The sequence below is a fragment of the Emydura macquarii genome, unplaced genomic scaffold (genome assembly GCF_026122565.2).
Source record: "Emydura macquarii macquarii isolate MOO-44397 ecotype Brisbane River unplaced genomic scaffold, CSIRO-AGI_Emac_v2 contig_2676, whole genome shotgun sequence".
Taxonomy (NCBI): domain Eukaryota; kingdom Metazoa; phylum Chordata; order Testudines; family Chelidae; genus Emydura; species Emydura macquarii.
Window position 1 is genome coordinate 49,264,335 of NW_027132813.1, and position 51,733 is coordinate 49,316,067.

Here is a 51,733-nt window from a genome sequence, read left to right on the forward strand (position 1 = left end):
TCTCCTGTGTGAACATGCCAGACCAGGAAAAATCTCCCTGCTTTTGGGAAAGTCGTTTCCTAAAGAGGTGAGCGTCGTGCGCCTTCCCTGCCCAGCCAACGGTAACGTCAGTGAAACACACCGGGTGATCCACCAGCACTTGCATCACCACGGAGAAGTCCCCCTTTCTGTTTATGTACTCAGAGGCAAGGTGGGAGATAGGAGCCCGATCAGGATATGCTTGCCATCTGTCGCCCCACCACGGTGAGGGAAACCCACTGCATCAAATCCATCAATTATTTCCTGCTTATCCCAGTCCTGGGCGACAGGATATGCTGAACGGCCCTTGCATACCTGGAAGATGATCACCCCACCTCACCCTCCTAGAGATTTTCCAACTCCAGACTGGCTGCCCACAGTCCAATAGAAATTCAGGCTTGCAAGCTTCCACAGCACGACAGCCACCCATGTCTTCACTGTCCGAGCAGCTCTCATTCTAGTGTCTCTGCACCGGGAGACTGGCGTGAACTTGGCCCACGGATCCAGGAACGTGGCCTTCCACCTCCAAACGTTCTGCAGCTGATTGTCCTATGCGGGAGCCCCCCCTCCATGTGACGCTCATTTCACAGGCCCAGAACTATCAAGTTATGGCGTTCAGCTGGTCAGCGAATGCCTATGGCATTCTCCACTCCTTAGCCGTCTCATTTTCACTGCTGCACATGCGGCCGCTGGGGCGCTAGTTGTAGTTCCCCTGAACACAAAAGGATCCTCCACCTTGGCTCAAAACCAGACGAGAGCGCTCCGCTGATCTGTTCAGCATCCCTGCCAGCAAGATAGTGATATTGAAAACCAGCACAGGACAGAGCAGGTTTATCGGACATAAAACTCTTAGAATTTTATAAAAAGGTCCAAAAAAAAAAAAAAAAAAAAAAGACAATTGGGTGCTGGAAGAGAGCGAATTATGGGAACTTGACCCCAAACGTCCATAATTTCCTGAAAGGGGAACTGATGCCCTACAATGCCCCACAAAAAAAATTCCCCAGGAGGCAGCGCATTGGACAGTGACAAAGAAACTGGGATGCTTACCCACAGTGCCCTACACTGGAAGGACGTGCAGCACCAGCAAATGACGTGCTCTAGTGACACAGCAACGCCAGCGGCTGTTGGCCGGCAGAAATACCAACTTTCTAGCATGGATGTGGCCTCAGTTTGTGCCGACGTGGACAAGCACTGCTGAATGGCACAGAACTGGCAGAGTCACGTTAGCAAATGCACCGCAAGTTAATTTTCCTCATCCATGACGATGACCCCGTCTTCCTGCACAGAGTTCCAGGAAGGCGAGAGAGCGACAGTTGAGTCACAAGCCGAAGTCTCACTATACTGCATGTGATCGAAGGCTCTGATCTGCCAGCATCAGTGCAAAGGCTTAGCTCTGTGCACACGTGCAAAGGCAAGCTGCTGAATAATCACAGCTCGGGTCGTATGCCCCAGAACAGACGTACCCCTGAGCAGGGTCATAAGCTCTTGCTCCTCTGTGAGACTCCATGAATCAGCGTTTTTAAAACCTCTATTTTAACATGGATCATCTCCTCCTCTTCTACCTTATCGCCTCCATTTTGACCTGTTTGGTCTGCCACAGGTTTATGCAAGGCCCAGCTCCAAGGAAAATTAAATCAAAATTAGCATTAGCCACTTAAAAAAGAAAGTCTGAGGCGACGTCTTACGTCATCTTCTCCCAACCCTCCTCCCCCTCAACATTTACAGATGGATTGATTGTGTGGGCAGCAGCCACTATCCGCAGTTGTGTGGTGCCATCACATTTCTGTAATCTACTGTATGAACGCAGAACTGGCAACCAAACAGATGTGCGATTTCAACAGCTGGATCGTCCAACAACTTGCTGCTACTTTTTTTTATAGTCATGCTGTGCCAGATAGGGTTAGTTACCAGGTGTCGAGGGCTGTCTAAGCCTGCCATCTACAGGATTGGAAGGGAAGAATACCACAACCACTTGTATTCCCACAGCCCGACAGGAAACTCAGTAGGGGTAGGGTACTTCAGATGCTAAGACCTTATTGTGATAAAGGTAAAGCACCTCTCTAGTGAGGTCAGGTATACTGACATAAATGTGTTTTACACTGAGAGCTTTTTCCTGTGCAGGCAGGGGAGTAACAATCATAGCACATGGACTTTTTATATTGAGAGAACTGCATCCACAATAGGGATTTTAACCAGTATAATTATTTCCATTAAACACACACCCACTTAAGTGAAACAGCTACATCAGTACAACCGAAGTGCAGATCAGCCATTTAAATTACAGCATTACGACTGATTGACAGAATCCCACTTAAAATGTCACTGAAGTTTAGAGTAGGTGTAACCTTTCCAAGGCTAACTTTAAAAAAAAATTCAAAGCCCAGGAAATGCAGCATGGCGGTCACATTTCTCAGGCTAGGCACTTACGCTCCAATGACAACCACTTTAACTCTGCCCCACTATGGCAAAGACAATACAGCAGTCCCTGATAAAAGATCAAGCAAGTACACAAGAGAGATGGCCCCTGGGGTACTTGTTATGCCATATTGCCAGCTGCCTCCATTAAAAAATTGAGACTGGCTTTTTTTCCTTTTTTTAAAAAGCTTTCTAACAAATTTTATGTTCTGTGTTTTTTAGCCTTTATAGTGCACTTGGGTCACATCCTCAAACTTTCCTCCGCAACCAGGAGGGCTAGAAACTTTCATTTAATGAAAGGTAAGACAAGATTTTCTCCCCCCACTCACCCAATTCCAGAAGCAGGGGCTTTAAGAAACACCCCAAATATTACAAGAGCTGGCAACGCTACTTACGCAAGGTCCATACCCAAAATGTTAAAAGCCACTAGCTCTGCACTTGGGGAGTCAATTGTATGTTGGAAAGTGACAAAGAAAAGAGAATTAAGGAACTGCATTCACCCACCCTGTATTTCAGGTGTCTCACCTACTAAACCCCTCATGTGAATCATGGCAATTGTCAGGTTGACCATCTCCCCGGGTCTGAACTAACCTACTGAGATTCAGGGAAACATAATGGTTTTTTTTTTTAATTTTAGGAGATAGAAGTCAGGTTCATAGTGGACACAGTAACACCCTTAACTATGGTGTGGCCACCACAACACTGTAGTGTCATTACTGCCCTCAGGTCAGTAGCCACCAGGCTTAACAAGTGAGTGGGTATCTGCTAGAGAGCTAGTACCTTTCACTGGCTTGAAAGCTGGTCAGCTCCCTCCTAGAGGTACATACACTATGTGAAGCGAGGTGCTGGGAGCACAGAGCACTTGTCTAGTGATTGTCACACACACCCCTCAGAATACAATAGCACCCCCTGCTGGCTGCTATTGCTTTGCACACTCACCCCATAGACTTCCAGCCTCAGACTACTGAGCACCAAGCACAAAGACCTGTGGAGGTGGACAGAGGCAGCACAGGCTAGGCCTACAGCCTGATCTGCAACTGACACTCCCCTTGAGGAGGGTGGGGCAGTCTTCTGTCCAGCCAGCACCCTTTCACGCCAGTGTGAGGGCCCCACTCCTTCAGTCGTCCCCCTCCCCCATCTCCCAAGCCTGCTTGAGTCAATAAACATCGCTTGCAGACAGGTTAATATTTTGGGGAGGAAGGGGTACTATTTCAGAGAAGAGGGTGGTTACAGAAAAATTAAAAAAAAAAAAAAAAAAAAGACGAGGCCAGCAGGTAGCTAATGGCTATTTTTCCTGGTAATTCAGGTTTTTCTCCAGCCCCACACTTCAGATGGTGACAGACTAAATGTTTCAAGGCACCTTTTGTCAGGCTACTATTGGAGCAGCTCTTAAGCTTGTGGGACACATGAGTTTTCAAGCATGTGGCTGCTAGCCCCTGCCGCCCACCAGCACACCTGATGGAGAAAGCAGTACAGATTGCTATGAATTCTGCAACACAGAGCCCCAACATCAACTCTGGGCTGCAGGGTCACTTCCCCTTTTATAAGACTGGGCCCAGCTCAGCTACTTGGGGGCTGGCAACTTGGAAAGATGTTGCCCTTGCTTTAGAGGATGGGAGGCTCAAACAGCACATGACCAATTCAAGCTTTAAGAGTCACAATGGACCATCAACCTGAGGCTTGTTTTTGCCTAATTACAACAGTCTTTCAGATTAGATAGATGTGTAACTGTTTTCAGATCATGAAAGGCTTTCTTCCCCTCAACTAGCTGGGTGTTTAAATCCCATCTCTACAGAAGGTTTATTATACAATATCATTTAGTTTATAGAAAACACACTTAATAGTATTAGACATCTTTATTTTTGCTGTATTGCTTGTGTACAAATACTGCACGTAGTTATAGAAATCCAAAATATACTGTAGTAGAAATTGGTCTATGAAGTGGAATGTTAAGATATTTTACCTTATAAAATTGCTTAAGAATGTCGTACATAAGTTCCTCCCAAATATGAGCTTATTTAACATACTGTGGGCTATATAGATCGAGATTGCAGTGCCACCTTCATTTCATTAAACTCTACCCTTTGAAAGAATTGCCCCTTTTTATTGTTAGAAAACTGGTCAACATTCTGGAATCTAGTACTTGTACTTTTTGCCTACCTTGAGATATTAACTCAACAGGAAATTAGCTACATCCAAGTAATTAACATACAATTCAGCTTTCATTTATACCATGGAAGACAATATTGATGTCCACATGGTTACATATTAGTCAAACAAAATGTTTGAGAAAGTGTCTTTATTTATATACTTTAACCTAATGAAGTCAAGCTAAATATAAAATTTTCCCATGGCTGTTGAGTGCAACTGATGCTGTTTTTTCCACATTGTTTCAGAGTAAGGCGCCTTAGTTGTTCTTGAACAAGTCAATGCAGCTTTGCAGGAGAGAGACACTGTTCTGGAAGTGAAGACAATTAATTCTGATGAATGAGAAGCAGGGATCAAAAACAGGCAACAAATCAATTCTCACACAATGGAAACAAGTGAGCTTAGCAATTTTTGTATTTTGAGGTTCTCAAGAATGGGCAGGCTTAATTTTCTGCTCTCTTGAGGTATGAAAACTGCATTAGTATAGTCACTACAACGACCATTAGAGAAGGATGCTAAGGTTGCACAGACAAGCATTCAAGTTAGGAAGTGCCAAAATTAAGGTTACTTGTGCAACCTTAATTCTGCCCCTTGTAAGTGTGCACATACAGTCAATTAAGAGATCACAGACTATCCTCCTCCACCCATAGGAGGCATCTCATTCAGTGCTCAAGATGACTGGTACTCAGGTAAGAAGGGAGCTGGTTGCTCATGTTTTCTTACCTTCATCTGATGGGTGGCCCCATGCCTTATTTACTGCACCCCATCCCTACCCTGCAATGACTGCAGAATTATCAGTTTCTTCATGGGCTTTTCTATGGTGCTCAATATAAACAAACAGTGTTTGCAAGATCTTCTGTGCAACTCATGAGACGGGAAGTACTATCCCCATTTTACAGCTGGAGAACTGAGGCACAGGGAGATTCAAGGCCAAGATTTGCAAGTGGTCACTACCAGTGGATGCCTGAATGATTAATGACCGACAGATGCCTGCAGTCTGATCAATCAGGGGTGCTGAGCACGTGCATTTGGGGGTATGAATGCTCAGCACTCTTGAGAATGAGGCCTGAGGAGTCTCAAGTTTGCTCCCAGAAGATGAGGAACACAGTGGCCCCCTGTGAATTTAAGTAGCTTGCCCAACACCACAGAGTCTGTGGAAAAGACTCGGGAGAAGTGGGTCCTATCTTCTTCCTGCAGCATTCTCTACACCACCTTTCAACTACTGCAGTGAATAAGTAGGGGTCCTACAAGCAGCTTCGTTATCTGCACTGGTTACTCAATCCCTGAGCACCCTCCAGCCTGCATACAGAATAAGGCACAGGCCTGTAGAGAAAGTTAGTATGTGACATTAAAGACCATCATAACATGCACACACAGGAGGAGCCAAACCAATCAGGCTTTTCCTAGTTTCAGGAAAGTTGGCTTTGCAAACGTCACCTTTTTTAAAAGGTAATTGTAGTTGCCTGGCTTTACGAGAGGAGAGAACAATCCTCTAACGTGCAACCAGAGTACAATGCCATTTAACCAGGAACAAGGTTTGTTTTAGGTTTATGCGGTCCCCGAAGTTGTGCAACCGCTGTACATTTCTTACCTGAGGGAGCGACAGCTTACCTTCGCATGCTTGATTTCCAGCTCAGCCATTTCAATTAGATTTTTACGAAAGGCTGCTATTCTCTTCCGTTTAAAGCTGATCAGCTCTTCAACACAAGAGGGAGGGAATATATGTATATACAATTTGAGGAGGTGCCCTTTACTCCCCCCATACACACTATATCACATTGCCAAATTAAAACATTAAGTGTGGCAACATTTGTACTCATGCAGTTGGCAAGTCAGGCCACCCTAATGTGACTGACAGATGGCAAGTGGCATTCAGCACTCAGAACAAGTTTGACACCTCTGCCTAGCGCCTCCTCTGCGGGATAGCATCCCCAAGGAGTTAAAGTTCTCAAGAGAATAGAGCCAAGAACGTCAAGGAATAGCCCTTAAGGCCTCCGGTTTCCCTCTAGAAGGAAGAGTCTCAATAGCAATAGGGTGACTCCTGTACAACAGCCAAGGAATCTGACTCCTTTGCAGCATAGGGAGACTGACTAGAGGGAGCTAGTACAGAAGAAAGGGAGCTAAGTCCATTTAAACCCTGCATAACGTGGCTAGACTCCATGTGTAAGGAATCTGCAGAGAAAGGAAGTGTGGCTTACCTGATCTATGATGGTGTTTTAAGTGGCTGGCAGCCAGCCAATGCATTGCTCCTCCTCTCTGCATGCAGGCAGGTCAGACAAGAGGGATACCCATTGCTGGGCTGCCAGACAGACGTTCTAGAAGCGTAAGAGAACCACCACAAAGCATGGGGTTGCTCACCTCATCTGCTTATGTATTTGCATTCCTTCCTTCATCCCTTGCCTGCTTTGTCCTAGATTAAGCTGTTTGTAGTAGGAACCTGTCTAACATCCTTGCAGAATCCCTAGCATACACCAAAGATGGCTATATAAACGAAAGAGGACTACGTTAGAAAGATGGACAGTGACTCGATACTCTAGATAGTCCAGCAGAAATGGGAATCAACCACTTTTTGCTTTAAAAAAAAAAAAAAAAAAGCTAGTCTAGACTTATGTACATACTCCTAGGTAGCAGTGGTAGAATGTAATGTGCAGTAGACTATTAGAGTAATCAGCGCTTAAGAACGGCCATATTGGGTCAGGTCAATGGTCCATCTAGCTCAGTGTCCTGTCTCCCGACAGTGGCCAATGCCAAGTGCTTCAGAGGGAATGAAGAGACTGGCAATCAAGCTTGTCATTCATGCTGCAGTACTACATGGACTTTTATGCAAAATATGTACTTTGTAGAATGTTTTGAGATCCTTAAATCAAACATTAAGCCTCCCACAAAGTAAAGTAATGATTTTATATGAAAAAACTGCAGCACCAAGAAGTTAAGTCACCTACCTGAAGTCAGAGCAAGTCAGAAGCAGATCTCCAGCTAGAACCAAATTCTTAGTTCTCTGCTCTAGCTGCTAGATCATGTCAGTGCTATGGAGTGGCACAGTTATGCATCTTAAAGTGTGCTGTTTGTAATGCATGTACTGAAACCAACCATTAAGTCAGTTTCATAAATAAAGTTTTCCTTCAGACTAGTCAGAAGAGTCATTCCACATGTGACCTTCTGATGTTTCAGTCCTGTATGTATTGCTGCGGAGGTGTGCGCATAGTTCTCAAATTGTATTTGGCCACAAGAGAATCTGCCAACAGACATGTACATGCATGTTCTGGACAGCCGTGTGAGCACTTACAGATCACTTTCACCCTTGTGCAAAAGGTGCAGAGATGATCGGGGGAAGTGTGGTGGTGGTGGTGGTGGTAATAGCTGACCTGCAAGTTCTGCCTTGGAATGCCCCTCCTAGCCTGTAGAGCAGCCTTGTGAGTGGGGATTAGTTGGAAAGCAGCAAGAATTAGGGGATGACTCTTTTCTCTTGCATGCGTTACCACTATGCTTGTGCTCTGGTCATAGACTCACTCTAAAGTCAGACGGGACCAATATGATCATCTAATCTGACCTCCTGCACAATGCAGGCCACAGAACCTCACCCACCCTCTCCTGTAATAGATCCCTGACCCATGACTGAGTTACCAGAGTTCTCAAATCATGGTTTAAAGACTTTAAGGTACAGAGAATCCACCAGCAAGTGAGCCATGCCCCATGCTACAGAGGAAGGGTTTAGTCTTTTTTCCCCATTAGATCTCTCACTAGACCTGCAAATCCTGGACCACAGATCTCTACCCAATTTGGCCCTCGATGTCACGTCGGTGAAGGGATTTAGTTCCAAAGTTACCTTTGGTTGGAGGCCAAGGAAAATGCAGGACAATTAAAGCAGCATAAGGAATAGGTCCCTGTTCTTACTTCAGTGTTACAATTCTCTGCTTAGTTTGAACACCAGATGACCAACCGTTTAATTGAGGTCACTGTTTACTAGAAAGGGATATTTAGGGATGGTGAGACTTGTCCACATGATGTAAAACTGTTGTTCACTTGGCTCTACCTTACCCAGAGAACCTGCTAACCTAGAGAGAAGAGTTAGGAGAAATGGGACTTTTGGGTGAGTTGTAGAGCACAGGGCTTCATGAAGTTACTATGGAGAAATTGCAAGGATGCAGAGGATTCATGGCATTTAGTGCAGGGTGATGTCGTTTTACCTTCTTTTGCAGATTCGGAAAGCTTTTCAAACTTTTGACAGCAGTCTTGCTGATGTATTTCTGCCAGTCTGACATCTTTGCTTTTCAATCTAGCTTTGTCCAGCGCTTTGTTTGAATTTTCATAGTCTGCAAGAGCCCGGGTACGTCTGTACAGGAGATCCTTGAGGAGGAGGGGGGTGGGGGGAAGAAGATAGGATGTTATTCTTGTGTATTAAGAGAATCCAGAACCAATGTCTTTAGATGCTGCACTTTGGTTCAGGGTGAATTGAGTTAAATCAAGGCGATTTAAAATCACTGATTTAAATCAAGAGAAAATCATTGATTTAAAATTAAGTTTCCCATGGATACTTCACATATTTCTTAAACAAGGGTGCAAATCTGATCACTAAAACGTTAATTTACAACTCAATGCAGCATTTTACAACAACATCTAGGAAGGTATACTTCGTGTAATTTTTTAGATAAATTAATAAAAATCAAGTTAGGAAATAGCACATAATACTCATTACCTTTGTCAAGTTGTGGATGCAGCAGAACATTAGGAATGGTAAGAACTAAATCTCACACACACACTAGCACTTTTATTTTATTAAAGTGAATCTTAAATGTTACATAAATGTTTCACATTTGCAATTGCAGCAGTCTGAGTTGCCAGCTGTCCTTAAACTCTTTAAATTTTATTACTCTGACAAGTCATCAACACTAAACATACGCGATCCTTAAATCTTCCCCACTCCCACTGTCATTTTTATTCATAGACAAATAGAAATACGAGTTTTCCTGCTTTTTCAACTCCGTCGATTTCTCAACTTTGAATGATTAATACCAAATGATGAAAATATTCTTTGTGCCTGCAGAGGAAGCTACCGCTGTGAAAAGTTAGCTTAGCAACTGAAAGAACTCTGTTTCAAGGTGTCTGGCTAATGATTTCCACCAATTCAGGGGAGTGACTGTTCAAAACATCAGTAAACATGTACTGTTTAAATGGTTCCACTCCAGTCCTGAAATTTATTATGACTGGCCTAACTGAGGAGTGATTTTGAGATGATGCTGCCATCTTCAGAAGTTAGGCATCTACTTTATATCTGAGGTGGAGAATGTTCGCAAGAAAATGAGGTGGAGTTAAGTGCTTTATCCATTCACTTCTTTATTGCCTGCAGTTTAACTTTCTGGTAAGGTATTTTCTTCAGTGTCTTTTGAAGTGCACTCCAAATTTCAACAGAATCTTATTAGGCTTGTGTTGCTTTCCTTCATCCAAGATAATTTTATCCACATCTTCAGAGCCCTGGAGTTGCTCTTCCTTCCCTACAAGCCCTCATATTATGGATAGAATACATCTGCTCAAGGAAGGCTAGGCAGGACTTTCTGAAGCCCATTAATGTCAGTCACTCCCTATGCACTAACACTGCATCTATACTAATCTAGAAATACTTCAGACTAGGACACTGTTTTGGATAAAAGAATGGCTGTAAGGCATCAATGCACTGTAGAACTATTTAGGCTATTGAGACCTTACTGTTTGAGTGGAAGTGTACACTATAGAGTGTGTATTGCTCATGAGCCACAGTTTGGCCACCCTGATCAATGTGATCGGCATGGAACACTGACCAGCAATAAAGTTTGCTCTATTGCATACAGAAGGTCCCACCATAAACTTGATCTAATGATGGAATATGAAGTCTGTCATGGATTTGATATGAACTTCAAAGCAATGAAAAGTGGTAGGAGGCACGTGCATTTTGAATCTTAAACATTAAGGGTGCAGTTATCATAGACGAGGATTGGAAGGGACCTCAGGAGGTCATCTAGTCCAACCCCCTGCTCAAAGTAGGCCCAGGCCCAACTAAATCATGAAAATAAATCATGAAAAATGAACGAGAGTTCTGTAGCACTTTAAAGACTAACAAAATTATCATGAAAGCACTCAGTGTGGAGTTAAGTCTGTCCCCATTGAAGTCATGTGTTCTATTACTTGAATGGGAGCAACATTAGGACTACGTTAAGCACTTTGGAAAGTCATATCCTAGAGCTTTAAGAGAATGGTGACAGCTCAGGGTGTGTCTGCACAGCAAAGAAAAACCCATGGCTGGCCCATGCCAGCCAACCCAGGCTCACGGGGCTCTTTCATTGCGGTGTAGACTTCCAGGCTCAGGCTAGAACCAGCGCTCTGGGACTTCCATCCTGCAGGAAAGAGCAGCAGCAGTGAAAGAGCCCTGCAGTCTGAGTCGACTGGCACTGGCCAGCTGCAGGTTCTCCTTTGCTGTGCAGACATACCCTCATGGGACTTGGAACATAACATTGGGCCTACTGAGTCAGGCCAATGGTCCTTCCAGCCCAGTATCCTGCCTTCTGACAGTGGCTAATGCCAGATGCTTCCTAGGGAATGAAGGGCAATCCTCAAGTGAGCCATCCCATCTTCCAGTCCCAGCATCAGGCAGTCAGAGGCTTAGGGACACCTAAAGCATGGGGTTGCAACCCTGCCATCTTAGCTAACAACCACTGGTGGGCTCATCCTCCTGGAACTTAATTCTTTTTTGAGCCCAGTTATACTTTTGGCCTTCACAAGCTCCCCTGCCAAGGAGTTCCATAAGCTGATGGACATTCTTTAGACAATGTACATTTTGTTTGTTTTAAACCTGCTGTTTATTCATTTCATTAAGGGACTCTTGGTTCTTGTGTTATGTAAAGGGGTAAAAAATGTTTCCTTATTCACTTTCTCCATACAATTTAGGATTTTATAGACCTCTATCATATCCCCCCTCACCCGTCATCTCTTCCAATCTGAACAGTCCCAGTCTCATCTCTTCTCATATGAAAGCTGTTCCATATCCCTAATCATTTTTGTTGCCCTTCCCTGTACCTCTTCCATTTCTAATGTATCTGAGGTGGGGTGACCAGAACTGCACGCAGTATACAAGCTGTGGGTGTGTCATGGATTTATGTAGGGGCATTAGAATATTTACTGTGTTACCCTTTCCTAATATTCTGTTAGCTTTTGACTGCTATTGCACATTGAGCAGATGTTTGTGGGGAGCTATCCACAATGACTCCAAGATCTCTTCCTTGTGTTACCAGCTAATTTAGGACTTCATCATTTTGAATGAATAATTGGGATGTTTTCTAATGTACATTACTTTGCATTTATCAACACTGAATTTCATCTATCATTCTGCCATTTTGTTGCCCAGTCACCCAGTTTTGTAAAATCCCTTTGTAACTCTTTGCAGTCAGCTTTGGACTTAACTATCTTGAGTAATTGTGTGTCATCTGCAAACTCTGCCATACATCACTGCTCACCCCTTTCCACATCATTTGATTATATTGAACAGCACTGGTCCCAATACAGATCCCTGGGGATCACTGCTTACCTCTCTCCACTGTGAAAACTGAACATTTATTCCTACCTTTTAACCAGTTACTGATCCTTCACAGGACATACTTTCTTATCCCATGACTGCTTATGAGCCTTTGGTGAGGGACCTTGTTAAAGACTTTCTGAAGGCCTAAGCACATTATATCCACTTGATCAACCTTGTCCACATGCTCGTTGACCCTCTCCAAGGATTCTACTAGATTGGTGAGGCATGATTTCCCCTTTACAAAAGCTATGTCGACTCTTTTTTAAAACAATTGGCATCACATTAGCTATCCTTCAAGCATCTGGTAGAGAAGCTGATTTAAGAGCTGTTATATAGCACAGTTAGTAGTTTTGCAATTTCATATCCGAGTTTTCAGAACTCTCGGATGAAACCCATCTGGTCCTAGTGACTTACTACTTTTTAAACTGATCAGTTTGTTCCAAAACCTCCCTTATTGATACCTCAATCAGGGATAGTTCCTCAGCTGTGTCATCTAAAATGAATGGATCAGGTGTGGGGATCTCCCACAGATCCTCTGCAGTGAAGATTAATATAAAGAATTCATTTAGCTTCTCTGCAATTGGCCTTGCCTTCCTTTAGTGCTCCTTTAGCACCTCAACCATTCAGTGGTCCCACTGGTTGTTTGGCAGGCTTCCTGCTTCTTATGTACTTAAATGTTTGCTTTAGAGTTTGTCTCTGTTGCTAAGTGCTCTTCAAATTCTTTTTTTGACCTGCCTAATTATACTTAACTTGCCAGAGCTTATGCTTCTTTTTCTTCTTCAGTGAAATTTGACTTCCAATTTTTAAAGGATGCCTTTTTGCCTCACAGCCTGTTTTACTGTTAAGTCATGGTGGCATTTTTTTTGGTCCTCTTTTTTTAATGGGGGGGGGGGGGCAGGGCGGGGGGGAGATATATATTTAATTTGAACCTCTATTATGGTGTTATAACATTTCCATGCAGTTTGCAGGTCTTTCACTCTTGACTATTCCTTTTAATTTCCATTTAGCTAACTTCTTTGTACTTCCCCTTTCTGAAGTTAAATGCTACTGTGGTGAGTTTTTTGGTATTTCCTCCACTCCTGCCAAGGATGTTAAATGGAATTATACTATGGTCGCTATTACCAAGCAGTTCAGCTTTATTTGCCTCTTGACTTAGTCCTAAGTGGAGCACAGGACCTGGTCCAAGAATTGCCTCTCCCCGTAAGGTTTCCAGGACTAGTTGCTCCAAAAAGCCATCAATAGCGTTATTAGTTATTAATAGAAACTGTCTCTGCATCCCGTCCTAAAGTGACATGTACCCAATCAAGATGGGGATAGAAAACGCAGTTGAGGATTTCAGCTATTTTTATAATCTGTCTAATCAGCCTGAACATTTCATAATCACCCTGGTCAGAAGTATGAGATATGGAGGCTCTCCTCTAAGGTACTTGCCTGAATCCAACCCACTTTGGTAGTAAGAACGGCTTACATTAAGTGGTAGAAAGGGAGCCCAAATCATTTAGGCTTTAACTACTTGAGAGTCTACCCAGCTGATCGCTTAAATAGCGGATTGCATTTGCTGAGCTAGCAGATTCCTGGTTTAGAGGGAGGAGCAGCTTGTCAAGGGTCCCCTCACATAATAATGCCTTGCTCTCAATGTCCCTAATTTGCTCCCCAGAACATGCACAGCATGTCTATTTTTCCAGGCACCATAGGGGTGGGGGGAGAAGGTCTGAGGCTGTATGCTTTTTATTTATTTATTTAATAATAAACACACGTGCACAAGCTTGTGTGCACAATAGCAAGTTAGGAATAAGGTCAGTGAATACGGAATGAGCTTTACCCGAAGTGGCTCACCTTTGCTGCTTCTATGTTGAGCATGTAGTATCTTAATAGTTCAGACATCTTTAAGTCTTCATCAGATGAAACGCGACTCTCTACTTTCTACAGAAGAAACGAGTAGATATGAATGATGTAACGAGAGATGGCAAAACCTAGATTTACAGCTCCTCAAAGCAAAGTGGCTCTTACCCTGAGTTTTTCAAAGAGCTCAGCAACTTTCAACAAGTACCTAAGAAAGGCACAAAGAAAAAACAAGTCATTTTATGGCAATCTGTAATGCAGCACTTAAAGAGCTCAAGATTAGTTAGCATTAGAGCAGAAACCTATGCAAGTTTGTACATTGGTGTAGGTGCAGGTTTAGGCAAGTCCTTATTTGAATGGGGAAACTTGAGTACAGGAAAGAAAATGTGTCAGGACTGAAACAGACAGCATGAGCAGAAAACAAGAAGCTTTTAGCTTTAGCCTCCTTATGAAAGTTTACCCAACTTTAAGCTTTATTTCAAGGAGCTTGTCTTTGTGCTCTAAGGCCACAGAGAAGTGGCTAATAACGCTTACAGGACATCACCTTTAGTGTATACATTTTGCATCGCACCACACACTTATTTATGCAAGTCATTCAGGCCTTCTATACCTAAAAGACAGCTCTTCTTAATGGATCTGTCCCAGTAATAATTGGCCTGGTAACAAATTAACATTGCTGACTTGCATGAAGCAAAGAGCTTTGGTGTAAACATAATTATGGATCATTGTTGGCCCAAACACATGAACACCCAATGAGTGATTTCAGTGCATTCTGGGAAGATACTGACAGCTATCCCATGCCACCTTAATAGCATATAAGAAGTCTCAGGTGTTGCAAGTGCTCCTCTAATATGTCCCAAAGGCAATGTGCTCTAGTACACCTGGTTACAGGAGCTAGGAAGAAGGAAGACTGGCCAACCTGTTTTTAGTGTAGAAGGGCCACCTGACTACCTGTAAAGTCTGACTTCATTCCTGGAAGACAGCCATGTGTCAGACTACTACAGGCTCCATGCAAAGGAGACACATGGTTAGTTGCCCCCACACATGCCAAGTTTACAGACAAGCTTGTCAAGCAGAGGGTACAAACCAAAGTTCTCCTTTAGACAGGGAGTCTATAACAAGGCTAAAAGCTTGGTCAGACATCCTGGGCACCAGGAGTCCAACTCTGCTGAATTAAAACAATCCTAGTTGAAAAACATTAAGTGGAGCTGCATATGCAGCTAAAAAAAGGTAAGTGTGCCACCAGTCAAAACAAAACAAACCACATTTTGAACACCAGTGCTAGAGACACTGAACACCAAGGAGAGGACCTCAGACAAAGCCAGGATTCAGTTGTACTTGATACCTTGTCTTGGATTTTTGTATCCATGGAACAATTAGCAGGATTGCTTACTTTTTAGTGACTGTGGGCTCTTCTAAAGCCAGGCTGTTCAAGCAAGCTGAAGTGTGGATGTAGTCATCTGCCACATCTGCAGGAACAAGGACAATGCTTTCAGTTTCGTCTCCAAGGACATACATTGACCGTTTACATAGAAAAGCTTTGTAAAAAGAGTTCACTTTTATGTGATCTTGTCATCTTATCTGCTTTTGCGCATGCATCCTTGATTCTGTTGTAGTAGTTTACTAGGAAAGTCTTCTCTTGCTCAAAGAAGTCATCTACCTCCTGAAAAGAGAATCATCTGTTAGACCAATTGCACTGTTCAGAGCATTAGCATCTCCTTTCTTTACCAATGGAGTTCAACAAGAAACTTTAAACCTTGGCCACTATGTAGTGCAGCATTTGCCATTAAGTGTGGCTACACATTTCTAGCCTTCACTTCATAATATACACAAACAAGCCAAAGCCACTAAAAGTGTTTCTCTAGTATGTTTCCTTGTTTACATGAAGTGATGAGGGAGCCCTTTAACATGGTGGCACTGATTTTTCTTCTTTTGACCTCTCTTTACCCAACTTGGGTCTTTAGTGAAGAGCCCCATGGCATCATGGGCTGCAAGTTACTGATGTTGCATAGGCCTGATTCCCCAGGCCAGAGGAGTGTGATCATCAGCAGTTTGAAAAAAAAAACAAAACACCATAGTTCAGAAGTTATGGTTCTTTCAATCATAACTAGTATTTAGCATTACAGCATATACTATAAAGTTTAGTGTTTTACTACATACTTAATGCAGCCAATTCATTAACCTGGTAATCCACTTAAAGCACAAACACAGGAAAGGACAGTCAAAATTGATACAGGTGAGAACTGAAAGAAAAACCTTTATCACATTCAACACTTAAATAGTGCAACTGCAACATGTGATGCATGCGCTTCTGTTGCCCTGCAATTTAGAAGGTTATGAGAAACATTGGAAATGTTGCAAACAAACAAACAGTTACCTGGACTTTTCCTTGTCTAAAAACAGCTGTTACTAAATGCTGTCCAAAACCACACTCAGCACCTCCTCACGTTATGAACACTTCAAAGATGACTACTTCTCCACACAGTCTGCAGGTGTTGGATTTTTATAGCATTTTTATCGTGTGGCATTTCTGAGAAAACCTCAGGTCATAGGAGGTTACGCATTGTCGTCTGAAGGTGCAGCAGTTCAGTGGCCAGTCTGCCAAGCTTTCACTGCATGTTCACAGTTCCACCGTTCTAGTGGAATGCAGCTGTCATAAGAGGTGGTATTTGTGCCAGAGCAAGGCTGTCCTTCAGGTACCAAACATCAACCTTATGTAGAGTTTTGCAATGAAGACTGGAATCTTGAATTTGACCTGGTCTTCCATTGGTAAGTGTTTATTCAGAAGCAGGGAGTCTAGGTGAACAGGTGTCAGACTATCTTATCAGAGAGTAGAGCAGATTCCTTCAGTGGAGGATATTACAGTGATCAAGAGGGGAGCACTACAAAACTGCACCACCCTTTCTTTCCAGGACTCACCTTCAGCTGGCTGTTCTTCATACAGGTGCAAATATCAGCCAGACCCCTGGATAGCTGGGAGATGGTGCTACATGCTTGTGATGTAAAGGGGATTCAACTGGCGCCCTGTGTTACCGACATCATAGATCACTACTTATAGTCTTAGTGGCATATACATGTTGGACATGAGATTACTCAGAGTCCGCCCTTGGAGAGGAGCAGGTGACCATCTTAAGTCTGGCTGCACTCTGGGGGATGGAACGAGGAGCACCACTGAAGCCAAGCCACTAATCCCTGCTACAATGGAGTGGGACATCATGATTTCATGGCAGGACATATTTAATGCTGTGGAGAAGTCCAGCAATTGAGTGTGGCCAAATGACCTTTGGACAAGGCCAACAAGAGGAGATCAGCGCCACCAACATCATTTGTTCCTGGTTGGAGACCAGATTGGTGGGGAGATTATCTGGCATATTGGGAATAATTTATTGGCCAATTAGAGACAGTCCTTCGAAAATTCTCTACTAGCTTTTCTAGAGTTTAGATACTGGACTATGACTAGAGACTGAGCTGAGTTACAATGTAGGACTGCCAGCAAGTGTTAAAGCTGGGGGAAAGAAGAAGATTACCCTTCTCAAAGTCCTAGTACTTCCTACAGCATGAATGGCTTGACTCAGAGGAAAGTTCATGCCAATGCAGCCTCTAATACCACAAGAGGCTGTCTTGGATGCAGGCAATTTTCGCCAAGAAGATGCCCAACAACCCTTCAGTGGGATGTACTGGTTTATGGAGCTAAGTGGAGAAATTCCAGTACTATTAGATATTTAGACGTTTTAGCCGATGACCACATTTTTACCCAGGGAGTTATTAACTATACTCATGGAAGTTTCTTTAACTTCTTAAGTAGGATATTACTAGGTGACTCTTCACTGTGTACTGAAACTTTAGGTGTTTTAGGGAAAAAGATTGACTCTTTGGATGCCCAATTCCAGTATTTATATCCTTAGAGACCAGGATCTGCCAATTTCATCCCCTACTTAATAGACATGTACTTTCTCAGTGCAGGTAGGTTTTACCCTATTCAGACACAATCAAGTGCTCTCAATACTCTACAATGGATTGGCTTGATCCTTCAGACTTAATTTACTTACCTCATATTTCCTATCGAGTATACTAGTGACAAAGCTAAGAGAAACCCACACCAGGAATAAAGTAATCCTACATAACAAAGCAAAAGTGAAAAGATGGCTGTTGGAAGGAAAGGAAAAAGTCTTACCTTAACTCCAGAGAAGAGGACTTCATCAGCACTCTTCACCACACTCTTAAAAAAGCCACCAAACATTTCTTTTGTATTTTTTCTCCGAACACTTAGCTAAAACACAATAAAAGAATTTTAGGAGTGTAAGAAGTAGTTCACAAAGACAACCTTCAAGTTTAATAATGTACTAGTGATGTCACCTGTAAGTGATGTTTGTACCATACTAAGTTCTAGGTATATTTTAAAGTGATTGAATTGCAAGTTGCCTCTAAAATTCCTGTTCTCAAGTTGTAGCACCAGAGATGTCTTTTTGTAACAAAGGGACTACTGTTAGAAACATGGGAGTTGAACTTGTCTGTGTTGAATTCATTTATGAACAGGGATGTTACAGTCTTCTCCACAGTTGCCAGTGCATTCAAAATACACATTATTTCAGTAGCTTGTATTTAGTCCCTCAGAAGAAAGATGAAACACACAAAGAGATTTTATGTAATGGGCATGTTACATAGGAACCCCTATGGTTGGAGAAACCAGACCTAGGAACTAAGGTGTGCAGGCTGTCCAAAGCAGCTGAATTTTATCAGGGTGGCTATAAAAGTCATTTTTAAAAAACAAAAAGGGAATTTAAGTAGTAAGTACTTTTTAAAAAATCCTAATCTAAAGTAAATTCTTGAAATCATGACAAAGTATGTTAAAGCCTATAATTATTGTAATACTTAAAAACAATGAATATTTGAGAAGTATATTTGCTATTGAAGTTTTAAAGTAAGTCACTGGAACCAAAGTTTGTTGAAGGGCTAAACCAGTTTAACAGCCTTTTCTGCAGGTGCAGAGAGATTTTCTTCATTTTTATGTCTTCAACTAGTTCAATTCAATGAGGAGTTTATTCAAAAGTAGAGAAACCAGGTCGAGGTTGAAAGTGCAGGAAAGCTTGTTCTGCCCTTACCACGCCCCCCCCCCCCCCCACTTCTAAACTAAACTATAAAAACGTGTACGGGGATGACATCTACAAGTTCTAATATCTGGAAGGACATGACAACCAGAACAGTCAGTTCAATTCACTGCCTACAGTAAATGCTTGAAGTTTATCAAAATCTTTGATTTAAGACTTGCTTATTTTTCTTATATAACCAGAACATTTAAGGTAGTTTTAAATAAAATGTTTTTAATTAACTTTCAATTTCCCTCTAAATGCAGCTTGACACAAGTCATGAGTAAAAAATTTAGTATGTGAGCCAGATTTTTCTAAAGTGTAAAAAATAAATGTAAAATTAAGCAATTCTAGATCTTAAAATATTGATCTAGTGTATATCCCAGATAGCCAAAAGTAGTACCAAATTACATCACCCATGAGAAGCAGCCTCTTTTGGAAGATACCTAAAAGGTACCCATGCAAAACAAGATTTGAATCAGCAATTTAAATCAAGGCTTCCTGATTTAAGTCCTGGTTTGAAATTTCTTTTAAGTCAGTCCAGTCTGGTTTGTATGTCACAGCTTTCATTTTGAGGCAATGAGATTTCTGTCAAAGACTGAAAAAGCTTTAAGTGAGATGGAATTTTTGGCCCTATGATATCCTCTGAGATGTTGATTGTACAATCTTACATAGGTATCAGCATGCATCCTATGTAGGATTGTGTGTTTACATTATCAATTTTGTTACAACTATAGCAAATTCTCAACGAATATGTGGAACCTGACTGCATTCTTAACATCCTGTCCCAGAGGTGCAGAGGAAATGTAGGAAGGTTCCTTACATCCTGGTCGTACTCCAGGAAAACATGGAAGTTGCGATCTTTGTTGAGCACAGGATGAGAAGAAAGTCGCTGAAGGAAAACTTCATGTGATGATACAGTCTTCTTAAAGACAGCAAGGTATTCACTGGAAGACCAAGAAAAAAAAAATCTCAAAGTTAAGCGCTGATGAAGATGTGTAGTCTATACTGCCTACTTTACTGCATAAAGTGTTACTCTGGAAGAAATAAATTTCATTTAATGTTTCAAGATTTCAGCCCTGGGCTTCTGAACAAGCATTCCTGTCTCCAGCTGGCCATTTCCAATATATTTTAGAATTCATATGACGGCCCAAAGAAGTCTTATGAAGGTTAGAGAGACAAGATGGGAAGGCTAATATCTTTTATTGGACCAACTTTTGTTGGACACACACACACACACACACACACCCACCCACCCACCCCCCCCCCCCCCTCTTCTTCAGAGCTGGGAAAGGTACTAAGGTTGTTAGGCATTTAGGTGGTTTTTCCTAACACCAAGTCCAAGACTTCATAGAAACAGAGACATGGTTAAAGGTGTTATGGTGCAGTTACCCTTCAAGCCAGAACCCTATTTTAACAGGGGTGGTGCTACCATGCAAGTAGATCCCCCATCAAGATGCAGATCTGACTTTAGTGTCTACACACAGCTCTATTACACTTACGCTTCTAGTTCTTGCTTCATTTTCACAAATTCTTCTTTTGTCATAGAGACTTCTCCTTCCCCAAGTTTCTGCATCTTTTCTCGGGGACCATCAAAGTCAGGCTTTGAAGGCGCTGGTGGTATCTAGTCAATATAAAATAGATTGTATTGGTTGCTAGTGCCTACCACTCTGTAGTGAAGGTTCCTGGAGTTTCCATAGCTACCTGCCCTTTTTAACCCAGGTTTTGTGTAGTGCAGTTTGTCTGTGGAAGCAATAGAGCCTATCCAGAGTGGCCATATCTTTTATCATATGATGTGGAGACATGGGCCTGCATTTCTGTACTGCCTCCTGGCCCCCGTTCAACTGTGATCAGCATGGCTCCTGGAGAAGCTGTACTAATGAAGACTCTCCACCAGCTCTACCCCAGCACCCAACACTGAGGTGTTAAATTCTCAGAAGTCCTGGAGCATGTGGTCTCTGTCAATGTCTCCCTCTCCAGAAAGGCTTCTGTGGGGTAACAAGTGATACCAGAATGGGGGCAAATTAACCCTGCAGTATCTGCAGGATCCCCATGCCATAAATTTGCAAGAGTGGAGGGTATGGCCCCATGTTTTCAGACAGTTCAGGGAAGACAAAAGCAAAACAAAAGCTACAACAGAGTCTGCATAGTTAAGATACCAGTCAGGAAATGCTAGTAGTATTTAGTTTAGCATAGTGTCCTTACTAACTTCCCCTTAGCAACATCTCAGGTTCCCATTATAAAATGCAATCCTAAGCAAAATATCAACACTTACAATAAGTCCTGCATACTCTTCAGTTTCAATAAGCGTATCATGTAGCCACACAAAATCTTCATGCTGCCTTGTAACTGAAAAGTCCGGGCTTTGAAAGGTTGGCAGTGTAGTCTGGAAGAGAAGAGATACAGAAGTCCTACTGTTTTGTAAGCTAGTGCTTTTAGAGGAAGTTTTGTTCATTAGTTTCTACAGCAAGCACTTTTGACTAGTAAAGGACATGCCTAACGGCTTTTCTAGTATTGGCTGGTCCTGAGTTAAAGTGAGCCTTCTTTACATACCTCCTTTAGTACTGAAGGGATATTTTGTAGGAACAAGATATTCAAGTGTGCCATACTACTGAAGCCAACCAGAATTATGAGTAATGATACCTAGCTCTTACATAGTGCTTTCAGCAGTAGATCTCAAACCACTCCACAAAAAGGCAAGTATCAATATCCCCATTTTACAGACAGGGAAACAGCGGCACAGGGAGGTTGATTTCCCTCCACTACTGCTTAGCAAAGCTAAGAGCCACAGTATTGATCTGTCTGACGACTCAAGACAGTCTCTCTGCATCAGTTACTTGGTTTGGCAGGCAAAAAGAATAATTTGAAGAGTAATTAGCAAGAGACAAAAAAAAACCCAGTAAAAAAAGTACATGGGAAGCATGAAGCCTGCTAAACAATCGGCGGGGGGTGGGGGGAGGGGGGTGTAGAAGAAGGAGAAGAGGGACAACCAAGGTGCCAAAGTAGCATTCAAGAAAGATACAGCCATTGTGGAGAAGCTAAAATGAATTATTTGCATCACTGCAGATGAGCGAAATTCCCACACCTGATCCATTCTTTTTACATGACAAGTCTGAGGAACTGTCCCAGACCAAGGCCTGGTCTGCACTTACTGTGAAATTTGGCAGCAGTCAATGGGAGATACACAAGTTACTCTACGTAGCTTGCGTATCTCCCGGTAGACTTCCTAAATTAGGATGAGCATGGTGTCCCTACTACGCTGCACCAATGGGAAATGTGTTTCTGTCAACACAGCGTTACTCTTTCTGGGAGTGGATTTATTAAGTTGATTTCTGGATCAATTGGAAGTGGAGACCCACTCACTTAATTGATCCTGAAGAATCGATCTGACAGCAGCAAATTTGCAGTCAGTGAAGACATACCCTGAGGTGTCAATAGAAGGGGTTGTTGAACAAATTGACTGTCTTCAAAACTCTTGATGAATCCCATCTGGTCCTGATGACTTATTACTGTTTAATTTATCAAATGTGAAATAATGGAACAATTAACTGTGGCACATATCCAACTGATTAAATAAATTTCTGTACCAGATGACTGGAGGACAGCTAACATGACACCAGTTTTTTTAAAAAGGCTCAGGAGGAGTTCCTGGCAGTTATAGGCCAGTATGCCTAACTTCAGTACCAGGCAAACTGGTTGAAACTATAGTAAAAAACAGAATTAATCAGACACAGATGAACACAACTTATTGGGGAAGAGTCAACATAGCTTTTGTATAGGGAAATGCCTTGATCTACTAAATTCTTTGGGGGGGGGGGTAGGGGAGAGGAGTAACAAACATGTTGATAAGGTGATCTAGTGAATATGGTGTACTTGGACTTTCAGAAAGCCCTTGACATGGTTCCAAACCAAAGGCTCTTAAGCAAAGTAAGCAGCCATGGGATAAGAGGGAAGGTCCCCTCATGGATCAGTCACTGGTTAAAAAGACAAGAAACAAAGGGTAGGAATAAATGGTCAGCTTTTAGAACAGCAAGAGGTAAATAGCAGATCCCTCATCAATCTGTAGTGGGACCACAGCTGTTCAACATATTAATAAATTATATGGAAAAAGGGGTAAACAGTGGGTGGCAAATTTTGCAGAGGATATAAAAATTACTCAAGATAGTTGAGTTACAAAGGATCTCACAAAACTGCATAACTAGGCAACAAAATGGCAGATGAAATTCAATGTTGATAACTGCAATGTAATGCACATTGGAAAATGTAATCCCAACTACACATACAGAATGATGGGTCTAAATTAGCTGTTCCCACTCAAGAGAGAGAGTCATTAAAAAAATCGTTCTCTGAAAACATCTGCTCAATGTGCAGCAGCCGTCAAAAGATTTAACAGAATGTTAGGAACAGGAGAGTCAGAAAATCTCATAATGCTACTGTGTAAATCCATAATACGCTCTCATCTTGAATACTGCATGCAATTCTAATAGCTCTTTAGATGGGGCGATCAGGATTGGAACAGGTACAGAGAGGGGCAATAAAAATAGGGGTGTGGAACAGCTTACATATGAGGAGAGATTAAAAAGATGGGGACTGTTCATCTTGGAAAGATTACTAAAAAGGGATATGATAGAGATCTATAAAATCATGAATGGTGTAGAGAAAGCGAACAGTGAAGTGTTATTCACCCCTTCACATAATAAGAAGCCAGGGGTCACCCAATGAAATTAAAGGCAGCAGGTTTCAAACAAACAAAAAAAGAAGTACTCCTTCAGACACAGACACCCTGTGGAACTCATTGCCAGAGGAGATTGTGAAGGCCAAAAGTATAGAATTAGATAAGTTCCTAAAGAATAGGCCCATCAATGGCTATTAGCCAAGATAATCAGGGATGCAACCCCATGCTCTGGGTATCCCTAAGCCTCAGATTGCCAGTAGATGGGGGTGGACAACAGGAACTGGATCACTCAATAATTGACTTGTTCTGTTGTTCATTCTTTCTTAATCACCTGGCAGTGGTCACTGTTGGAAGACCGGATACTGGGCTGGATGGACCATTGGTCTGACCCAGTACAGCTGTTATGTTTAAGGCCTTTTTTTTTTGTTTTTTGTTTTAAATGAAAGCCTAAAATCTAGGAGTTAATGATGTAGGGCCGTTTGATGACAGGTTGTTTCCTACTTGCCTCGTTCAAGTTAATTTTAAGTCTGCATATTAATCACTTTCCCCTTTCACCCGGAACTTACCTTAGTATGTACGGTGAACTTTACTTTATCTTTTTCACTCAGGGCATCCGGGATGTCAATTTGGAGGGAAGGATCCATATTCAGATCCACAGACACAGCCCTCAGCTGAAAAACAAGTATTTAAGCCTAAAAATCAGACGTCAGATTAATTTAGTCCATCTTGGTTTGCCTATAATCTAAAATTGGCAAGGACAGTGCACAACCAGAAACTCTTAATATCTTGAAAAAGATGCAGATCTTCAGACAGATGTGTCATTGTCATGTGATTGTACGCTTTATCTGAAGGGATGCACAAGAACTACAAATCGTCCCCTACTCTAAACACATAGCAAGAAGTTTTGGAACTTGGAATGAAGTTTAAACAGACATAAATCAGTAGCCTTTTGAAGAGGCCTTAAAGGACCTGCAAAGGGTTTTCAGAAGCTGGGTTTGTTGCCTTTTATACATAGAGTATAAAGCAGTTTTCAAAATTTTCCCTGCTTGTTTATCAGGAACAAAGTCTGCTCTTCCTAGATTTTGTTGGAGGTCTTGGGTCAGGGACAGGGGCACACATCAGCATAGTTGATGTTTGTAAGTTCTTGCCCTTTAACTTAAAAATCAGGTGTGTTGAAGCTTAGAGACATTGTTTCTTTCAATGTTTAGCCAGTAACTTTTAAAGATGTGTTTACAAAGGTCTGGATTAAGTAATTAGAAGCCTTTCCACAATGACCGAAAGCTGAGCAAGTTTACTAGTTTTCTGGTCATTGTCTACCTTTACAGATTCCACCAGACCTTTTTTCTAAAATCAAAAACAAACTAAAGAAATGGACCATCAAGGGTCTTTGCAGATTATAAATGCAAAGTAAGGCACAAACCCAGTTGCACTTTGAGAGCTCACTTTTCAACAAAAAACAAATGGGGCAGTTAATAGTAAATTGGATTTTGGAAGACTGGGAGATCCAAAGTTAAGGTTCCACTTAAAATGCAGCTGTTTGGGGGTATAGAAGTCAGACATCCTGAATTCTGCCCCATACCAGCACACTTCCCCCATCTTCTAGCCATCTTTCTAGCCTGCAGGCCTTTTGATCCAGACTTTCTTCAAATTTCAGTTTTTGAAGTCTTTGGCTCATTTGTAAGCCTCTCGTATTTGGATAAACACTATTTGTGCCATTTATTATAAGCAGCTATGATTAGTACGGAGTACAGAAGTCAGTTTCTTCTTCCTGCCACCCCTCCCCTCCTACCACAGATGCAGCCCCTTCAGCTGCCCAGCCTCAAACTTCCTGTCCCCTGAGCCATTCTTCCCCAACCCCAGCCCCAAATAAATATCTTTTAAAAAAGTAAGTCTGGTAATTAACCTAACATCTCCTCCCTTCCAGAGGTTGCCGCCTTTCTAAGTGGTGAAATCTTCAGGGATGCGTCTGCAAAGTGTGATCACAACATCTAGCACACTGCCCATCCCACCACTCTTCAGTCCTAATTAGCAATTAAGTGCACCACTGCAAAATACAGTTGTGCTCTGTACATGAAGAGCATAGTTAATAGCTAATTCTACAGCCACCACCGTCAGAGGTCGTGCTCCTCTCTAGAGTGAAACTGAAGTTTCTAAGCTGAGCTGTCTGGAAATGCAGAGAGCCTATTATTCAAGTCTTTCGAACACTGACTCTCCACATCTCAGCTATCTGAGAAGTTTGCCATGAATCTTCAATAAATATTATACATGAGGACTAGGATGCGATTGATTTGAGGTTGTTCCCTTAGTTCTGCAGAGATTAGCAGCACACTGTAGAGATGAGAGTTTGAGGTTTAACAAAAAAGAGTCTTGCACAACTTTAAAGATACATCAGTTTGATAATTAGGGCCAGGAACAAGGTCCACACATGGCCAGCTAAGAGAGGCAGAAAGTATTATAGCACCTCAATTTAAACTTGTTTTCAGAACACCCAGCACTGAGCTCTCAGATGCAGCTATTTTCACCACGCATTAGATAACAGGCATGTTTTCAAAGCTTAACCTTAAAGAGAAGATGTTTAAGTAGGGCTGATGAAGTGTGTTTTAGATGCTAACGGTAACTGACAGAGGAAGAGGCTGTGTGGGCCCCTCTGCTTCTTCACACCTTTCAAAACCTTCATATATTGCAATTGCCCTCCCCTCACAGTTACAAATTCAGATCTTGCTGTCTACCCTGGAAGGCAAAGACTAACTGGAGGTCTGGCAGGTTTATATCACCACAGATACCATTAGGAGTGGAAGTGAGGGTTAGGACTGTTTATATCTATTTAACTAACTACTTGGAGGAATGATTGGTTAGATTCAAGCACCCCCAAGCCCTTTAATTAAGGGCTAAAAGATCCGTTGATGCTCGGATTCAAAGTAACAGGAGCACAGAACTTTGCCTTCCAGATGTTTTATAATTTGGGCCTTTTGTGTAGTTTAAGTCTCAGGCCAACACCATTTGTTCTACAGCAGCAAAGAAGAGGAACAAAGCTAGTTTCTCTCCTTTCTAGGACACTTTTCCATTTCCATGTAACATTTTAGCACCAAGCACCATTTTAGTTGTAGCATGTGCCAATTTGCTAAGCAGCTGAATAGCCTACTCAACTGATTGAGCCCTGTACATGCTAGATTCCTAAGGTCATAAATTGCAGAAGTTATTTGAAAGGACAGAGCCCAAACTTTCCCATTCAAACAGATTAAACCTCAGGATTGCTCCCTGCACTCCACACCAAGAAGTGAAAGAAAGAAACCAAGTTAGTTTGCAGGGACTGTACCAATCAAGTATTCTTACCTTCCCCCCCCCCCCTTTTTTTTTTATTAAAGTGTTCCTCAGGCAAGGGATGGTGTGTTGCTTTCTCATTTTTGAGAGAGAGAGAGAGAGAGAGAGAGAGAGAGAGAGAGAAGCAAATTTCCTGCTGCTTAGCCTAGTTTCTTTTGTCGTTAACTTGGGCTCAGCAAGCAGATCATGTGATTACTCTCTATCCCAGGACAAACAGGAATAGAACATATTGCAGTAGCTTTTTGCTTGGTTAGCAGATTACAGATGCCTAAACATTGTGAGGTGAAAGCTTTGGAAACCAAGCTAAACGCAAATATGTTATTCGCCAGCTTTAGTCATTTGCATTTCAGTAACATCTAAGTAGGATGACCAGGTGTCCCGAGTTATTGGGGACAGTCCCGATAGTCTGGGCTGTGTCCTACATAGGCGCTTATTACCCCCCCACACCTGTCCAGATTTTTCACACTTGCTATCTGATCACCCAACATCTAAGAGCCTCAGCCTAACCAAATTTGGGTCCCCACTACAGTATGGGCCACGTATTTAAGAGTCTCTGGCCTCAGAGTTTACAATCTAATTAAAAGTGGGAATACTTCTGTCATGATATCTAGACCTTAGAAAACTGTGCCAGAGAGATTAAGTGATGCACCCAAGGTCACATCACAGGAAGTCTGTGGAAGAGCTGGTAATCTAACCCAGTTACTTAGCCACTTGGCCATCCTCCTTTAAAAAATAGAATTTTGAATACACCAGTCCCAGGAAAGAAAGCAACACTCCAACTCTGTAGCAGATTCTCTTACAGATGTTCTTAGCTTTTACCCACAATGCACTAGTGAGACATTCAGATAGCGAGAACTCCGTTAGTAAATATGAAACATTGCTACTGAAAGAGACCTGCAATGTTAATCTGTCACCCACATGTCAATCCCAGGGCAAGACAGCATCTGTGATAAGTGTACTGCTATAAAATCCTGTACTGGTGGACAAGTTTCATGCAGCATCAATGACATTTTTATGCAAGATTAGCTAGTTTGCTTGTAACCCTAAGCTTCGGCATTAGGGTGTCTTTCACCAGCACTAAAGACATCAGCTTGACAGCCCGGAAATGAACAAAACCCTCCATTTATCCCCATGCGCTGCCCTGTCAGAGTGCCTCAACACCAACCAGGACAGGAATGCCCTCAGTTTCCCAGGCTTGACAGGGCAGTCAAATATGCAAGTGCCAAATAGCTCCATGACACTTGGCAGGCCTGCATAAGAGACAGACCTGCATTTGTTGACCCATTACTATTATCAGTCAGCACCACATGGTCGGCACTTCCCCTGCCTTTCATTTTGTAGAATAGCAAGGAAGGGTTATTTAAGTCACCTTGCCCTACCATGACCTTTTAGGAAGGGAAGGATAAAAAGGTTAAACAGAGAAAGCATGTACAATCAGCCATTATGCAGCAGAATACTTAAGCGCTCGCTGCCCGCAAGACCAACTTTTACAGGAAGTCGGAATGTGTTTTGAGCTCCCAGTTCTTATTTTTGCAGGCCCATCTGCTAGAGTGCCTGGCTCCAAACCACTTATAAGCATTGTCTACATAATATGTACTACTTTAAGAACTGCTTGGTTCCCCCTAGTAGCATACAGCCACTGCCAAGTGCTCCAACACAGGATCTAGATATTATTTGGGTTAGATTTGCCTTTGACAACACTAAATACCATGAGTCTGAACTGTTGTATTGTCAGTATGAACAAGTGGTCCTACTACTATACCAGAGTGAACTAGTGTTTTTTTCAAATCTTCCAAAATTGACTGTTTCTAGGAGCTATGCTGGGAACCATGGGATAGATACCTATAGAAAACTGCAACTGAAATAGTTTGCTACAGCTCTGTTGATATGGGGGGGGGGGGGAGGGGAAGGAAATCGATGGTTCAGAACACAAATCAGCATGGTGAGTGTGGACACAAACTGTTCAAGCTTAATTTGGTTCAAACAGGAGCAGCTGAAACCTCTAACAAGAAGGTTTTTGGATCAATCTCTGGTGGCATAACCTTGCCTTAGTAGTGCCTTTTAGGCCTGATCAGTTTAACTTGGGCTGAACACAGCATCCCTGTCAGTCAGGTTAACCGAACCAAGGCTCACTGCAGTTCTGTTGTGTATGGAGAGAAACTGTTCAATGTTCGCTAACGAAGACAGTAAGACAGGATTAACAGTTTTGTTTCAATTACTGATAAGGTGTTATAAGAGTAGACCTCAAGGCACATACAAGGATTTAAGAGCCTACTATTTTGAGGTTACTTATCTTTGCTGTCCAAACAGGATCAACAGGCAAAACACAAACTGCTGAGTCTGAAGAGAGCGATAAGCCAAAGGAAGCAACGTTCTTTCAGCTAGTTTTCAAGAAAAGTGTTACACAAGCCAGCCAGGCCTACAGTTGTGAGCTGTAATTTTAGACTATTTTGTAGAAAAAGAAGTTACAGTGCAGAGGGTGGGGGACACAAATGGCCTTGGAACTAGTTGGTGACTAGGGAAAGTGAGTCATATGTTGCAAACTGTTTCACCACAGCCACCAACAAGAGACATGAAAAGGTCCAAGAGAGATGGGGAAGAGAGTAAGTAATGAATTCAAGTGACTGTCACTGTAATATCTTGACTGAAGCCTACATTTCAAAATTTTGCCAATGATTCATTCTAAATCAAGTTAGTTTAGTGCCACTAAGATAAGCTATTTTAACTTTAACAAGTTTCTCTGCAGCATTTAGACTATGAACTACACCAGTCACAGGAGGAAAAGTCTAGCCAATATTATCTATTACCACCTCATTCCACAGGGCAGGGACACATTCCAGGTGCATGCAATCCTGTGCTAATGATCCACATGCCTTGATCTCTGGACCAGACATGCTAGCAGTGCTACTGGCATCTTAAAGGTCTGTCTGCACTAGACTTTTGAAGGTTCCCCTGCTGCACTGAGCTACAGATGCACTAATGTAGACTGGCATTTGCTAGGATGTCTACACTACAGCTTCTACTGCTGGTCACACCATCGCAGCCACACTGGCACAGAAAAGCTTACACATTCCTAGCAGAGACAAGGCTACGAAGGGAAAATGACTGGATAAAAATCTGCATGTGCATGTGACTATCACATGCAGACCTTCTTTGTTCAGTACTCAACAAGTACTTCAACTTGCAACAGTGGGCTGTGGTTTAGCCTGGGGGGGGAAGGAGGGGGGAGATAAAACAACCTTCAAACTCTTGGGTTTTAGAATCATCTAGTTATTTTCGCCTTCAGAAAAGGAATGAGACAACAACAATGCACTTTTTAAAATAGCATGGGGTTAAACGCCATCTCTGTACCATAATCAAATCCTGTGGAGTCCCTTCTTGTAGAGCAACCAGTCACATAGTTCGCATGTCATATACCCATATGTAAGCTTATGCCTAAAGAAAAGCTACCACCCCACTTCTGAGTTAGGAAGCACTATTATCCCCATTGTACATATGGGGAAGTGAAGCATAGGCACATTAAGGGCTAGATTCACCAAGAAATTTAGGCTTGGTGGTGCTGAGTATTGCCAATACTAACTTTTAGGTGCTTAGAAAAAATAAAAAAATCACTGACCCACAAAGCCAGAGTTCGGTTCCCAGTCCATTGTCTCGCCCAGGCTCTCTCTCCAGGCGCCTTGGAATGGAGTTGACAGAAGCCAGCATGCCCACTGATTCACTGCCTGAGATGCCCCTTTCCCTGGCATATCCCATGGGCTGAGTATTAAGCCCCCCTCCACCTCCATTTTCAGAGGGTTCAGTGCCTAAATCGAGGCTGCAGGAAGACCCCTCCCTCTGCTTGGGCTTCTCAACTGCCAATCTTCTTGTGGTGTTAAACAGCTATGTCATTTTTGCAAGAAGCCAGCAGAGAGGAAGAGAACAGAAGCCCTCCCTCGTTAACTTTCAGCCTAGTGATTAGGGTACTCACTTGGGATGTGGCAATGCCCCACCACAACCATTGGAGCAGGAGAAAGGATTTATTTAGGGCTTTGCCACCTCCCAGGTGAGTGCTCTAAGCAGTGGGCTAGGGGATATTCTGATGTTTTGGCTCCCTCAATCTCTCCTGAGGAAGCTGAGGCCTAGTGGTTAGAGCCCACACCAGGGTGGTGGGAGCCCCAGGATCCTGTGCTCCAGCTCCAATGGCTGCTTTTAATCATTTCTCCACACTGAAAGATCTTCAACAGGAGATGTTCAGAAAGTGCCACTCCAGAACATCCCATAGCCCACTGACTCAGGCACTCATCTGAGCCACAGCACATCCCTGTTCAAATTTCTCCTCCCCCTCAGGTGGAAGAGGGACTTGTTTCCTCTTCTCCAGCAGATTGCAATGCAGTAGATGGAGCAGGAAGCAGTAGGAGGGGAGGCAGAAGCCACTTGTCACCCTGCAAAGCAGGCACCAGCTTGACCTCTAACAAGAGGGGCAAAATTAATGCATCAAAGTAACCTTAGATATGTATTTTTTATGCTTTCAAGTGTTTGGTTATCTTGAATAACTGAAGTTGGTTGTTTCTATACAGTGTTCATAAATTTTCCCTGGAAGTACTGTTATGTTCTTTCAAATCTGATTCCAGTTTATACTCCTTTGTCTGAAATGAAGTTTTAAAAAAAACCAACTGACACCATCAACGGCAAGCGAGGCAGGCATCTTATTTTAGGAACTTCACCCAGAAGTGTTTGATTTTACTTCAGTGCTGTAAGGTTGGAAAGTTAGCCAATAGCTACAATTTTAGTCAGCATACCCGTAGTAAGTGTCTAACTTGTTTGCTGTTTTGGAGATTTAAACCACTAAAATATTACTATGGCTTTAGTTACCCTAAAATTCTACTGCCTTGATTACAAGTTGTAGATTATAACGGTTTTGTCCCCTCATTTGGCCATGACCCACTAACTTTATATTGACTCTTAAATGTTGGTGCATTTCCCCCCCCACTCCCAAAGTCAAATGCATTTGCCCACCGTAGCTGCAAATTCAGTCTTTAAGCACCAAATGACAGGAGTGTTATACTGGACGCTAGCAAGCACTGAGACAAAGCCAAGTGCTTTCAGCCACGCAAAAGGCAGAGCTATTGTGCAAGTCTCTGAATAGTTATTGATTTGGATGCCAAACAATTAGATGTTAAAGTTATTGCAATAATAGAAGGCGACCCCATAGTTTAAATAATGGCTTGGCACTCTGAAGTGTCATCACCACAACCACATCAGTAAACTTGCTTTGAACATCTTAGATACAGCACGTAGACACAAGCAGTAAGAATATACTGCACATATATTTCTTTCATCAATCCTGCACGTGTCCAGGAGCGCCTCATTAGGCATTTTAGTTATTAGCTGGGACAGTGGAACAAAAATCAATTGTTACTAAAAATGAAAACTGGATATTTCTCAGTTTATGAAGTCACTTTGCTTTTAGCCAGTTATCTTTAAAGCTACACCCTTTCTTCATGCAGAGCAAAATCAATTAATTTCATTGAAATACATGTTGGCTGCTAGATCTTAGAATTTGTAGCCAAGAAACAAATATGGAACAAGTGTTATGAGTAAGATTCCAGTTAGTTGTATTTCTATTGGACACACTATAGCACTATGCTCTAGAGTTGTTAGATGTATAGAAAAAAAATCTGTTCTATTTAATTTCTGATCCTCGTGTTCTTAAATGATGTTTCCTGGCATCTAGTCAGGAAAACTTGCTTTGACATATTCTAGAAAGACATCACTGGCCATATCTTAAACATTAAGTCATCTACAGATCCTAATACAAATTAAGAAGCAGGACTACGCTGCACGCTTCAAATACTAAGCATGCAGTTTCAAATTTCCTTTCAGTTTTACTGAAATATGTACTCAAATCTTCATTTACGAGAGTAGATATATAATACAAAGAGATACAAGGTTATGCAATATTTTAATTAGTTGTGCAACCAGAATAAAGTCAGGACGTGCAAACGTTAGTTCCCAAAGCTTGCCCACATCAGTCCTGATATTTTAATGTGTTTTATAAGGAGTATTAAGCTAGACATGTAACCAGAAAAACAGGACCATGCACTATATGTGTACAATGCATGTTAGTGTTGCTATTAATACCTTAATATCTGCATTTCCCCATCACAGATTTTAACTGGGGAAGCTTAGAGTTGCAATTAGATTAATTTGAGCTTTAAGCAAGGAAAGAGTATGTCTACACAGGGATAAAAGACCAGCGGCACAGTCATGGATGGCCCAGATTAGCTGACTCAGGCTCTCGGGGCTAAACATTGCAGTGTAGACAGGCTCCCAGAGCTTGGGCTTCAGCCTGACCCCCAATGTACATGCAGCAATTTTTCAGCCCTGGAGTCTGAGCTCTGTGAGCTTGAGTCAGCCGACCTGGGCCAGCCATGGGTTTTTCCCCTATATAAACATACCCTGGAAGCAAGAAGACATTGTCCCTGGTTTAGGGTTATTATTTCAGCCTTATTTGTTAAGCACCAGAGTGAGGTGGACTGGACTGAAGGACAAACTCTCACCACTGTTACTACTGATCCAGATTGTTTTCCAAGTGAAGTCAGAAGGGCTGTGCCCACACAGTTCTGAAGAGATCCCACCACTGTAATTCCACTAGTGTTGGCATCTATGGTTCAAGCAGTGTTACTGATGGCCCGCCAGCACTTCAGGTTGGATGACATGGTGGCAGAATGCTGGCAGCCGATCTATACTAGTGCTCCCAGTCAGTGAGGTCAAGCAAAACCCACAGCCCTTCAATGCAGAGAACAGATTTAACAGCAACAGAACCAGTCTAATTTCACAGCAGCTCAGGTGGAGGTTTGAGATTCTCCATCCTGTCATCAGCACTGATAGCTGAGGGTATAGCAGTGTGTAACCTCTGCCCATTCATCGCAAGTCAGATTTTCATGCAGGAGAGAACCATTACGCAATAAGAATCTCAACTACCATAATGTTCAACTGGTCCAAACAGACATACCATAGATATAAAGCAGCCAGCACCAAGCAGGGAGAAAGCTGCTGAGTAGGGCTTGCCTGCCTCCCGTCCTCTCAGCAACACAGGTCCAAGTAGCCTTATCTACCAGCAGTGCTCTCTACAGGTGGACCCAGAATTTAAGAAATCTTATTTCCCCCAGAAAAGCCCTAGCAGCAGCAGCCACCAGGAGAAGGAAGCTACTCTTCAGTCTCCAGAAGCAGCACTATTCTTGTACTGTTGGTTCACAGGAGCCATCATTGTAGTATCTGATCACCTGCTCACTCTCCCTCTGAAAGTCTCCACTCACACCCTCCACCAGTATCAGCCCAGGATGTCAAGGAACTGGAACAACTCCACTTGTCCTGGAAAGGCTGCTAACTACTTCACCTAAGAGCACCTAGGGACTAAAGTGTACCCAAAAATCTACTTGTCCAAGGACTAAGCCTGCTAATACCTCTGACCATCACACCTACACCACCACACCACTGCTGAAGTACCACCCTCCCCCCATAATTTAAGCAATACACTAACTGTCTGGTTGAGCAATATGCTTCGCCTTCTATTCAGGGCTTATTTTCAAGTGCAACTTTCTACAACTGGATAAACAGCAGAATATAGTCAATTTCACTGGTCCTTGCTAAATATATTTATGTTCTAATATCTGACCAGCAAGAGAGCTGTTAGAGTTCTGTAGGACAGTAGGTATCAAATAAATGGGTAAGTACTGGTGAAGTTTGTCAAGTGAGTGAGTTGGGTGAATAGCTACAATTTTTTTTATTTATTTATTTATTTTAAATATAAAGTGTCTTTCCCTTTCCTGGCTTCACATCACTTTTCCTTCCTCCAATAGATCATGCTGTCCTTTCCATTCCATTTCCTGTTCTCTTCAGTCTACTTCCCTCCCTCCCCACCCTTCCCTCTTTCCATGGGTTCTGTTTTCTACTTTCTGCTCTCTTCTTCCACTTTGCCTGCTCTTACAGCACACTTTTCAAAGGTATGCCTCTCCCACAGAGTCCTCACCACATGGGTATCAAGTTGCTAACAAAGGGCCTAAACCTACTAACAGGACCAGCACAAAATTGGGCCCCCCTTCTCCCACACTGTCTGGGAAGAGCCAACTTTCTCCCAGCTATTGGAAAAAAAGTAGTGTTGGAACTCCTTACTAGTGTGCTGTGCCTGGACCCTGCCTGGGGACTGGTCTACCATCATCTGGCCAGTAGGTGTCATGTTTGAAGCCACCCCAACCCTGGGAAAAGGAGCACTCTTTTCTCCCATCGCCCAATCCTCAGCCCCTTCCAGAACTTCCTGGCTGCTATGAAGGTTGTCAGTAGTATCCATTATTCTACCACTCTCTCAGCTTTCTAGCTGCTGCAGGAAGTATCTCCATCACCCCACCCCTCAGCCAGCATGTTTTGGGATCTTCTTCCTCAGTAAATAACTCCACTGCCTGCCTAGGCTGTTGTGCCAAGCTTTCTCCAAGCAGCAGAGCAAGACTAATTCAACTGTCAGTTTTCACAGATGCTATTAACCCTGTGGTAGCAGCAAAGGCTGACCAGTTTACAGTCTGCAGCCGCCATCTGATAGAGGCAGGGCACTGGTTTATTTGGGGAGTTCTTTTGCAACCAGAGGTGCTAAAAGGACTTAAAGAAAGTTCAGATTCTGCAAAAGTTGATAGAGGCTTTCCAGAAACAGTGTCTTAAGTGATATCTACACTTAAACCGTTGCAGCTGTGCTGCTGTAGTACTTCAACATCGACACACCCTACAGCAATGGGAGAGGTTTGTTTGCCCATTGCTATAGTTAATCCACCTCCCTGAGAGGAGACAGCTAGGTTGCTAGGAAAATTCTTCTGTCAGCCTAATGCAGTCTGGGTCTACAACTAGGTTTAGGTTGACTTAACTATGTCACTTGTGGGGTGTGGATTTTTCACACCCTCTAGCGATTTAACTGAGACACCCTAAATTTTAGTGTAGGCCTGGCCCTAGTCACCTGGGCAAGTAATCACTCTATCCTCAGCCTCCTTGAAACCAGGAGTCTAAAGGAAGAGGCAAGTTTGAATTCTCCTCTGAAAGACCACCTGCTCCAATTCTGTACCACTTCACCATCTCTATACACCTTCTGGATTTTTAATATAACTTAAAAACAAACTCAAGTGGCAAGTTGTTTAATCAGCCTACTTAGCTCCTCCTAATGGTCTTCTCTATCCTCTCCATTTACTTTCCTCCAGCTGGACCAGCATACCACTCCTCCCAGACCCTTCCTAACTCCAACCTATCATACTTACACACCCTTCCCCCTCTCTCACTTTTCATCACAGTGTAAAAACGCAGAATACCAATTCCCACCAAGAAGCTTAGATTATGGATCAGAGGTCAGACACACTTAAATGTCATTTGGGCCACAACTATCAAGAACAAGCAGAACCTAAGCTTTTGTTTCAAGTACCTACCTAACCCTTGTGTAACTTTCCAATTGTCACTCTAGCATAATCAGCACAGCATTACCTCCCTGAGTTTGCAGCCAGCTTGAAATACTGATTGAAATGCTCCTCCCCACTAAATTCACTGGGATGTTAATGCCAAAGCTGACACTTTAAGATCAACATTAACCATTTCGTTAACCAGGTTTCAGCAGACAGAGAGGAAACAGGAAGTGAAATCCACAAGGAAAGAAATAGAGGGAGCAGGAACAGCTGTGGTCCTAAAAGGTAGCCAATTTTCTAATTGTTACTTCTGAATGAAATATTGATAAAATAAGCAGTGAAAGAAGTTTAGTTACTACACAGAGACCATGTTTCTACCCTTGATCTTCACGCAAACCTCTCAAAGACAACAGTGGAAACTCCATCACAGATTGAAGGCAGGGAGGGACAGTCATTTTAAGTTTATACCTGGCCTACAGACCCTGTATGTCCTCCAGACAACACAACTGAAAGTGGCCTTGCCTACATGGACACAGAGCAGGCTTTCTAGTCACTTTAACACAATTCCAGTGAGCCAACAGCTGAAGAAAGCACCTTTTCTGCCCATGCAAATCATCTCAGGATACTGCAAGAGAGCTTCCGAGAAGTTATACAACTTCTGCTTTCTCTACAAGTTCCAGACCTAATGTGCCATTTCAGAACTGAAGTATACAAGGGAAACCTAGTGAGACTTCATGGTTGCTGTGAAGTGTATTACAAAATGTGTGCCGGTTCTAATTTTCCTCATGTTTACTGCAGCATTTAAACTGAAGGTGCCTCTTAAAAATCACAGTCTTCCAGAGGAAAACTTGTATGACACCAACAGGAGACACTGCCTTTGCCTCAACATTTATGACTGTTGCCCTCCACTTTCTCCCCCACAAAAGTAGTGATGGTGGTCTGATCTCAGGGCAGGACCATAACCTTGCTTAGTGTAAAATAGATGTACAGAAAAGCAAGGCAATTTTAATAGGCAATGCTCAGATTAAAAGCCACCACAGACACAAAGGTTTAAGTTTTGTAAGGCCACACAAAGGGCTTATTCACAGCTGGGCAGTTTACTGTTAAAAATGGACATTCACACAGCTCGTCCAAGATCTTGGAGAAATGGCTAACTAGTGCTGGCTATAGAAAGTGTAAAATGGGCTATGAGTCATGGTAGGGTGTGCCAGGTAAATATATCTCAGTAAGTTTGTTTTAAAATGAATTTGAATTGGCCCAACACTGTTAGAAGTCTGCATGTCCCAGCAAATACCACCCTAAGCTAGTATCAGTCATTTCCAACAACAGCCATAATAATTAGCTTCTTGTCCTCCCCCAAGAGCTCCCACATGCCAGTCCTTTAGGGCTCACTCCTCCAGGGTTTCAAGATACCGCCATTACAGGAAAACTGAATGTGGACAGTGATTAAGGACATGCAGCCTGTGTTTCCATCTAGAAGTCATGGCTATGTCACAGGTAACAGCATGACCCAGGAAGACTGGATCACGGAGGAAGATCAGCTGTCTGAAACAGACTCCAGAAAAGACTGAAGCAATGCTAACGGGATGAGATAATCTTGTTTGAGCACCAGCAGTTTATATGCTGCTCTGGCAGTTGAGTTTCCAATCCTTGGGTTAAAGTGGAAACATTGACCTTCAATAAGGAGGGCAGCAGCAATCTCCCCAGAAGGAACTTCAATTTCCAGCTCATACGCCATTCATTGCTCTTGAACAAAGAGCTGTAATTCCTGTGTTCTTCGTCAGCTGGCTGGACTACTGCAACTCAGAGGCAGAATGCTAGATATAGCCTATATGCATTGTCTAAACATTTAAATGTTATTTGTTCAGTACTTCCATGAAACATTCAGCAGATTTTATTAGGACATTTTGCTCCCTTTTAAGACCACTGCTATTTCTGCCCTTTGTTTCTCTTCCTTCCCCATCCTACTTTCTGTTTCACCATCTCCTCCTTTCTTCCCTACAGCAACTCATGTTTTTCCCCAACCCCCTTGCGGGCTTCACTAAGACCCCACCCCTCAATCCATCTGTTCAAGTGATCAGCAGTTAAATAAAATTGCTGACATAAGTGTCATTGAGCTTTAGAGTTCAAGCCCAACAGGTTAATGGGGGCTGGGAGAAATTCAGCCTTCTCCATCATTGTTTCAGCTGTCTGCAGACTCAGAAAGACAACAGCACATCAGTTAACATTCTGATCACATTTGGAAAGTTCTCTTTGCAACCATGAAGACTAGATAGTCCAAGTCAGTCATATAAGTAGATGGAAAGACCCGATCCTGCCCACAGATCAGGTACTTGTCTTAAGTCATATACTGTTTTCATGCCTTTAAGCACTCCCTTGGTACTTCATTGGAGCTGTGGGGATTACGTTCCTCCCTACTGTATTAAACAGAAAATCTTAAGTACAGGCTGCATTTTGTTTAAGGCATGTGGGTTTTCAGCTTTCAAAGAAACTGAAATCACTCATTGGTTCCAGGACAGTTATTCCTTAGAGCCTCAAGGGACCCCAGTGTCAGCAGTCACTGTGCCCTGGAGACAGACGGCAGGAGTGTGTTAGTTACAGCAGGAGGCACAGCACCACCCCAGCCTTTGAGCTACCCAGTGACACTGACACAACCCAGGCGCACACACTCCAGAGGAGTTTAAAGCAGGGCCAGGCAGCAGGGCAGGAGAAAGGCAGTGGAACAGGGAACGAGGAGCGGGCAGGGAGCAGAGCACAAGGGGAAGTCAAGCAACAGGTCCACCCTGGGGGGGTGGGGAGGAGGCAAGGGCGGCTCAGCCAGCAGCCCCAAGGAGGGCCGCGGGGGATCGCAGCCCCAGCGGGACGGGGGAAGCAGCCCAGGGGGTGCGGAGGGGGGTCCCAGCCCTAGGGCGCCCCACAGCAGCACGAGGAGCCGCCCCGCCCCGCCCGTACCTTCCTCGTCTCCTCCTCGTCGGGCAGCTCGGCCATGGCGTCCACCGCTCTACGGCCGCGCTCCTTCCCCCACACTCAGCGCCGCGCCACGCACGGCCACCAGCCGCCCCCGCGGCGGCTCATATAGGCTCAGGCCACCTGACCCGACCCAGCGGAACGGGGCCGGGCACCTCCTCCTCCTCAGCGCCGCCCCCACCTTCCCAGCAGCCCGCGCGCGGCACACCATAGAGACCTAAACGCCTTTCCCAGAAGGGAGCACTCGCCTGGCTTCGGGAGGCCATTTTGGATCCGGGCGGGAAAAGCCTTGCTGGGCATGTACGTGTGGTGACGCTGCCCTTAGTTCAGGGGGGGGCCGCTTGGGAAGGGAGAGAGACACCGCCCCCTCGCGCCGCCGGCCTTCCTATCGCGCCAGTTAGCCTCCCGCTGACGTCAATCTCAACCGCCGAGCTCCGCGCCGCGGCGAAATGCATTGTGGGCGTGGTAGTTCCCAGGATCAAGGAGCTTTACAACCTATAGGCTGAGAGGAGGTGGGGGAGAACTACAAATCCCGAGAGGCGGCGCTCCGCTCAGCCTCTGGCGGGAAGGTCGCGCGGCGTGGAGCACTGGCGGCCTGCCGGGTGAGTGGAAGTACGGCCGGCCGGCGGAAGGGTGCTTGCCTGGATGCGGCGCAAGGACGCCGAGGCCGGCGAGAGGGACGGGCGGGGCTGAGGCTGTCGGGGCCTGGCCCCGTGCAAGGACCCCGGCTGGGGGAGCTGCCCCCACTAGCCTGCGGGGCGGGTGGGACCCGCGCTGGGCCCTTCCTGAACTCGGGGCCGCCCCAAGCCGGGTGGAGACAGCGCTCCCCTGTCCCCTCCGCGGAGGCGGTGCCGGTGCTCCTCATCCCGCCACGGCCAAGCGCTTTGCAGAGGCGGACAGCGCGCCGTTATCCCCATTTTACGGATGGGGAAACTGAGGCCCAGAGCGGGGAAAGTGAGTTGGCTGTGGCCACCCAGCAGGCCAGTGGCAGAGCTGAGAACAGAGCCCAGCTCTCCCGAGTCCCAGTTGGCTGCTGTAGCCACTAAGCCACGCTGCCTCATTCCAACACACGTTCCCCAGCCTACAGAAATTTTATCTTGCCCTATTAAAAATCAGCCTCCAGTGAGCCTCTTGCTCTAATTTAGTAAAAACTGGCAGCATCTGTTGCCCAATGGATAGCGTGCTGGACTGGGATTCAGAAGACCTGGTTTCTAGACCTGGTGTGTCCCTTTGCCTTTTAGTGCCTCAGTTTCCCTATCTATGAAATGGGGATAATGTTACTGATCTTTTTTGTCAAGAGCTCTATGGATGAAAAGTACAATATAAGAGTTAGGTACTATTGTTATAAATAAGTAATGTTCATTGCAGTTACCACTGAGGTGAAATTAATGGCTTATGTTTGCCACCCAATAGGCAGCAGTGAAGGAGTAGGGCTAGATATTTTCATTTTCCCTTGCAAATTATTATGGGTTCTTCATGCACTAAGTTCTGTGCCCTGAATCACATGATCTTTGTGATGAAGTGTTTCATTTCCAATGGTATTTGTGTGTCAGCCACTAGAGGGCAATGGGCACATGCATGCTTGCAGGTAGGTTACAAATTTCCCCCAATCCCTAAAGTTGGATTAGTAGTGTGAGCAAGAGAGAACAGATTATATCCCGATCAAGATTTTTGTAATGAAACAATGTTTCCCTGAAACAATTTGCTTCTGGTAACAAAGTCTGACCTTTAGATATCAATTTGCTTCTCTCACCATTTCCCATCATCTCATTTTGACAATTTTCATAATCTATGCCTCTGTCATAATTTGCAAACATCACTCCTTGTTCTTTGTCCAGCAAGTAGCAAATTATGACAGGTAACTGACCTAAATCAGAGACTGGAAATAATTCCATTAACAATGAAGAATGCTCAAAACATAAAACAGGATTTAAGAAGAGTGTCTTTTGGAAAGAACAGATTGTTTTAATAAATTGTCTATTTGTTAAGCTTCTGTCCAGTGATTTATAGCAAACGGGCATAGAAACCAGGAAATATAACACACACTGGAAACCCAAAATGAACTGAGTTTATAATTGTCTCAGAAGAATTGAAACTGATGTGTAGTTAATGCAAAGTACTTCCTTACACTACCAAAAAGAATTTAAAAAAACTTCTCCCTAAAAAGAATGGAGAAAACTTCTACTATAGGAAGAACAAGACTGCAGAAAATCAGCCTGCCACCAAATAAAAAATACGTAATATGAAATTTGCAATTAATTTCAATGAAATTTAGCTGGTCAGAATATAGCCCATCGTATAAAACCCATCTACATTGTTACTACTGTGAAATCTGACCTATACACTTGATGTTCTAATTTTGGCAATAGTTGCATACCTTGTCTCAATAATAAAACCGTTGAAATGGATTGGTCTGCCCTTCCCTATTACACCTGACTGCTCTATTTTTCTGTGCTGGCAGGAAACTAAACTTGACAAGAGTCTGAATGTCAGGATGCTCAGAGCAAGATTCATGTCAATTTCCCATTGTTGCACACTGGAAAAAAGCAAACAAATGTAACTGGACACAGCACAATCCTAATTTTTTTTTAAAAAGGTAGATCAAGATTTTGGCTTCTCCCTTTCATCTTGGATATGGTCTTCTCTGCTATTCAAATGTAATAATGGGGAAATCATATATTTTAGTATTCAAAATGTCATAATAGGAAAGGTTTCCTTTTTTAAAGTACCTTACATTTTTATTCTCAACAACAACAAAATCACAATAACTAGGTTGACCAGGAGGTTTGTGATTTATTTTTCATTTCCACTACAGACTTTACAGTTTCCCAAAGGAGTTAACTTGCATTATACAAACAACTGCAAACAATTATGGGATGGAAAATTTTGGAGAGCTTTTCTCTTATAGTCTATGATATAATCCTAAAATTTACTAGCAATTCCCATGATGATGAATTGTTGTTATAGGGAAGCACCTTAACGGAGACTGCACAAGGTCCTTTGTCACTAGGATTTCTCCATCTACTAAGCTATAGGTGCTTTTGGGCAAGTTATTCTGTGAACCCCATTGACTTCACCGAAGCGCCACATGAGCACAGGGATGTCTCTGCCCAGAATAACTTGTAAGATCAAGACCTTTGTATTTTTTTTTTCTAGTTCTCCTATTGTTTGAACAGTGTCTGGAGTGTTTGAGAAATGCAGTGAAAGAAATGAGAAATACCAAAGTGTTCCAAGAACAAAGGAGCAATGTTAGCCTGCCATACATGTTGCCTGCATGTTTTATTTGCAGAACATGGAATGATGTAACTTTGATTGTTAAGTGGATAGTTCTCAATAGGAGGAAAATTAAACCCTGATCTTGCAAGGACTTGTGCATATGTTTAATTTTAAGCACAATAGGAGTCACACTAATTTAAATGCAACTACTCAGGATCAGAGCCAAAAATTGCAACTAAAACATACTTTTTAGAGCCAGGCTATAAAATAGACTTTCTTGGCCTGCAGCTTTTATTAAAGAAATATCCTAGAATCTGTTCACTTAAAATTAGGACTTTGTAGACCTTTCCAAACTGAAACTAAAACAATTTTAATTTAAAATATATATTCTCCAAAAGCGCTTAAACTGGTATTTGAAGATTGCAAATACTTTTAGTTATCTCCCTTTCTAGACTTCTCCAAGTCTCAGCTTTCCAAGTTCCATAGCGCTGCTGCCTGCCTTCTCACATGTACAGAGAAGAACGGACATATCACCACCATTCCCCAAGAGCTCATCTGCCCTCTCTAGTCAATTAATTTTACTTCAGGGACTTGCTTCTGTCTAGCCCACGTAGCTTGTCTCTTTCTCCCTTCATGTTTATGGTCATCTTCTTCGCTGTACCTTCATGCAGTTTTGCTTCTGTAAGAGGTTCTGCACTGCAGCTTCTCCCACTTCCAACAGCCTTCTTTTATCTCTCAACCTTGTTTCAAATCTGAAAAACCTCTTTTTTTTTCCCTTTGTCTACACCTCTTATTTTCTCTTTCTATCTGCATTACTTCTCACTATTACTGTGTTGTTTAACTCAAAGTGGTTGGAGTTCAGTTGATATGAAAGGCACTAATGAATACCATGCAGTTTTAATTTGTACAGTAAGATGATAGCTTGATGATACTAAAGTAACTCTTCAAATCATGGAAATTCTTTTTCTACAGGAGGAAATTATGGAAGGTTATAAACGCTTCTAACAGAAGAGAGAGAACTCTAAGCTTAACCATCTATCAATGCAGCTTTTGGAAATGAAATCCCTCCAGCTCTTAACCAGAAAATCTGGGAGACTAAAAATGCTGTTGACAGAACATTTTTGCAAAAAGCAAGTCCCATGTGTGTGCCTGTGTACCTCCTCCTACCTTTGTAGCAAGAAGAAAAAAGAGAGTGGTTATGAACATGTTGACCAAGAAAAATACATGAACTTGGTCCGTTCTGTTACATCTTCCAAAGCCAGCCCTCGGACACCAGAAACATTGTTTGAAGAAGATAATTTGATATATGGACCAGTGAGTAAGTGTAAACCTCCAGTTAAGGATGTTGATGCAAAAATTCCAAAAACCTGGGTCCCTCTATTAAGCTCCAGTAAGAGAACTATGCCTCCACACAGTGACCCGAAGTTTCCGCTGAAAATCAGTTTACAAAGGCACAGGCTGCCCAGTGTGACAAGTATTCTTCAGCAGACCATGCCTTCGGAACAGGCATTCTACCTGGAGAGATGGAAGCAGCGGATGATATTGGAACTTGGAAAAGATGGTTTTGCAGAATATACTAAAAGTAAGTCTAATGAAAGTGCTCCTGAAAATAATGGGTCATGCCCATAGCTAGTGTAAATCAGCATAACTGCAGGTTCAGGCCCTAAAAGACATGTACATTGCATATCTGTACAGCAGCATCCATTTCTGAATCCCAGAGCGCTTTGCAAGAATACCTGGTCTTAATGGGCCACATTTTGAAGTCTTCCCTGATTGCTTATTGAGGGACACTTCTACTGACTACGTGAACCTCAGGGGTTGAACCAATAATTTAATGGTACTCAGTGGTAAAGTGGGATTAGAATTTAGGTGTTCCTTGCTCTAATCCCCATTATTTTGGTAGTACTTATTAGAAACTGCAACAAGTTGATATTTCCCTCTTGATTTATGGAGTTTGACTTGCACTTCTACAGATAGAAGGATGATATTTTTTCATGTTTGGGAATAAAATGATTCATTGCACTACATAACACTACAGTATAACATTGATTATCTGAGGGTCATGGGACGCACAGAATTTTTGGATAACTGCAGATGACAGTTCTGCAGACTTTGATATTTGCATTCAGGGACCCAGACCTGGAGTGCAAATTTCAAAGCCTGCTGGCCAGTTCTCATTACAGACCGCTGGCTCTCTCAAGAGGCCTAAGGCTCTTTAGCTATGTGTCTTTGGTCTTGTTGTGTGCTCCAAACCAAGCAGCATCTGGAGAGCCACACAGCTTGCTTGATATACTGAAGTCCTTAAAAAATTACAGAATTTGGCATAGCAAGTTTTCTGCGAAGTCCTAATGCATATCAGATCTTTAATTCATAATGACTGCCAGCTAAATTCCCCATGGTCAGTGGGGCTAGGCACCATAGTCCTGCTGAAACACCCAGCCTTGAGGATGCTGGCGAGCTCTTGTTCTACCTAGAGCTTGGTTGATACTTTGACACTTCTTATAGAAATGTTTACTCAACTGAAAAGCTGAATTTGCTGTATTCAGACCCCTTTTGTGTTCTTGAATATTTTCGTGAACAAACATACTGGCTGGAATGTTCTATACAAACTGCACATTTTAAGCAGCTATCATTCCTAACTCAAATTCCTAACTCTTATCCTAAGAGTTATGTTCAGTCAGGTAACAGATGCATCCAATCAAAACTAACCATCACAGCTTTGATCTCAAATACAGTGAACTGCTCGCAAACATTCTACATGCCAAGACTGATTCATAGAAATTGAATGGCAAATACATTTGACTAAAGAATAAATCTGAGCACATAGTAAATTATTCCTGGAAAATTCATGAACTCAGAGGCTAATTTAGATTAATACCTTTAAATAATTCCATTGTTTGGCAATGAAACTTTTTTGTTTTGTTCCTTTCCCCTTCCTACACCCTTGAGATTGCTTCAGCACCAAAATTGGGGCTGATTTTAGGGTCACAACTATCTAGTAGTTTTTAAAATATGTATTTACCCCATATATGAGCACTGCTTATTAAGAAAGGGGTTTTAAAGATCTTTTTTCTGTCATCTTTCATAGACCTCTTCCTTCAGGGAAAGCTTTTCCATGCAGCTTTGGAATCTGTATTTTTGTCTGAAGAGAGCCCATTGAAGGAGCAGGAAAAAGATACCGCTGTTTCTGGGTACTTGGCAAGTGTGCAGCATGTCCTGAGACACATCAGTGGAGTAAAAGCTCTTGAAAGTGCAGTTCAACATGAGACTCTTCAGTATTTGGGCCTTGTAGATTGTGTGGCTGAGTATCGGTAAGATGCTGGTTTTCTTATGTCCCACGGTGTTTTATATGTCTTTGGTGACCAAACAGCTGGCTTGTGGGCCATTCTGTCCTGCTTGATATGGGGCTCAGATGGTAGGCCATATGGAATAGCAGCTGGGAGGTTGAGTGGACTGGGGAAGGAAGCCAGAGAGGCTGTGGAACTGAAGAGGCATAAAAGCAGCAGCATCAGGGGTGGAACATGGGAGGTCAAGCAGGTTCAGAGTGAGCAATAGGGGTGAGGGGAGAGGAATAGATGTGATCTCAGATTGCCTGGCTAACAGCAGTGCTGCTTTTCTTTTAGCAAGCAGCCTCTGTACACCATTGGAATGGTACATGCGCATAAAAGGGTTAAATGAACTAGAGCATTGTCATCTAGAACTGCCACTGGTATTTGTACTTATTGGTTCCCTGGATCTAACCCAGCCTGTGAAGAAGGAGTTCATAATTCAGTCTGGCACCAGCAATGTGATAATAACAAATGACATCTCCTCAGCAGGAACAAGAGAAATAAAGTAAAGTGTTTGACTACGTGTCTGATGTCACGTTTTTCATCAGCACTAAATTTAACTAAAATACTCCCCTCTCTTGCTTGGTTTTACAGAGGCCAGTTATGTGTGATTGACTGGAAGACTTCTGAGAAATCAAAGCCATATCTCCGGGACACATTTGACAACCCATTACAGGTTGTAGCATATGCCGGAGCCATAAACCATGATGCTAATTATGACTTCCAGGTCAGTAGGCCCACTACCTGCTGAGACAAGCAGGAGTGTCCACATCAACTTCATTTTCCCCACTCACGTCCTATAGTCACCTGCTCAATAGAACTGCAGCTAGCTTTTGCACACTTGTATCTGTCCCAGCTTAAGTTAATTTCAACATCATTGTTTCTCCTGCTGCCTCTCTTAGTCAGCAGTATATTGTCATTGTACATACGGAACTTTCCATTCAGCTGCACCATTTGCTAAGGGCCTGATATTGAGAAGTGCTGAGCTCCGAAATCTCCAGCTGAAGCTAGTGGGAGCTGCAGGTGCATGGCCCTCCAGAAAGTCATACCCTTATGCAGCAAGTCAGTTTACAGTGAGAACATAGCATCTGGGCAATGCAAAGTGGGGGAGAAAAGCCATCCAGCTCCGTGCTGCTTTGCGTGAGTGTGGTATGTGAAAGGGGAAGAGAGGAATCAAAAGGAGAGCAGGCAGACAAGGAAACAAGCTAACAATAAGTACCCCGGTTGCCTCCTAGAAAAAGAGTGCCTTACTCCACTGGCAATTGAATGGATGTGGTTAAATGCCCTCCTTAAACCCTAGGGAACATTGCTCATTTCCTTAGTGGTGAAGGGAAGTGATGCCCATTACTCAACAGCTGAGAAAGGAATGGTGTTTATAGACTCCAAAGGGGGTTTACTTGGCCTGAAAGATGACAGTTCCTGATTTGGAGCCTTGGAGAGGGAAGATTAAAGCAGGAGAAAATGAAAGGATACACAAGGCCCTGTCAAGGACTTTCTAGGAAAGGATAGAAACTGATCAGATAAGCTGAGGACTTGTGTAGTACTGTGGCAGGATCATTTCATTGAGAAATATAGGAAGTAGCTACATGGTTCTGTTCCTTTTTAAAAAAAAAAAAAAAGGTTCCAATAACAGGCCAGTGATATCACCTTATTCTTCAAAGTCAATGGGAATTTTTCCAATGTCCAGAACACAGGATTAGACCGTAAAGACCTGATATTCAGGGTTGCTGAGCACCTGCAACTCCAAGTCAGTGAGCACTCCATACCTTTGAAAACAGCTCCGAGTCCTTTATTGTGAATAACATTGCTAATAATGTCATTGATCTGCATTGTACAAATGCAGTGTAATTTTTGCATATTGATATTGAACTACTGATGTCCTGCTTTTCATTGCAGGTTAATTGTGGACTCATTGTGGTTGCTTATAAAGATGGCTCCCCTGCACATCCACATTTCATGGACTTGGCTCTGTGCTCTCAGTATTGGAACAAATGGCTCCTGCGCCTTGAAGAATACACGGAGAAGGAAAAGAATAATAATACAATCAAGTCCAATTAGAGGGGTGTGATCTGAGCACAAAACTGAAGCAGGAAGTCCTGAGTTCTAATCTAGGTTCTGTTACTGACTCCTTTTTTGATCTTAGTTAAATCACCTACGGGTGCAAGAAGGATTTAATGGGCCAACTTAAATTGGGCTGATCCTTACATTTTGCAGCAAGCTTTTATAAACTCTAAGACAATAAAATGTTCCCATGATTAAAGAAAAAATCCCGTTAAAAGTTTGTGTAAGCAAACCATCGCATTCATGCAGTGTTTGAAACCTAACCCTTGCTGAACTGAGGACATGAAAGTGAAGCTGACTCTGAACCAAAGCAAAACTTGCATTGGCAGAGCTGAGAGAAATGCAAACAATAAAGAACCTAAGGAGTGGCAAGTAGACTGGATTTTGAACATTTCAACTCTTGCTAATCTCTCATCTATTTACAACATGTGCCTTTTATGTTGACAGTGTACCTTTTGAAGGTGGGAAAACAGCAAGTGTTAAAAATGATAATTAAACCTGCATTAAGCAATCACTAATAATGTTAAGAAAAATAGGTTGCTTTAGCAGAAGAGACCTCCAAAAGAGGAGCAGAAATATATTTAGCATAGCTGGAGACTACGCCTAAGCGCCCCCTAAAACAAGAAGTTGCTCTAACAAGAGTAGCCTCTCATACAGGTTTCTCTGCCTTAGTACAAAGCTGCATCTCTTGCATAGTGCAAAGGTGAGAAGGAAACTCAAACTTTGTACCTTAGGGCTCAACTGGGCAGTGAGTTCCATGCAAAGACTCCTGTGCCCACACAGCCCCACTGATTTCACAGTGTGTTGCATTAGACTAAGTCCCCTTTGTTTCATTTCTTTGTTTCTTTTGAATCAGACACTTGGGTTTTTCTTGTCATCACTCAGGATAATATATGTAAAGTATAACTGATACTTAAGTCTAAAGACCACCAACCAGACAGTACCAGAAAAGGTTTGCGTTTGAACAGAAGAAGGGCCATACTGGGTCAGACTAATGGTCATAGACTTTAAGGTCAGAAGGAGCCATCTAGCCCAGTATCCTGTCTTCCAAAAGTGACCAGTGCCAGACGCTTCAAAGCAAATGAACAGAACAGAGCAATTATCGAGTGATCCATCCCTTAACCTCCAACTGCCAGAAGCTAGGGCTGGATGACATGAGACAGCTGGAGCATGGGGTTGTATCCGTGACCATCTTCACTAATAGCCATTGATGGACCAATCCTCCAGGAACTGATCCAATTCTTTTTTGAACCTAGTTATACCTCGCCTTCACAACATCCCCTGACAGTGAGTTCCATAAGTTGACTGTGTATTATATGAAAAAGTCCTTCCTTAAGTTTGTTTTAAACCTGCTGTCTAATCACTTTCTCCACACCATTCATCATCAGAATCTTTGTCTTATACCCTGAAGTAGTGACTTTTCTAAAATAAACAGTCCCAGTCTTTTTAATCTCTCCTCAAATGGAAGCTGTTCCATACCCTGAATCGGTTTTGTTGCCCTTCTCTGTACCTTTTCCAATTCTAATATATCTTTTCTGAGATGGGGCACCCAGAACTCCATGCAGTATTCAAGATGTGGGCATACCATGGATTTATACAGAGGCATTATGATATGTTCTGTCTTACTTATCTATACCTTTCCTTGTGGTTCCTAACACAGTTAGCTTTTTTCACTGCCACTGCACATTTAACAGATGATTTCAGAGAACTATCCACAATGACTCCAAAATCTCTTGCTTGAGTGGTAATAACTAATTTAGACCCCACCATTTTGCATGTACAGTTGGGATTATGTTTTCCAGTGTGCATTACTTTGCACTTGTTAACTCTGAATTTCATCTGCCATTTTAGTGCCCAGTCATCCAGTTTTGTGAGGTCCCTTTGTAACTTTTTGCAGTCCGCTTAGGACTTAGCTATCGACTAATTTTGTATTATTTTCAAACTTTGCCACCTCACTGTTCACCCTCTTTCCCAGATCATTTATGAATATGTTGAACAGTACAGGTTCCAGTACAGATCTTTAGAAGACCCTGCTATTTGACTCTTTCCATTGTGAAAACTGACCATTTTTCCTGCCCTTTTTTTCCTATCTTGTAACCAGTTACTTATCCGTGACAGGACCTCCCATCTTATCCCATGACTGCTTACTTTGCTTAAGAGCTTTTGGTGTGGGGCCTTGGCAAAGGCTTTCTGAAAGTTCTAGTATCCAATGTCACCTGGATCACCCTTGTCCACATGCTTGTTGACACCCTCAAAGAACTCTAATAGTGTCGTGAAGCATGATTTTCTTTTCAAAAGCCCTGTTGACTCTTCAACAAATAGTGTTCATCTATGTGTGTGATAATTCTGTTCTTTACTATAGTTTCAACCATTTTGTCTAGTACTGAAGTTAGGCTTACCAGCCTGTAATTGCCAGGATCACCTCGTGAGCCTTTTTTTAATATCAGCGTTGCATTACCTATCTTCCAGGCATCTGGTACAGAGGCTTATTTAAACAATGGGTTACATACTACAGTTAGTAGTTTTGCAATTTCATATTTGAGTTCCTTCAGAACTCTTAGGTGAATGCCATCTGGACCTGATGACTTATTACTGTTAAATTTTATCAGTTTTTTTCAAAAACACCTCTACTGACACCAGTTCCTCAGATTTATCACATAAAAAGAATGGCTCAGGTGTGGGAAGCTCCCTCATCCTCTGCAGTGAAGACAGATGCGAGGAATTTATTTCGCTTCTGTGCAACGGCCTTTTCTTCCTTGAGTGCTCCTTTTCCCCCTCAATTATCCATAGACCCCCACTGATTGTTTGGTAGACTTCCTGCTTCTGATGTACTTTTAAAAAAAAAATGTGGGTTTTGTGTCTTGCTAGTTGCTCTTCAAATTTTCTTTGACTGCCTAATTATATCTTATACTTGATTTGCCAGTTTGTTCCTTTCTAGTTTCCTTAATAGAACTTGACTTCCAATTTTTAAAGGATGCCTTTTTGCTTCTAACAACCTCTTTTTACTCCGCTGTATAGCCATGCTGACATATTTTTGGTCATCTTACTGTTTTTATTTGGGTGGCTGGGAGGGGAGGAATACATTCAGTTTGAACCTCTATGATGGTATTTCCATGCACTTGCAGGAATTTCACACTTTTCATTGTTACTTTTAATTTCCACTTAACTAGCTTCCTCACTTTTGTGTAATTCCCCTTTTTGAAGTTAAATGCTACTGTGATGGGTTTCTTTGGTATTTCCCCCCCTACAGTGATAAATTTAATTGCATTATGGATGCTATCCATAATGGGAAAAGTTGATACATATAGAAAGCAACACCAGCGAAGAGGAGACCTTCAGTATTTATTCAATATTTACTAAACTACCTTATTACCCTTTCTTCTTACAAACTCGTTTTTATGAAAGGAGTCTCAAAAGTGACTCCTGTATTTTAGAATTAATTATTATTGATAAACTTTTTATTTAGTCAATTTAACATAATCAATGGAAAGGAAGGACTCTTCTGTAGTACGTGTATGGTTGCCATCTTTACTTGATTATTTTAGAACTATAGCTAACTTTCAGTTCTTAAATCTTCATAAGAGGGCCTGATCTGAAAAATCACAGAGTAAGTTTTCCAAAAAATATAGTGGCATCAATATACATCTGAACCCACCAAAGTTCTGATTCTGCAATTAGTTCTGCATGGGTGGGCC

The 51,733-nt window shown here is 42.6% G+C and overlaps 2 protein-coding genes across 3 annotated transcripts; one reads left to right on the forward strand and one right to left on the reverse strand.

Moving 5' to 3' along the window:
- Positions 1-3,897: 3,897 nt before the first annotated feature.
- Positions 3,898-39,593, reverse strand: SNX5 (sorting nexin 5). The gene is made up of 13 exons (XM_067565356.1): positions 39,418-39,593; positions 24,298-24,402; positions 21,332-21,442; positions 20,559-20,680; positions 19,880-20,003; positions 18,144-18,239; positions 15,527-15,632; positions 15,363-15,438; positions 14,138-14,177; positions 13,964-14,050; positions 8,769-8,928; positions 6,193-6,278; positions 3,898-4,891 (listed from the first exon to the last, which is right to left on the reverse strand). Exons 1-13 carry the CDS (start codon positions 39,451-39,453, stop codon positions 4,841-4,843), a joined length of 1,200 nt encoding a protein of 399 aa, XP_067421457.1. The 5' UTR covers positions 39,454-39,593; the 3' UTR covers positions 3,898-4,840.
- Positions 39,594-39,993: 400 nt separating this feature from the next.
- MGME1 (mitochondrial genome maintenance exonuclease 1) lies at positions 39,994-48,413 on the forward strand. 2 transcript variants are annotated; one of them, XM_067564688.1, is made up of 5 exons: positions 39,994-40,034; positions 43,621-44,230; positions 45,737-45,959; positions 46,572-46,704; positions 47,874-48,413. In XM_067564688.1, the coding sequence occupies exons 2-5, from the start codon at positions 43,690-43,692 to the stop codon at positions 48,033-48,035; spliced, it is 1,059 nt and encodes a 352-aa protein (XP_067420789.1). In that variant the 5' UTR covers positions 39,994-40,034; positions 43,621-43,689; the 3' UTR covers positions 48,036-48,413. The 2 variants fall into 2 exon arrangements, with proteins under 2 accessions (XP_067420789.1, XP_067420790.1); XM_067564689.1 differs by lacking the exon at positions 39,994-40,034 and adding an exon at positions 41,908-42,028.
- The last annotated feature ends 3,320 nt before the right edge of the window (positions 48,414-51,733 follow it).

Excerpts from the sequence above, each read along its gene's own strand:
- MGME1 (XM_067564688.1), top strand. The coding sequence starts at position 43,690 with ATGCAGCTTTTGGAAATGAAATCCCTCCAGCTCTTAACCAGAAAATCT. Across the intron at positions 44,231-45,736 it reads TTTTGCAGAATATACTAAAA|ACCTCTTCCTTCAGGGAAAG; the intron begins GTAAGTCTAATG and ends CATCTTTCATAG. Across the intron at positions 45,960-46,571 it reads GATTGTGTGGCTGAGTATCG|AGGCCAGTTATGTGTGATTG; the intron begins GTAAGATGCTGG and ends TTGGTTTTACAG.
- SNX5 (XM_067565356.1), bottom strand. The coding sequence starts at position 39,453 with ATGGCCGAGCTGCCCGACGAGGAGGAGACGAGGAAG. Across the intron at positions 24,403-39,417 it reads ACGAGGAGGAGACGAGGAAG|CTGAGGGCTGTGTCTGTGGA; the intron begins GTACGGGCGGGG and ends CTTGTTTTTCAG. Across the intron at positions 18,240-19,879 it reads TCCTGGAGTACGACCAGGAT|CTAAGTGTTCGGAGAAAAAA; the intron begins GTAAGGAACCTT and ends ATTGTGTTTTAG.